The following is a 60,017-nucleotide window of genomic DNA, read 5'->3' as shown; positions in this document are numbered from 1 at the left end:
GAGCATGAAGCCTGAATCTGCTTTGTTTAATGCTAAAACCGCTACTACCTGTTACATCCTAATATAGTTGATATGCTAATTACAAATAAGTTGTCAAACTAGTTAGGGCCCAAATATTAGAGCCATTGAAATTAGTTCATTACTCCAAATATAATTAGAGTCAGGCATAATTGCAAGCACAAGCGGACCCACTCAGGGCCTTGAAATAGCTTTAAATGAAAATTGTAAGCCCCTTGTGTGTTTTCAAATTTTAAAGTGTGAAACTGTTAAGATCCAACAAAATTCCTTGACATCCCCAATTTCAAATATGCTTTAGTAAAGAGGCCTCTTTATAGTTTAAACTACACCTCTGTATGATTGTCTGATCGATCATTGCCGGTATTCATTTTTTCAGTAAAGTTCCATTATTGATTTAAAATAAGACAGCTTTTTCCCTAATGCTTTGATATGTTGAAAAACTTTCGGTCCCAAATATTTAAATTTAAAACTGATAAAAAACAAAAAGAAAGAAATATAGTTAAATAAAAATTGAGATTTGTAGTTAATCAAATATTTGATAATTATTCATAAATACTACTGAAAATATTTTGTACAAAGATTCTCATTTCCGTGTTCGGAATGAGGAGAAAATAAAATGATTATTTGTGGAATTAAAAAAAAAAAAAGAAGAGTGTACTTAGAAATCATAAATGTGCATCTAGTAGAGGTTTATAAAGATTTTGGAGGGCTGCTAGTAGTCTCACTCTTTAGTAAAATATTTTCACAGTTTATTCTAAAACAATTATTTTATATTCTATTTTTGGTTTTAAAATTTAGTGCTTATGGCTCTTTTTCTCAATTCTTTTCTTATATCCTCTATAGATCTACTGCATTCAAGATGATTAAGAAACTCATCCGGAAAATTATTATGAAATTAAATCAAAATGTTTTTTTTAATAAACAAAAATAAAAAATTTTACTCATCATTTTTTTAATTGTTAATGATGATTATGCTGTACTGACAAATAAAATAATAAACCAGTCTGAGGATAATCAAAATATATCAAACCCAATGTTATGCAGTAAGATTTGCAGATTATTCACAAGTAATTTTTTTTTCTTATCAACCATTTTTTCTTCTAAGTTATGAAAACTAGTGAAATAACGAATACTTAGAGAAGATAATTTATAGCAAGCCCCCTCTGGCTTAAATTCCTGGGTCCGCCACTGGTTGCTAGTAAATATGATAAAAACCGTAGATATTATGCTTATAAACGTGGAATAGATTAACATTTAAAAGAGCACTAAACGGTGAGAATCGATTTAAATTCTCTAATATTTTTTATGGACTTATAACTCGTGATTTTTTTTTTAAAAAAAAAAATCGGTCGATGAATCAAAAGGGATGTTCAAACACATCCATAATTTTTCCGTTTCTGTTATTTCCCATTATTACAGTTATTTCTGTTATTCCAGTCATTAATTTCATTACTTGTATCCTATTTTTAAATAGTCCAAGTTAGATATTTTGTTTTCCGATCATTTCCTTGCACATCGCTCGGATAAAACACCAGTCTCAAGCTAAATATAGACAGCAATGCTTGGTGGCAAAGAAGTACCAAAGCCTATATAAACTCTCTCATTATTAGAAGTTTTGGTAATTAATTTTAAATCAGTATAATAAAGTAATAATGGCAGCGGCAAAGAGCGCTGTGATTTCCTTGACAATCATGGCTCTCTTTGGAGCCTCCGTGGCAGCTACTACTTATACCGTTGGTGACAATGCCGGCTGGACGACACAAGGCAAAGTTGATTACTATTCATGGGTAGATGGAAAAGAATTCAAAGTTGGTGATACCCTCGGTGAGTTTGTGATTTGGTCCGCTACTTTTTTTTTTGTGGGGGGGGGGAGGTCGCTTAAACTCCGAAAGAACGAAAAATTTTATTTGCAAAATGAAAAATCTAAGCGCAACTATTTAGCAGGGACGTAACAATCCATACCTTCAAAATATATATGGCACTAAAGCATAAGAAGAAAATTAACAAAATTCGCATCTTGGAAAATCCTTTGCATCGCTATAGAGGAGAGATTTTATCTCAAACAGAGGACAATTCCACTGGGTACAGGCTCTACAGCAAAGACCTACGATAGCTAGCATATCTCCTGACCCATTCTTTCATCTCTTCTTCTTAATAGGTGAAAAATATAGAATAATTGAGCAGATTTCAACCGAAACAGATATACTGCATGAATCTTTTGGGTAATTATTACAAATACATAGACTGACAGAGTAATATATGCTCAAACCCTAAGTACTAAAGGCGCACGTACGTACACAATCTGTTATTTATAAGTCTAGTGATTGAGTAATTTCTTATATATTGAATTGTGGAGAACCGAGAAGATTATACAACTACACACTTAATTGCAAAATCATGCATCTCCTAATTGCATGGCTTAATTAATGCAGTTTTCAAGTATAACAACGCCATGCACGACGTGCATGAAGTGACTGAGGCAGATTACGTTGCATGCAATGCAAAAGCTCGATAAAACATCACATCTCAGGCTCTGACGCCATCACTCTCAATGCGCCCGGTATCTATTACTTCATTTGCGGAATACCAGGTCATTGCCAAGCCAGCCAGAGACTTAGGAATGAAGTTGAGTCCGATGGAAGCCCCGGCGCTAGTCCATCTGCAGCTCCTGGCCAAAGTCCTACTACTTCTTCCACCTCCACTGGAGGTTCGGCATCTACTGTGCCACCCGGAGGCGGCTCAGGTTCTACGCCGCCATCCTCGAGCAGTGCTCTTCTACCATATTCTCTCCATACTTTTGAGGTGATGTTGTCCAATTACTGGAACCCAAACACGTTATGTCCAATGTTTCAGGTTTTATTATTTCACAGAGGGTGGGGGAGTCGGGTTCGGATTTGATCACAGGGAATTCTGACTCGATAGGCTGGAGAAAAGAGAGATTTGGGTCGTCTAAGGAGGTAAAGTCTCCGAGAAGAAAACTGGCGAATGAATTCCAGGATGGATAATTCTTCTTCCAATGTTGTCATGTTGGACATATGAATGAGAATGGAACTGAAATGAAGAGAACGAGTGTGTTGAGTGAGTTTATTAAGCAGCGGCACAAGGCAAGGTGACGGCTTTTATGGCTCATGGGGCTCACTCTTTGCTAATGTGGGGACTAGCGACTAGCCCAGTATTTAATAATTAATTGTGCATTGGCCCCGCTTACTAATGTACAGAAAATGACTCAGTACACGGTTTTTATCCCACTGTTGTGGAGTCTGTTTGGGGGTAATACTTCTACAAGACCAACCATGATCAGCAGATGTCTGGTAGCAAGACGTGCATCGTTGCCCGAGAATCAAGGCACGGAGTCCACCTAGCCACAACTACGGTAATAACGCACCCACTTCAGAGTGTTGAGAGAGGTGATGGACGTGGATTGCAGGAAGGGCCGAATTTAAAGAAAGGCTATAAAAAGGTAACCAACGAAGGTAAAGGGGTTAGACTTTTTTAGATTAGAACATAAGAAAAGAGTTTTCTATTGAGAGATTAGAAAAAGAGTCATAATATTAGTGGCCGTGTTTCCCAAAAAGGCAAAGCCTACGTTTCTGACTTGAGCATCAGAGGGTTTAGCCAGGAAAACACCCGGCGTGCTCTGACCTATCTCTGTGTACGCAGATATTTGCGGAGAGGAAGTCTTAAGAAGAGAGATCCTGGTCGTGGACGAGCAGAAAACCAGGATCTCGCATCAACAGAGTCTACTGGAAAACGTTGACAGATCACAATTGATACTAATAGACTGGACAGAGGTAGTGCTTGAATAAAACAGCACAAATTGCTCGCTGCACACCAACAGTCAGCAGCAACTTGCACAAGTATCAAATGAATTTGGGCTTTGTCCGTCTTATCCACTAAATTAAGGTACAATCAATTTCCTTGTCCCACCAAGGCAGGGCTCAGTTGTAAATTTGGAATTCTACTACATAGGACAAAACACAATTTGTGATTTTAATTAAAGTCAGTACTTCTTGTTACTTTGATTCCGTCTCCAAAGCATATTTAATCTTATTACATGAAATATCTCCAAAGTTCATTGCATCAAAGAGCTACCGAGCTTTTATTCTCTGAATTTTTCAAGAAGAAATATTCTGCTTCCATTTATCGCGACATCAATTATCTAATAATAAGTACCAGACTTATTATTAGATACCGTTTGGGATTTTTTTTTTCCTTTTCTCTTTAATTGATAAATGTAATAAAATGGGTGGGCTTGGATTGGTTTTAGTTGGGTTTAAGATTAATCTAAACCAAACCAAACATATTTGAATTTAACCCAAAGTCTTTATAACCCAACCCAAATCAAATTATTTTAATATGGTTTGAGTTTGGGTTGACATAGGACATGTTTGGATTGCATTATAGTCTAAAAATAATTCAATAGCGCATTTGATAAATTTAAATTATTAAAGAATTTCTTTCCAAATAAAATTCAAGTTATGATTGAAAATTACTCATCTATGTTTGTAGAAATGACCAAATTGATACTTATGTCTTTTTCAATTTTGAGGTAAAACTTAATTGTTATTTTAAAATTGTTTAATGCAAAAATTATTGAATTTTTATTTTCTATTTATAACCTACAAAAAAAATTAATTAATAATTAATTTTACAATCAATGCTATTTCTTGATTAATTATTAAAAAAATTGATTTAAGCCACCGGCGTGATTGTTGCTTCACTGGTGCCATCGTTGTCGATGTCGGCGGTAGAGCTAGCAAAATTTGACACGATCCAATTACTCGACACGAACACGGCATGAATAAATGAGTATGGGTCATCGAATTTAACACGATTATTAAATAGGTTAGGTCCGGGTCGACACGATTTTTTTCCGTGTCAGGTTAGGGTTAAAATTCTTGACCCATTTACCCGATCAATGACCCGATTATATTTTCTATTTTAAAATAATTTATAGGTTCTTGTGGTCAAAACTCAAATATTAGGGATGATTTTCTCTTTTATTTTTATTCTTTGAAATGAAAAATATAAACAAAGTGTTTTATTTATAAAATTTTATATACATATAGAACTTCAATAGTGTAAATGTGTAAAATATTAGTAGACATATAGATTTTATAATATTGATATATATTATTTACATATATATAATTAAAACTTCAATAGTGTAAATGTATAATATTTTGTTATATATGTATATTTTATAATATCAATAAATTATGTATGTATGTATGTACATACGTATGTATGGCAATGTGTAAATATTTGGTGTAACTTTTGTTTAATATATAGATATTAAGCGGGTTATTGGGTAACCAGATTATTTTTTCGTGTCGGGTTTGGATCACAATATTTTGACACGATTATTAAATGGGTCAGGTTTGGATCGACCTAAATTTGACACGACATGAACACGATTCAATGACCCGTTTTGCCAGCTCTAGTCGGCGGCAAATGAACCATGATGAAGGCAAATTTGGTATCATCTAAATCAGAATTTTTTGGTCTATGTTACAGTAAGACATTCAATGCTTATACAGGGACTTTTGGCACTTAACAGTTAACAGTCTTTCCTACAAAAATTGAAATGGATTGAACCCAACCCAAACTAAATAAATTTTCAACCAGTCCAAACTAACCCAAATACCTAATTTGGTTTGGGTTTAATTTGGATGTGGGTTATGAGTTTTTTACCCACCCATTTATGCTTGTACTTACTGAGATTTGACACGAATATGTTAAATTACTTGTACAAAATGCAGCGTCACGCGAGGTAAAATTTTCTCCCTTTATTTTTCAACTTTTTATTTTGGGTGGTGTTTGGTTTGAAGAAGAGAAGGAAATGAGAGGAGAAGAAAGTGGAAGAAATTAGGGAAGATTGAAACTATTTTCTAATGTTTGATTTGTTACAAAACTATACAAACAAAGGAAATGCCTTATTTTTCATTTGGACTATTTCACACTTTAGTTTTGTTACTTAGAATATAATTATATTTTAAATAATATAATTAAACTGGAAAACACTTATTGAAACTCAGACCAATAGGAAGGTTAAGAAGCTCAAAACTGACAATGGATTAGAATTCTGGAAAAGGAGGTTTGAAGAATTTTGCAGCAAGCATGGAATCATGAGGCACAAAACAGTAAGATATACACCTCAGCAAAATGGATTAGCTGAGAGGATGAACAGAACCTTAGTTGACAAAGTGAGGTGTATGCTCATTCACTCTAAGATACCTGTGTCCCTGTGGGCTGAGGCTCTGTCAATAGCTTGCCACATTGTGAACAGAAGCCCTTCAACTGGAATTAACTTCAAGACACCATATGAACTTTGGTATGGTAAACCAGCAGATTACTCCAGTTTGAAGATCTTTGGCTGTTCAGCATATGCTCACATCAAGCAAGGCAAATTAGAACCCAGGGCATTGAAGTGTGTATTTCTTGGTTACCCTGAAGGGGCAAAAGGGTTTAAACTATGGTGCACATACATGAAGCCACCAAAAGCAATCATAAGCAGAGATGTGGTATTTAATGAAGCTGAGATGCTTCAACACTCAGTATCCTTAAAAACTACAAATGCAGAACTAAAAGATAAAGATGAGAGATCTTATCTTGAGGTGGAGCTGACAAACTCAAACCAGAAACAAAAATCAAGATCAGAGGCTGGAGACATAACAGACATGGAAATACATGACACTGAGAATGAAACAGCAAGTGATCAAGGGAGATGTGAAGATTATCAGTTAGTGAGGGACAGAGAAAAGAGAGTGATAAGACCTTTTAGAAGATATGCATATGCAGATCTAATTGCATTTGCATTAACAGCAGAACATGAAATAGCAACATATGAACCTAGAACATACTCAGAAGCTATTAGCAGTGATAAGCCAGAAGAATGGATCAAGGCTATGGATAAGGAAATGATGTCTTTGAAAAAGAATCACACCTGGAATCTCATTGAAAGACCATCAAACAAGAGGGTAGCAGGATGCAAATAGATTTACAGAATCAAGGAGGGAATTCCAGATGTTGAGCCACAAAGATACAAAGCCAGGTTGGTTGCAAAAGGCTTCACTCAGAAAGAGGGGGTTGACTTTACAGAAGTTTTCTCCCCTGTGGTAAGACATGCTTCTCTAAGGACCCTATTATCTCTAGTGGCTGTGCAAGACATGCATCTTGAACAGATGGATGTGAAGACTGTCTTCCTGCATGGTGAAATAGATGAGATGATAGTGATGTCACAACCTGAAGGGTATGAAGATCCAGAAAAGGCTGATCATGTATGTCATCTAAGGAAATCACTGTATGGATTAAAACAGTCTCCAAGACTGTGGTATCTAAGGTTTGACAGGTTTATGTCAGATCATGGTTTTCAAAGGAGCAGCTTTGACTGCTGTGTTTACTTTAAAACTATAGAAGGTGGTGATAAGATCTACCTGCCGCTCTATGTAGACGACATGTTAATAGCTTGTAAGGAGATGGAGTTCATAAATGAACTGAAGCAGCAGCTGAGCAATATATTTGAGATGAAGGATCTAGGTGCTGCAAAGAAGATCCTTCGAGTTCAGCTAAAGAGAGACATGAAGAGTGGTATCCTAAGCCTAACACAGCACAAATACATCAGGAAAGTACTTGAAAAGTTCAATATGGATAAATGTAAACCAGTACAGACACCACTGCCCTCTCATTTCAGACTGTCCTACCAACAGTGTCCAAACTCTGATGCTGAGAAGGCTGAAATGAATAAATTTCCATATTCAAGTGTTGTTGGATGTTTAATGTATGCAATGGTCCTGACTAGGCCTGATCTCTCTCATGTAGTGAGTGTGGTAAGCAGGTATATGGCTAACCCAGGGAAAGATCATTGGAGGGCTGTTGTGTGGATCTTAAGATACCTTGCTGGTACAACTGGTTATGGTTTGATCTATGGAGCTGAGAAATATGCAGAGGTTAGTGTGGAAGGTTATGTAGATTCAGATTATGCTAGAGATCTGGATAAAAGAAGGTCCTTAACAGGCTTTGTGTTCATGCTTAATGGCTGCACCATAAACTGGAAGGCTTCACTACAGAGTATTGTTGCTCTATCAACAACTGAGGCAGAATACACAGCAGTTGCAGAGGCAATCAAAGAAGCTATCTGGCTCAGAGGGATGGTGACAGAACTGGGATTTGAACAAAAACAAATCACAGTTCATTGTGACAGCCAAAGTGCTATATGTCTAAGTAAGAACCAGATTCACCACGAAAAGACCAAGCATATTGATATCAAGCTTCACGTTGTCATATTGGAAATATCAAAGGGTGTGATTAAGATGGCTAAAAGACACACTGATAGCAACATTGCTGACATGCTTACCAAAGCTGTACCAGGAGCTAAGTTTGAGTTCTGCATGAACTCAGTTGGCATCTGCAGGATATAGACTGCAGGAAAGAAGTGGAAAGGTGAACCTGAGGAATGGATTATTTGAGCTCAAAGTGGAGAATGTTGAATATGAACTGCAAATTAGTTTATAGTCAAGTGCGACAAGTCGGTTGAAGATTTTTCAACACCGTGACATGTCGGTTGACAGTCCTGAGATAGCTATATGACAAGGATACCGTGTCATCTGTTTATACAAGGAAGGCATGTGGTTTGCACGTGATTCACTTAACCAAAACGGCTGCCTGAACTGTCGTTTTGTCACTTAGAATAACAGAGATGAAGACACGTGTAATGAAGGCTTATCAGAAGTCTGTTAAGCCGTTAATTAGCGCGGGAAGCTGCTGCTCTTCATCACTTAACACAGGGGAACTTGCTGGTGAAATAGTTAATTACTTAGAATATAATTATGAACACATGGGAACTTTCATATAATTATATTTTAAATAATATAATTATATTTGTAATTATATCTATTTAAAAAGTTTATTAACATAATTTTAGTCTATAATTAATCTAACTTAATTTGTTTCTAAATAAATTTGACATAATACAAATAATTTCTTAACCAATATATTATAATTTTAAAAATTTTGCTTGACAAACTTCAAAAAAAAAAAAAAAGAGTCGCTGCTGCCGCCATTGGAGCCACTACATGTCGCCATCGGCCACCACTGTAGCATGTCATTCCAGCTCGAGAATTATATGAAAATTATAAGAAATTAATGATCTATAGATTGAAGCAATTTATTTGACCAATATACTTGATGTTTGTCCAGATATGAGAAAGTTAGAAAGTTTTTAAAATTTTTTAATTGGATTTGAAGAAAACAAATTCATTTTTTCACCTCTATGAGAATATAATGACGTTGCTCGTTGGCTGGTTAGTCCAACGATACCGCATGACGTCCCATGCGGCAATATCGATGGCAGCAGTGCGGTCCGACAACTATTAAATTTATTTTTCTATTTTTGTAAATTAATCAAATAAATAAAGTGATTTTATTAAATCATTACTTTAACTTTTATTAATATATATAAAGTTATTCATCTACAATATTAAATTGATAAAATAAAATTGTAAATAATAATTATTTGATAATTTTAAACAAAGTTAACAAAAGATTTGAAGGGATAATTTTAGATGTTTTAGCTTCTAGAGGAATTTAAATTTATCACTTTTTGATGTGGAATCTAAATTCTACATTATAATGTATATTAAATTGTAATGAAAATTAAATTCTTATAAATTATGGTTAACCAAACAACGAAAACAAGAACGGAACTTAAATTACTTTCCTTTCCCCTTCCTCTCCTTTCAACCAAACACCACTCTAAGTCTTTTATATATTTTGTAATACTTTATTACCTCTAATGTTAAATTTTCACCCAAAAAAAAAAAAAAAGCTCAATCCTACCACAAAACAACTATTTGATTTTGCTAAAATTCTACTCCAAACAACTATATATTTTTTTATAAAATTTTACTTTATTAAGACAATTCAATGTATAAACCCTTAATTCTAAGTAAGTTAATTAAATTATTTCACCAACCAGTAAATGAATACCACATCATATATAATCAAATTTTAAAATGTATAACACCACTGTACTCTTAACGAAATAATTACTTCTTTTTACAGCCATTGGAGGTAAAATTATCCTATCTTTTCAACCTGAAAATTAATGTAATCTACTGTAAAAATAATTAGGTTTTAACAAATTAACGTTGTCCCCGGAAAATCAAATTAGTGTTCCCGTAGAAACGTTTCTGGGGACTAATTAGAGAAAGCTCAGTAGCATATGATCAAGAAACTAGCTATGGCTCATAACTTCTCAACTTGTTCTGGTTAACGGAATTGATTGGAAAAGTCATGCATCAATACACAAATTATCTTTTGTTTTAAACGTGATTGAAACAAAGACAGAGAAATCATGAAGGAGGAAATTAAAGTTGAGAAGAACCAGTCTTATAATTAAATATAGTGAATTGGCCAATATCAAATATAAGAAAAATCAATGAAAAAGATTGGCATCAACATTGAACAATATAAAAGAACCTGTCTTATAATTAATATAGTGAATTGGCCAATATCAAATATAAGAAAAATCAATGAAAAAGATTGGCATCAACATTGAACATTATAAAAGAACCAGTCTTATAATTAAATATAGTGAATTGGCCAATATCAAATATAAGAAAAATCAATGAAAAAGATTGGCATCAACATTGAACATTATAAAAGATTCTCAGTTTGAAGAGAATAACAAAGACAAATCAAACGTGAAGATTGAAAAAAAAAACAACTTAAAAATAAAAAGACAATACATTGTGAAATGTATCGAACGGAAACAAAGTTTCTAATGAAAAGGTTTAATGAGGAGTGTTTTCATATTTATTTTTAAAAATTAAAAATGTGTTAATATTAAAATTTAAGTTTTAAATTTTATTAAATAGATGCACAAAATATAAGAGTTTTGAAAGTATATTAAAGTAGAGTAGTGATCACGTGAGTGATGTTGCTCATATGATCACAATAAAAGAAAATTAATATTATAGGACTAAATAAAACTTAACCACCTAATATATTATTCCACGACTACTATTAGTTTTTATTCACGGAATTTGCAGTTCATATATCTGTGTTATTTTACTACCATAGTCCATGTTTTGTGACTATTTTTTTAAGTCACCGAATGTTTCATTAAATAACGAATCAGCGATTAGTCACAAAAACCAGACCAATTAATTGGATTTTATGCGATCATTTTTTTTAGTGAGTAAAAGACTTCAACGACTATGATTTTAATCACTAAACGTCTAAAACAACCATTTGAAAACTAAAAGTGATAGTCACAGAGTATAGTTAAAATGGGAAATATAATTACTATATGGGAAATATAATTCTTTTCTTTTTTTAAGTTCTTAATTATATGTGACTAACATTTCTGGTTGCAATAAATGAAGTTTTTTTCATCTGGAAATGAGTAGCTAAGTGTTCTAGCCACTGATTTACTTAGGAATAAAGACAGAATTTGGTGGAGGGAAATTACCAAGCCTTTGAATTTTTATAAGTAATTAGAAAAAGAAATTCAAGATAGCCAATTTTTTTTTGCTGTATGAGACCCCAATTAAAGCAGGCAAATTCCACTCGAACTTTAAAAGTTAGTGTGTGTATATAGGTTTGATTAACTTAAAAATTTGACCTAAAACAACTTACACAAATTCATAAACATTGTACTTCCAGACATCAAGCGTGTAATCAAAATTCAGTTACTTTTTGTCTTGCATTAATTTCATTGACCAATATATATTTCTTAAATGAATAATATTAATTATCAGTAATGTTATGTTCATTGAACTGGGATACATAGTTTGTATTTTAGTTATTGTACCACTAATCATTTATTGTCTCATAAATGATAATAAATAAATTTATTATTAATTATTTACATACTATTCTTACAACTTAATCAATGAACGACATATAATATGCCGCATAAAATATCAGAGTAACTGAAATATAAACTTTGTATTTCTTGGTCGAATTGAGTATCCGTGGCATTAAATGTAAATGACTAATTACTACAAAGATCAAACTTATATTTAAAGGAGAGATTTAACATTAACTAATACCAAATATTGGCGTTCAATTACAACCTATGAAATACTCAACATAGATAAAACCACAGAATCATACGATTCATACGGTTCGTATAAGCCTTTCGAGGCTAATGCATGTGTAGGCTTGAAGACATCATTATTAAGAGGCGACTAATAATAATATAATATAAAATACTGCTACTCATGCAACTGGGTAGGAAGGTTTAGTGGCAATGCCACAGAGACCTTCAGGTGCATCAACATCTCAGAGAATCCTCATGTAGCCAGCCTCACCCCATTTCTCCCCCCATGAATTCTTAATTAACCAATACTTCATTCCATCTTCAGTTGCCCCAAATCCAACGATAGCAACAGCATGAGAACACTGAGTTCCACATCCTCGGTTAAAAATACCGCCTTTGTAGCTCTGGAAGTCTGGTCCACTTCCTTCAATGCAAATTGATACTGGCTGCATGGCTACAGCTTGGAGTAAAGCCTGCTCATCATTGGGTTTTACATCTTCAAAGTTACTCATTTTAGCAGCTACCTTGACCTGTGCGTCTTTACAAGTTCCTTGGACTTGGTTGTATGGATAATCCGCTTCTGTGGCAATACCCTGGTTTTTTATAATATATTTAAAGGCATTGTCCATCCAACCGTCATTGCATCCATGGTTACCATCTATTGAGCAGTCTAGTATTTGCTGCTTCGAAAGTGGAATAAGATTACCACTACTAATCTCAGTGACCCCTTCCACCGCCGCCACAGCTGAAAATGCCCAACAGTCTCCTGCATCGTACATATTAAGGAAAAAAAAAAGGCTTGATTAAGTTACATGAAACATGCCCCAGCAGGGGTTTGGCAGACGGTTGTCAAGCTGTTTTTATTAATTAGCTGATGGTCAACTGAGTTTGAGTTCTGAAAGAGGTTGGAGGCTAAATAATCTATTATAGTTACTTCATAAATATTTAGTATACGATTTACTTACCACATTGACCTTGGTTCTTAATAGGAGTGACAGCTCCTTTCTCTCTCCAGTCCATGCTAGTTGGAACGTCAGTCAGGTTTTGATACTTGAAGGATGCTGTTGTGGATTGCCGTGATGAAGATGACTGGCTTGGCACCCTGTATCCTGTATATGAAGCACGAAACTCCTCATTAGTTAAGTCTGAAAATTCATTGGTGCCTAACTTGTACGTCCGATTCGCCTCCTCATTGGCTTTCTCAATGTATTCAAGGTTTTCTTTGAATATCTTAAACCGCATTTCCTTCTCCAGGTCGTCCTTGTAAGTGCGCCCATGCTCAGCCATCCATTTTTCATGCTTCTCAACAATGGATGGTTCATGCAGCGACCGGCCGGCGACCGACACCATTTTAGATGAATAAGTCACCAGAATGATCATGGACAGGGCAATGATATCAAAGCTTTTCTCCATAATAATTGGTAGGTATTTGCAAGTTGAACAAGGTTGTTTTTTTTTTTTTTTCCTTCAAATTATAGAGGCTAGCTAGCCAGCTGGGGGTGAGTTGTGAATACTTGAAGCACGCATTGCAGCTCTATATATAGTACTTGTAGATAGTGGATTTGTGCTCTCAACATGGGTCGCGTACAATATTTGCCTAATGCATGAGACGTATGCGTTGCGTTAGTCGTGAGTCGCGTACTTCGTGCTTATGAGGCTTGCTAGCAATGACTTGACTAGCTTTTAGAAAATATAAAAACATATTAAAAATATTTTTTTATTGAAAATTGAGATTTTTTTTAAATAAGTAACACAATTATAGCACGATAATAAATGGATCGGCTAGGGTTAGGATTCTTTACACAATTAATAAATGAGTTAGGCTTGGGTTAGCTCAAATTTGATGACACAACATGAACACAATCCATTAACTCGAATTGCCGCCTCTACTGTTGTCCATGTGCGATGTTAACAAGAGAGAAAAAAGAACAAAAATATTTATTTTTAGTTTATTTTTAATAAAGAAATATTTAAATTATTTTCAAACCAAGGAAGTGTTTAGATTTTTTAGATTGGACTAGTTTTTCTACCCTCCTTTTTTTTTAATAGTTTTTCATATCCTAATACATGTTTTGTAGTTGACAAGTTTTTCAAATATAAATAACGAGAAAATAAACAAACACAATCTTTTTTTAGATTATTCAAGCCATAAATCAATAAAAATAAAAATAAATTAAATTTTACAAAATAAGAACAATAATAATTAAAAATAGAAAAATAGAATGATATCACCGATAGAATACTAAAAGTAATCTCTGACAATCTTATGTTAACAATTTTTATTGAGTAATTTTTTAAAAGGGAAAGTATTGATTTTTTTTGGGGGGGGGGGGGGGGGAATAGTAGCAAAATAAAGAAGTAAAAATTTAAAATAATGATTATACCATAAAAATATATCTTATTTTTAAGATGAAGATTATCAAATAAGATAGATAATTATGAATAGGAGTAATAATAGGGTAAAGCCTAAATATTAGTTTTCCCATAATATAGGGCAAAATTATGTTGGCACATAGGTTTGTTACCCCTTTTTTGTCTTTTTCTAAGTCAACTATAATGGAGTCTTGATATTTGTTATAAAAACAAAAAAGCCAAGGACTTTTAAATTTTGACACATTGCTCTTTCACCTACAAATTTTCAATTACAGTGATGCCTCTAGAAGCCAAGACCTATGTCACAAGCACCTTTTGAATATATCAGCATGAACACAATACTCCAACATCACAAAATTGTCAAATTTGGACAATACAAAAGTCCTTGTTCAAGCAAACAAAAATGATTTTGCAGATTTTTAAACTAACACTTTGTTATTATTAATAAACTAATATATTTTTATTACGAATTCAAATAATTGAGAGTATGTTAAATAAATGTTTTGTTTCAAAAAAATAATAAAACATTAACTACATAGAATATGAAATTAAATTCATTTTCATATTTTGTACATTCCATCTACTTGAGATAGTAAAACCTCTTGTTCTAAAAAAAATGGATACAGAGTTTGAACCCTACCTAAATGGGTGAGAGAAAATTGATTATAGTTATGACAAATTAAAAAAAGTTGTATTTATATTTATCGTCAATTATGGTTAGTAAATAATAAATATAGTTTAACCATATATTAAATTAATTCATTCATTAATTAGTAAGAAAATTAATTAATTTAAATACATATATTTTATAAATGTAAAAATAAGTCATTTAACTCGAAATCTAGTTTAATAGTGTAAAAAATTTAAAATATTATGGATTTATATGTCAAAATTTAAACCATAGGATCAAGCAACCAATGATGCAGAGGATGGAGGGATGAGATTAATGGAAACCTCATTCGATTTGCAAATAAGATATGCATGTTCAACAAAAGAGCTAGTTTGAAGATTTTGGAATCAAATGACAAGCCAAATAAGCTATATTGTTGTTGTACGGACAGTAAACATGGTTGTGGTTATTTCAAGTTCTAGATGCCATCCTTAAATGACTTCAATCGATGTAAAATATTTAAAGGTGTAGGAACATGTCATGCAAATTATGAGCTGCTACTGATTATGTAAAAAAATTGAAGGAATCGAAATCACTCATGCAAGATACACGTAACAATGAGGGCAAATGCAGTGGTATTAAGATAATTTTGTTCTTGAACTTTTTTTCATTTTTATTGCTGTACTTTTAATAATGGGTGTAGTTATATTTGCAACATAAGCATTATGTAACCAATGCATGTACTTGTATCTAAAGTACCTAATGAACAAGTACTGCCAGGAATATGAATCAATTGACCTTTTTGTAACTTGTTGTGTATGAATGCAAAGAATTTCAGCTTATTATGACTTGTGTGTATGACTGTTTAGAGGAAAACAATCAATTACAAATTGTGTTTTATTAGCTCATTGTCCAGACTAAGCCTCCATTATGTGAATCACTTGAATTTCATCTCAACATCAATAGATTATTGAAATAATAAGTGTTGAGTATAAATACTAATGCTATTGGTGTCAATGTGCAAGTGTACACAACAAGTAATAAAGTGATGAGTATTCGAGATCGTCTCCACAAAGATTGATGTTATCAAATTTGCTACATCAATATTAATAGTGCAGATTTTGTTCTAAATTAAGATAAAACAATTAATGAAATTAATATACTAATTAAAATAAAACGCAATAATTTAAATGCAACAAAGTAAATTATCACATCAAGCTCAAGGATAAAACTAATGGGAATATAGAGTAGTTGAGTGAATAAACTCTCCTAATGGTTTTGACTATTTTCTAATAGTTGGCTCGGTTGCTGCAGTATTTGCTACAGCACTGGGCATAAGCCTTATGCATCCTCAGCCGTCGCATGTTGGATATCTTATATCTATATGCTACCTAACAGTGATCAATTGTTATGCCAACATAAGATATAACATTACACGCTTAGGTTCTATTTATCCTACAAGGTGAATCCCTGTGTCTAGTTCATCACTAATTTTAGATTAAGTATGACCTTTTGGGATAAGTTAAACTCAATCCAGGAAACTCAATCTAAAACCAAGTATTACTCTGATATGTTCCACTGAGATATGCCCTTTTGCGGCTCTCTCCTAACTTGTATCATTAAATGGGTGATCAACCGAAATAATAAATAAACATAAATAATATCAAAACAAACTGCTACAGCAAACATGCAGCAACACATATATTTAGTCAATAAACCATCAATATTGTTTATCACTCAACCACAAATAAATTTAGTTCATGATTTGTAAAAGAAAATTAAATAACAAAGTTTCAGCCATGAAACACATCCCCATGAATAAATAGAAAACACGAAAATAAGAGAATGATAAGAAGGATTGCGCTCCCAATTGATCTCTGTAATTTTTCCTCTTGTGCAGCCCTTAATCTCTCTCTTGAATCTTATTTTTCTTTTGTTTCTTTGCGTTTTTCTCCTTGGGTGACGGCCCTCTCTATTCCTTATGATGTGCGCTCCTTTTATAGTTGAAAATTAGGGTAAACGGAAGTCTAGGACGCGCATAAGTTAGATTAGGAAACTGCAGATCGCAATTCTGCAATTGTCCCGCGCAGAATTTTCTTTATCGTTGTTTCAGGATTGCTACAGCAACTGCACTGTTCCAGGTTTGTTTCAATTCTTTTGTGGCCATATTCTTCCTCATTTTTCCAAGCCTATTGCATAGCATTCCTTCCATGAATTATAAGCTTGTGGAAACCTACAATTATGTACACAATTTGAGCACAAATTACTTTAAATCGAGCAAAACTTATTAAGACTAACTAAAATGATTATTTATACAAAATGTAACAAAAATACAATAGAAACACATCATTTACTCTCTAAGTGATCTTGATTTAAAGCCTAGAATTGCCATAATAACTCTCATTTCATAGAGTTATTAATAAGCAATAACAAAATCCATTCCTAATGTATGATCAGAGACTTGTGAAACCAAATCCATGTAAAATAAGTTCCAATCAATTGTTTACTGGGTAGTCAATTTCAGTCAAAAAAGTCTCCGACTATTTAAACCAAAGAAGCAATTATAAAGCACAATTGCATATTTGACAAACCAAGACACTTCAAAATAAACTATTGTTTCACCAGCTCACTGTCCAAACTAAGCCTCTATTCTATGAATCAATTGAACTTCATCTCAACATCAGCAGATTATTAAAATAATAAGAAACAACAATAGAATCCATTCTTAATGTATGAGCAGAAACAATAGGCAACAACAATAAATTTAAATCAAACTATAATATAATTGGCATTCTAGCAAAAATTGACTTTGAACATTCATTTTCTTAGATTATAACACACCCAACCCTTACAATTGACATAAGCACACCATATAAATATGCAATAAAGCAACTATCTATCATAATAGGTTGTTGTAATTAAGTCAAGAAAGGCATATATGACCTATTTTTTGGCATTAGTATAAAAGTTTCTACATTTCAACAAAATATGAATCAAAAGAACGCAAACTTATATGTTAGATGAACAAGAGATAATACACCATCTGTTGATGCTTGGGTATTGTAAAAGTGTTGCATCATCTGATCCCTATAAAAAAAAAAAAAGAATATGGGGTTAGATAACATGCTTTGTCTTCTCATATATTCTTAGCTCTATGTTCTTAAATTTGCTGGATGCTTTAAGTTTAATGACAATAGAACTACAAAATTAAGATTGTTTATTCACTACAAATATTTCCAACATTAATATTACCATTATCATGGGCAGATGACTGTGTTTGGCTCATTATATTGCTTATATCTGAACTAGTCTGAGCAATTGGTGCCTTGCAAAATAAATATTATTAATTATTTCAGTGATCAGGTGTAATTTTATGTTAAAATTAAGATTAATTTTAGTAAATTTTTTTACCTTTTCTGTAACTTTTTTCTTCTCATAATCACTAGTTGTCCTTAGGCGAGTCCTCTTATTATGTCCTCACTAGTCATAGTGAAAGCACCTTACATTTAAGCTTTTCTAAAAGGTTGAAGATTCACCTTCTTCTTTCCTTCTCTTAGTTTGAGGTCTGTCAACTGTCTTTATAGTTGTTGGTGGCTGCAAATTGTCATAAAGAATGAGTGGGCACTTTTTCTCATCAAGAGTTGGTTTAAATTGATGTTTGTAAGTCTCAATGAAAGTTGCCCTTTTAAGATAAGGATGTATATAGTCTTCCACAGGATACTTCTTTGTATATATGCAACGAAGGGCATCTTTGCAAGAAAAACAGTGATCTTTGTCACTTCTTCAAGTATCTCAAATGTCTCATTATGCCCAAAGATGACAGAGAGTGACTCTGCTTCTGCTCTTCTCTCAATAATCTTCCTTATCACAACTTATGAAAGCTCACAATTCCTTCCAAGGGCTGCCTCATGCCTTTTATAAATCAACTGCATGGTTTTTCTTTGTATTTCCCCAGACATCCTTACAATTAGCAAACCTCTGAAATTGTTGAAGGATTCTATCATGTTATTAGTAACATGGCTGCATTTGGTGTGAGGGAGGAACAAACGATTTGCCTAACATGCAATGGGAATTTTCATCAACCATTCATAGCCATCCGGAGTTATAGTCTTTAGTTCTTCCATGTGGGAATTAAAGTCAGCAGCATTCGAACTCCTACATGCTCTCCAGAACACTTTCTTCAGTAACAAGTCAGGAAACTTGTTCTTAAAGTTTGCATAAATGTATCTATAGTAGTACCTCTTTATTGATAAAGGGAACACTCTATCCAATGCATTGAGGACATCCTTTTGCCTATCACTTATAAAGTATAAACCTTCACCACCATTACAACCCACTTGATCATATAGTTTTTCCATAAAATACTGCCGTTACTCATTATTCTTAGACTCAACCACACACATAACTAAAGGATAAATCCCATTATTTGCGTCAATGCTCATAGTTGTTAGGAGTACACTTCTATATGGTCCTTTTAAGTGACAACTGTTAACCCAAATTTACGGCATACACCTTTAATTAAATCCCTTTCTACTACTATCTATATATACACAAGAAGAACCTCTTAAATGTGGGAAATTGAGCACCACCAAGCCAATCCTTTCAAGAGAGACAGTGGAACTAGGATTGAAATTTAATAAGGCATGCATATATCTAAACAATTTACTGTAGCTAGTCTTGTGGTCTTCACCGAGTAACTTAAGTGCTTTCCTTTTAGCCTTATATAGCATTTGATTGTTGCATTCAATTCTATAACTCTACATCAAAACAGCTACAATAACAAAAATTTTCAAGTCAGGATTCAATTTGAATAGATGCAGATATATGGCTGCTATCCAATCTAAAGTTGCCTAATAATTGTCATCAACTCTAGGACAGGTGTGCCATGGGCAGTAGGTCTTAATTTGGAACGACCTTCGGTTCTAATTAGGACTTGCATGGATTCTCCAAGTGCAATTTGGTGCTGCACACGCACATGTTACTCTTATCTTCTCATTTTTCAACCTCTTTAGTCTGAATCCATTCCTAATTGCGAACGCCTTCAAAACTTTTTTAAACTCCCACACATTTACAAACAATTGCCGTGGTCTCAATACTATTTCATGGCCAAGAGAACTAAACTCAAAGCCACCAGCACTCTTTTCATATCTATTACAAGCTTGTTCTTCGAAAATATCATCATATAACTCATCTCTACTATCATCCCCAAATTTGTAGTCTTCAAGATCATTACAGTTGTTACCTTCATCTCTAAAAGCATCATCTAGATCATAGCCATCTGGGTCAAAGCCATATAGATAAGAGCCATTAGCCTTATAATCATCTTCAAATTCATTTAAAAATGCCTTAGAACAATTTTCCTTCTCTTCGTTTCCAATTTCCACATCATTGTTCAAATGTTGTGTGCACTTATCTGCTGAGGTTTCATTTTCATTCAAATTTGGGACCACATCTGTTTATTTTTCACTTGGCTGGACCATTGAAGAAAAAGATGGTAAAAAGTCTTCATCAAGTGTGACCATAAATCTTGCCCAACTATACCCCTTTACTCTGAGTTGTTCAAATGCCTCTAGTAAGTCTTTATTAGTTAGTAATGTTTGTTGCTCAGTCTACCATGGAAACATCACTGGAACCCTTATCCCATTCGCATCCCTAATAGGGTGACCCCAACAAACATCCCTACTATCAACCTACATTTTATGCAAGCTATATTGATCTGGAATAACAAGACCAACTGCAAAAACTTCACCATCTATCACTGCCTCAATGTCAAAGCATACTAAGCTCGATAAACAATGACAAAAGTAATTAGCCTTAATCAATGCCATTTACTTCATCAACAATCTTAAAAATAACTTCACAAAAAAAAAATCAAAAAATGCATGAGCTATGGCTTTATTTCAGTTGATGAGTGAATTATTATTATTATTTGTGAATAATTATTAAAAAATATAAAAGATTACCTAAAACTAGATGTATGTTATAGTATGTGTTGGTGTAACAATCATTATGGATCAAATGATCAAGTTGATAAAGAGTAACACATTGTCAGTACTAGATTGATAACAATATATGTAGTTCCTAAATTAATGGGCAAAGTGCATAACAATGTGATGTGTATGTAAAACTGTAAAAAGATGCAAAGTGGAAGAAAGACAGTAGAACATGGATGTTGAAATAGACTAAGATACATAGATACCCTATTTTAGAATAGGTTGAATCATAAAAGGATAAATTTATGAACAAACAATGCAAGTCTTTATCTTCCCCCAGTACCCAAGTATTAATCTATTGAGAAACAAGTTTACTATAACCTCTATAACTAATTTTTTACGAATATCTTAAGTACAACTTACAAAAGACAGTAGCCAATCATCATTTTATTAGCATGACCTATAAACTATTACCGAAAACAAAAAATAAGAAAAAATTCACTAACCATTCTCGGTAGTAACAACTTTGCATTTCCAGCAACAAGTTTTTTTTTTCTAATATGAAGAGCAGAGCAAGTCAAATTTAGCAGGCACTCAGATCCTCACTTTCTTATCTCTTAAAAAATCAAATGTTTTTTTTTTTGTATTTTACACAAAACTTTATAGTGAATTTCAACTTATTTCGATAACTATTTCAAATTTTCATAACACTATACAGTCTTCTCAATTAATTGAAGCACAACCTAGCATCCTATTGAACAAAATGCAAGACGAAAATTAACCCAAAATTAAGCTTCAAGTTTCGATGGAAATACACACCTTACGCTCTTCAATGATTGACTGCTTAGACGTCGGCCGCCGACATAATTTACTTCTTAACATGCTTAATCTCAGAGAGGTTATTTCTCACTATATCACAAGTTCATTTGAGCTGAATCAAGTTGGTATTATATATTTTCAAGTGAAGTCGATGAGAAGAAGTGGAGATGGGTTGCTCCCCCCTTAGTTTTCACACGATTCCATGCTTTGTATTCAAAGTGCATAGTGATTTTTCAGTTACTCACTGTGCATTCTAGTGCATAGTGACTTGTTTAATCAATCAATAAATTCTTTATAGTTTAAAAATTTTAAATTATTGCAATTACATTTCTACCCTTAACTACCAAACGGCACTCTAACACTTATATACCTTCAAAGGTGCTATATGTCAATATATGCAAGCATTCTCTCTAAGTGTAGTAGGTGCAAACCTTAGGGGAGGTATCCAAAAATTATCCTTTGAAAAAGGCAAAAAATAGGGTGCCAAACATATCTGGACTCTTAAAATATATAAATAACTTAAACTATTTTAGTATCATAAAAAAATTATTTAAACTATTTTAGTATCATAAAAAAATTATTACTTATACTAATTAATAAATAGATACTTAAAAATTGATAACTATCTAAATATGGAGCATTGAAGCCTGAAAAATTGCTTAATTTGTTTAATGCTAAAACCGCTACTACCTGTTACATCCTAATATAGTTGATATGCTAATTACAAATAAGTGGTCAAACTAGTTAGGGCCCAAATATTAGAGCCATTGAAATTAGTGCATTACTCCAAATATAATTAGAGTCAGGCATAATTGCAAGCACAAGCGGACCCACTCAGGGCCTTGAAATAGCTTTAAATGAAAATTGTAAGCCCATTGTGTGTTTTCAAATTTTAAAGTGTGAAACTGTTAAGATCCAACAAAATTCCTCGACATCCCCAATTTCAAATATGCTTTAGTAAAGAGGCCTCTTTTCACATAAAATTAAAGTTAAGCCTTAATCTTTAACTACACCCCTGTATGATGGTCTGATCGATCATTGCCGGTATTAATTTTTTCAGTAAAGTTCCATTATTGATTGAAAATAAGATAGCTTTTTCCCTAATGCTTTGATATGTTGAAAAACTTTCGGTCCCAAATATTTAAATTTAAAACTGATAAAAAACAAAAAGAAAGAAATATAGTTAAATAAAAATTGAGATTTGTAGTTAATCAAATATTTGATAATTATTCATAAATACTACTGAAAATATTTTGTACAAAGATTCTCATTTCCGTGTTCGGAATGAGGAGAAAATAAAATGATTATTTGTGGAATTAAAAAAAAAAAAAGAAGAGTGTACTTAGAAATCATAAATGTGCATCTAGTAGAGGTTTATAAAGATTTTGGAGGGCTGCTAGTAGTCTCACTCTTTAGTAAAATATTTTCACAGTTTATTCTAAAACAATTATTTTATATTCTATTTTTGGTTTTAAAATTTAGTGCTTATGGCTTTTTTCTCAATTTTTTTCTTATATCCTCTTTAGATCTACTGCATTCAAGATGATTAAGAAACTCATCCGGAAAATTATTATGAAATTAAATCAAAATGTTTTTTTTAATAAACAAAAATAAAAAATTTTAATCAACATTTTTTTAATTGTTAATGATGATTATGCTGTACTGACAAATAAAATAATAAACCAGTCTGAGGATAATCAAAATATATCAAACCCAATGTTATGCAGTAAGATTTGCAGATTATTCACAAGTAATTTTTTTTTTCTTATCAACCATTTTTTCTTCTAAGTTATGAAAACTAGTGAAATAACGAATACTTAGAGAAGATAATTTATAGCAAGCCCCCTCTGGCTTAAATTCCTGGGTCCGCCACTAGTTGCTAGTAAATATGATAAAAATCGTAGATATTATGCTTATAAACGTGGAATAGATTAACATTTAAAAGAGCACTGAACGGTGAGAATCGATTTAAATTCTCTAATATTTTTTATGGACTTATAACTCGTGATTTTAAAAAAAAAAAATCGGTCGATGAATCAAAAGGGATGTTCAAACACATCCATAATTTTTCCGTTTCTGTTATTTCCCATTATTACAGTTATTTCTGTTATTCCAGTAATTAATTTCATTACCTGTATCCTATTTTTAAATAGTCCAAGTTAGATATTTTGTTTTCCGATCATTTCCTTGCACATCGCTCGGATAAAACACCAGTCTCAAGCTAAATATAGACAGCAATGCTTGGTGGCAAAGAAGTACCAAAGCCTATATAAACTCTCTCATTATTGGAAGTTTTGGTAATTAATTTTAAATCAGTATAATAAAGTAATAATGGCAGCGGCAAAGAGCGCTGTGATTTCCTTGACAATCATGGCTCTCTTTGGAGCCTCTGTGGCAGCTACTACTTATACCGTTGGTGACAATGCCGGCTGGACGACACAAGGCAAAGTTGATTACTATTCATGGGTAGATGGAAAAGAATTCAAAGTTGGTGATACCCTCGGTGAGTTTGTGATTTGGTCCGCTACTTTTTTTTTTGTGGGGGGGGGGAGGTCGCTTAAACTCCGAAAGAACGAAAAATTTTATTTGCAAAATGAAAAATCTAAGCGCAACTATTTAGCAGGGACGTAACAATCCATACCTTCAAAATATATATGGCGCTAAAGCATAAGAAGAAAATTAACAAAATTCACATCTTGGAAAATCCTTTGCATCGCTATAGAGGAGAGATTTTATCTCAAACAGAGGACAATTCCACTGGGTACAGGCTCTACAGCAAAGACCTACGATAGCTAGCATATCTCCTGACCCATTCTTTCATCTCTTCTTCTTAATAGGTGAAAAATATAGAATAATTGAGCAGATTTCAACCGAAACAGATATACTGTATGAATCTTTTGGGTAACTATTACAAATACATAGACTGACAGAGTAATATATGCTCAAACCCTAAGTACTAAAGGCGCACGTACGTACACAATCTGTTATTTATAAGTCTAGTGATTGAGTAATTTCTTATATATTGAATTGTGGAGAACCGAGAATATTATACAACTACACACTTAATTACAAAATCATGCATCTCCTAATTGCGTGGCTTAATTAATGCAGTTTTCAAGTATAACAACGCCATGCACGACGTGCATGAAGTGACTGAGGCAGATTACGTTGCATGCAATGCAAAAGCTTCGATAAAACATCACATCTCAGGCTCTGACGCCATCACTCTCAATGCGCCCGGTATCTATTACTTCATTTGCGGAATACCAGGTCATTGCCAAGCCGGCCAGAGACTTAGGATTGAAGTTGAGTCCGACGGAAGCCCCGGCGCTAGTCCATCGGCAGCTCCTGGCCAAAGTCCTACTACTTCTTCCACCTCCAGTGGAGGTTCAGCATCTACTGTGCCACCCGGAGGCGGCTCAGGTTCTACGCCACCGTCCTCGAGCAGTGCTCTTCTACCATATTCTCTCCATACTTTCTTGGCTGCTCCAGGAATGCTTGCAGTTCTTCTAGCCGGATTTGCTTAATTTCTAGCTAGAGAGGTTAATTTTAATTATGTAATTAATTGGCTTAATATAATTCATTAATTAGTTTAGTAGCTATAATGCTGCTGATTAACGCAGTGTTTTATGCTACCTGTTATACATATAACTAATTTGTTGTTGATGTAGGTAGAGAGTTTCTTAAGATTTATAAATAAATTGTATATAAGAATAAATATGCACGAGGACCAAATTAATAATTCTATGAAAATTTGAGAGACTATAAACTGCGTGGAGATGAAAATTGGGTTATAAAATTTTAATAAACTATAGAAAAAGACTAAATTATCCTTTATTGTAAGTTGGTTGTAATTACTTGGACAGTTTACTTTTCATATGTTTTGTCAAAATCAGTTGTTGTCAAATAAACATTATTGATTTTTTGTCAAATTTTTTTGTAAAATTTTAACGTACAAATAAAAATTATTGTATTCTTTGCATAAAGAAAATGCTGCTTTGACGAAATAACATGGACATAAAATTTTGATAAAATTTATAAAAAGATTAATGTCTTGATAAAAAGTAAATTGTTTAAAACTATTTGTCATGAGATATGTATATTCACCTGTTGATAAAAGTAATGTGTTACCAACAAAGTGTTGGCTCCACTGGCAATGGAGTCCCCTTAAGTGCTTGATTGAGTTTGCTCCCCAGTTCAAGTCTCAGGGAAGTCGTCTTTGTTGGGAGAACATGTACCTCCCGGTTCGAGCGGGGACTTTTAGTCTGGATTGTGGTACGGGCTTAAAGGTATCTCCCACAGTTGGGGCCCTCCCTAAGATACCTTGTGGTTAAGACAAAAAATAAAATAAAATAAAAATAATGTATTTCACACTAATTATTTTAAAAAGTGAATTTTCAAAGTAGCTACATAATTTATGAAGTATATGTGGGTCATACTATTCAATTCACGAGGTATGTTATATGCAATATTTTAAAATTCAAATAATGTGTTGGTATTTGATCAAAGATAATTGTAAGATGTGAAGCAAATTGAAATTGCATGCACGCTCAAAGCTGGTTAATTGACTATTAGAAATAGCGACAAATTCTTTGTAATCTATTCACGAATTCACTGAGCTAATTTCAAATTTGTCTCTTATTGTTTATTGTAGGGTGGAAAATGTCAATTCCCCCCGAAGTCATCTAGCTATTCTCTCACTCAAAACCTTGAAGTGTAATCCCCAACACGGCACATTCTTAATGGCTGGTCAAAAGTGTTCCTCAATTTGACACATGTAGGACAAATGTCACGGTGGCAATACAAATTGCCATGTCTGACGCTGTAAGCCTCTAAAGATAAGTTCGCTGAAGAGAAACAATTAATGAAGTTGGGGAAGAGACACATGTTACCGCCAGGACTCCAAGAAGAAACCATCTTGAATAATGCTACTTGTTCAATAATAGCACGAAATTTAGTTAATAATTAAAAATTGGTTGATTGAATCAAGTTTTGACTCTAATGGTTTGTTTATGTTAACTTGCCTTATAAAATAGGGGAAATTGTTATTTATCTTTTTATTATTTTTATAATAGTCCATAACCTCTCACTATAATTTATCGTTTTTATCTTTATTTTTTAAATTTTTTTAAAATATATTTATACAAAACGATTAGTTATATTTATATTTTATTCATATTTATTATTAATTAAATAAATTATATAAACAAAAATCATAATAAAATGTTTAAATACTAAAAATAAGAAATAAAAATTTCAATGTGAATAAAAAATTAATAAATAAAATATTTTTCTCATACTTTTTTATTTTTAAACATCTTTCCTTATAATAAATATATATTTTATATTTTAAAGATAAAAAATTAAGCAAACGATTTATTTATCTTTCTTTTCTTTTTTTTTATATCAGAGAAGTCATTAACTATTATAAAAATAATATGGTAAATGGCATATATTAATTTTAGTAGAAAGAAAAGCTAATATCATCCCTATAAATAATTTAGACTGTAGTCCTATTTTGAGATTTTTAAAGATTACAATCACCAACGGCCTTGAGGAAAACAAGTTAGCAGGGTCTCCTCCAAGGACTAGTTTCCTTTTGCACATATTTAAAAATTTTCCTTATTAGTCAGTATTTGCACATATTTAATTTTAAACCGCTTGTAGTCAATCAATATATGAAGAACATGGCTTATTTTCAATCCAAGAGAATCTTACATTCTTCAATAAGAAACAATACTTGACTAAAATGGAAAGTTAATTACTATTAATTATTCATGTTAATCATTTGGTTGTATTCCAACTTTTATAATCCTACGTATAGCATTAATTATTCAACTCAAAAACATAATTATAAATAAGATATTGTATATGTGTATAGAAAGCAAAACCAGACCTTGAGCATAAGAGATATTGTCCTAAAGATAGAGTACTTCTTAATTAATATGTAGGTATTATTGGTTCTTTATGATTCCTAGAGCCAAAATTCATCGGCCTACCTCCCCGGTGAGAAAAATTAGCGGAAGAACAAAACAGAATGTTAATGATTGCCAAAGTAATTGTATTTCTTTCTGTCTTTTCGCCACGCATCTCTAACATTTCTATAGAAGATTCAGGCTTAGGTATTAATAAAGAGGAATCAATACGTTTGCAACTATTGCTCCGCTAATTTTATATTAATAAAATGAATAATGGTGCATTTTAAAACCTTGTAACCGGCCACTATATCATAAAATGATTTAAATTATTATAATTTATAAAATAAAACCAAATTATAAGTTTTAAATAAATTTATGCAAGGTGAACACAAGATTCAACCAATTGTTGACATGAAAAATGTAAGACATTCACATCCAAGTTAGAATACTGCTTACTCTAGTAATTGTCGCCTTCGAAGAAATGGATAATCGTTCCCAATCATCAGCACTGCTTGTAATCAATTTTGTAGAAATGCATGATCAGCTCTCTTTCAAATCATGATTTTCTTAAAAAATGTATCAAACGGATTAATATTTGATTAAGATTATTTTCTCATAGAGTGTTTTTATGGGAAGAAAATACTTTCTCATAAAATTTAGTACTTAAAAAAATGTTTATCTAACCCAAGTCTTGTATGAAAAAGTACATCAAGTACTTTTTCTTCATCCCTAGAATGTTTTCTCTATTTTAAGAAATGTAATTTGTTTTATTTTTATAAAAGATTGTACTTTCCCTTTTTTTTTCTAAAGATAAGAAGTATTATTCTTTTAAAAAAACGCAGTACTTTTTCATCTTTTAAATGTTTTGTCTATTTTAATTTTCAACACTGTTGAGAATTTGACCCAAGTAAACAGACCAAATTCACCCCAAGACCCGATTCAAATTCAAGGAACAAGATTCTCATGCACACAACTCACCCAGATCAAGAATTAATCACAAACAGAAACAAAGAACACAGAACTTATAAGTGGTTCGGCACCAAAGATTGATGCCTACATCCACTGAGAAACCAGCACTGAGCTTTCACTATTATTGAGATCAAAGCATACAGGAGATTAGAAGCAATTACAGAGAACACAAATGGCTAACACTTTCTCTCTCCTCACCCCCTTTTGTCTTCCATCCAGATCGTTATGATGATTCCAGAAAACCAGCTCTTACCATTTTTGGATGGGTAATTTTTAAAAACCTCCCCTGAAGTTTGGGCTTATTGCAAGTAGATGGCGAAAATCTGTTTATTTATAAAATACCGTCAGTTAATTTTTACATTGACCGTTAGTTGACTGTGCAAAGACAATATTGCCCTTAACAACAGTTTGTAGTCTGACACAACTAAAAAAAACTGAAATTGTTGGCGCGAAAAGGACAAATCCTATTTTTTGATAATTTTATCCCTGTCAATTCCAAAGATTTACAATATCATAGGTAAGGATTATGACTATTTTACCCTCTTTAAATTATTGATATTTCCTTAAAGTTCCTACAAGAAAGATAAAATTAAAAACTTAAAAAAAAATAAAGAGGGTGTTGGTTTGTAACGGTCATAATGTGACACCTTCTTTATTTTTTTTCAAGTTTTTAATTTTATCTTTCTTGGATGAACTTTAAGGAAATATCAATAATTTAAAGAGAGTAAAATAGTCATAATCATTACCTATGATATTGTAAATCTTTGGAATTGACAAGGATAAAATTGTCAAAAAATAGGGTTTGTCCTTTTCACGCCAACAATTTCAATTTTTTTTTAGTTGTGTCAGTTTACAAACTGTTGTTAAGGGCAATATTGTCTTTGCACAGTCAACTAACGGTCAATGTAAAAATTAACCGACGGTAAGGGATATTTTACAAATAAATGGATTCTCGCCATCTACTTGCAACAAGCCCAAACCTCAAGGGTATTTCTTGGATTCTCGCCAAAACCAACGACTGTAACAACCTCATACACGTGCAAATAACGTGCCTCTTTAAGTGACCTCAAAACGCTTGTGTTGTCTGCTGTTTTGAGTTAAGCTCTTTAAACCACGTGCTCTGCATGTGTATTACTTATGCCTCTGTATGAAAAATACGGTTCTGTCGTTCTCAAGTTGAACACTTGATAGACGAAATGTCACCCACTCATACATTTTGCATCCTGCATGTCGGTCGTGGTATTTGAGTTCATACTCCAACAAACACTAAAATAACTCACATATTGCCTTCGACCATTAAAAATTAAGAATGTTAAATACAAGCCGAGCAGCCCTTTGTGTTGGTTGTTTAATCCTTCTGCGAGCGACCTGCTGGAATTACAATGCTTCAGAAATTGGAATCGGGTTGCTTTTATAATGTAAGTAATTTTTTTTGCATATTCCTAAGTGTCTGTAGAATCAAAATCCTCTCTTGAACTTAATTTTTTTGAATTTTTTAAAATCTTATATCTTTTAATAACAATATATAAATAAAATTATAACTAACTTTTTATATTTTATTTATTAACTACCAATCACTAAAAAAATTGTACCTACTAAAACTTCTTAATCTGTGTGAATAAGTATGATGCAACTGCACCCGCTTTACCATGCTACAGATTTTGGCAAATTAATTAGTTGTCGTTTTACGATGGTGTGTAATCACTACAGAACACTTTTTCTTGCAGCACTGCCTTCCTATAGTATCTCCACCATATTAAGCCCTCTATGACCACAAGTATACACCCGCCTCAAAAAGAAATTATCCTTGTAGTGACTTGGCGGTGGTGTTCCACTGTTCAGTTCTTGTTGTCATTTTCATATGAGTTTGTTGTTTTTCATATATGTATGCTTTGCATAGAATCCTCTCCTTTTACTTATTTTAAAAGAAATATTATTAAAATCTTGTGATTTTAAGTCGTTTAGATGGCCTCTAAAGGTTCGTAAGATTGACTGATTTTCAAATAATTTTATGAAATTAATTACAAAGTTCAAATCATAAAGTAAAATGCTAAGGAGTGAGAGGAACGAGAGAATGATGAGAGAAGCGACATTCTCTCATGCTGTTTCGCTTCTCGTTCCTCTCGCTACATAAAACATTAAAATAATAAAAGAATGAATAAAAAATGAATAAAGAAAGACTGCTTTATCGCTTCGTGTAGAGGGAAATCTTATCACTCCAGCCCTCACTTTCCTCTCTCCCACACAGCTTCCGGCGTGCCTCACCAGCTTCTCTCCCTCACGCTTCCGGCTTGCCTCACCAGCTTCTCTCTCCCTCATGCTTCCAGAAGCTCCCTCACGGCTTCCGGCGTGCCTCACCAGCTTCTCTCTCCCTCACGCTTCCAGAAGCTCCTTCACGGCTTCCGGCGTGCCTCACCAGCTTCTCTCTCCCTCACGCTTCCAGAAGCTCCTTCACGGCTTCCGGCGTGCCTCACCAGCTTCTCTCTCCCTCACGCTTCCAGAAGCTCCCTCACGGTTTCCGACATGCCTCACCAACTTCTCTCTCCCTCACGCTTCCAGAAGCTCCCTCACGGCTTCCGGCGTGCCTCACCAGCTTCTCTCTCCCTCATGCTTCCAGATCCCTAACGGTCATTTCCCTAGCACTAGTAATCTTGATTACCTTTGCTGAGAGACAAAAAGGGAAGGCTCTGCACTAGTAATTTTTTTTTTCTGGGCTAAAGTTCTTTAACGAAGAGGCTGCTGGCTAGTTGTTCCTCCTCCTCCGAGGTATCTCATTTGTCTTTTATTTTTTTGTTGCTTTTAGGGAACAATGTCTCTCCTCTCACTGTTTGTCAATCTTGTTTCATTTATTTTTTTTGACACTTTTATTTTCTCGGTTTTGTTATGTTTGGTTTAATATTTTTTTATTATTCTGCGATTAATAAGTTGTTTGATATTTTCTAGTTTGGATCTAATTTAAGAATTTTTGTCAGTTGGAGTTTTGTTATTTAGATCTGAATGACTTGAAAATGCAAATGTGTTAGCCTTATGGGCAAGAATCAATTTTGATCAATGCTGAGGAAATTGCAACAGTTTTGAGGTTTATGTCAATTGTATGTATTTGCAAGGGCTGATTTTGTCGTTTTTGTTCATTAGATAATTTACTGGCACTATCATTGTTGATGGAAGTGGTTGAAATTGAAATTTGTACCCGTATATATATATATATATATTATTTTATTTTTTTAGAAGGAAGTCATCTTTGCGGGCATGATGGTTTATTGAACATTTGTTTGAAATTTCTGGTTCCTGTCAATTGGGATATAATGGTTTGTTTGTTTTTGTCATATGAAGTGGAAAAATATAATTGTTTGGTAAAAGAATATGTGGAATCAGATATCTTTGGATATGACGGCAATTTATAGTGGATTAATTGCATGCTTGGTGTAATTTTTGCTCTGTTTTTAACAATCAATTAATTGCATGGTTGCTGTAATTTTTTCTTTGCTCTGTTTTTAACTTCCAGGATTGTATGCCTGTTATTTTTTTATATTTTGGCAGTTTAAGTAGTTTATGAATGACCATGTCATCTAGTACAAATGAAACTCGGAATTCATTGCAAATATGTAACGAATGCGGTGAACAAATGGAGTTGTTCACGTCACGTACTACAAAGAATCCAAATCAAAAATTTTGGAAATGTAGAGGATGTAAGAAATTTGAATGGGCAAAAGACCATAAATGCAGTGAAGAGAAAATTGATTTGTTAGTGGAGGAAGTTAAAAAGTTGGCATTGGAGATTGAATGCTTGTCTGTTAAGTTTCAATTATGTGAAGCGCAGAGGGGATTGTTTAATGATGAACTTCGAAAAAGACAAACACCATGTTATGATTGGATTAGAATACTTGTAATTATTTTACTATGTTTTATATTCAAGAATTTTTTTTAAGTTCTTTTAATTTGTACTATGAACTGAATTTACTATTGTAATTATAATTCATATCTAAAAAAATGCAACAATTGCTAACGGACCCAATAATGAAACATATATATTGGAAAATGAAAAAAAAATGCAAATGCCAACAAACAAAAACAACACAATAACCGAACATTTGAAGTGATTTTTTAATTTGCCACTTTTTCTAACTTAAATCCCAATTCAGACAATTCCATCATTCCATGCAAATACCAACAAAAAAATGCCAACACAATAACACAAGAAACCGTCAACCAACACAATAACATAAGAAACCGCCAACCAAACAGAAACTGAAAAATACAGCAAAAACCCACCAAGAAAAACAAAGAAAAAAGGAAATCATTAATTACACTTCCGTTGTTGGCTAGTGAAGCAAAGAAAATTGAAAGGAAACTTTTTGGGTCATCATTATTTACGGACAAGCTAAAATATTTGGGTCACCTATAAGGAATTATCTGTAGTGAAAATACTCATAAACATTAACACAAATGTAAGTGAAAATAATCGAAACAAGTTAAAGTCAAATATAAATTTGTCGTCTCAAGCCAAATATAACTGAAATGATAATGAAAATAATCGAAACAAATATAAGTCAAACATCAATTGCGGCAATTGTAGTCTTCATTACATTGTTGACGTAACAATTGTTGAAAATTCCCACTTGCAGATCCTTCATACGTCATCGAAGGAGAAGAATAATGCGACTGCAAAGCACACGGTGGGACTGGTTACTATAATACACAAGAAATTAAAATATCATTATACATTGTAAAAATTTGACAACATAAAATATAAGTATGCATTAAAAAATTTATAAATACAAGTATACTTACCGTGTTCCAGCTATAAGGAATTGGCTGGTAAATATTATTTCCACCAACTTGAAATGGGTATACAGGTACCTAAAAAAAATTGTTAAATTCATATTAAAATTGTAAAATTAAAATTTAGTGGTGAATTTGTTTCTTATATTATAATAGCCTAAACTCCCGTGCTGATTGAGATTTGCATTTACATTGCTTCCTTCGTGAAACATCTACATATACTCAACAACATACTTAGTTACATCTGTTAAAAATAGTTGAACCAACATTAATAATAAAAACTCAAAAAAATATACCATTGCCATGTTGGTCTGCTGTATGTTGCTTTGCTGTGTAGAGACTTCATTAGCCATTTCAAAAGATGCTGAAGCATTTTCTTGCAAATCCTGTAAAATTATAATATACAATATAATTAAGAAAAAATTAAGATAAAAGATAAAATGAAATTATAAAACATATATATGCATTCAAACAAACCTTATTTTTTTCGGCTGTCTTGTTCTTTTAGGCAGGTTTTTTTCAGAGTGAAGATTGTTTCCTCAAACAAGGAGGACGCCATTTACGACGTGCCGCTACTAGATCATTAATTACATGTTCGATGTTGTTGCTGCTACAACTTACTTCACCAATAGCAGTTGTTTCCACACTTGCACACCGAATTTGCTTGGGTAGATCCTTCATTGTTTTATTAATCCAATCCAACACAAATTTATAACTACTCTAATCATCAGCAGCTATGTTTGCAACCTCAGTGAAATCAATACACATTTTGCCATATCTCTCTTGCTGAATGGATAAATTCTGCATACCATAACTAACTTTCACCTTACTATAACATCTCTTCACATCTTTCCTCCACCTTGACAAAATGTACATCTCTGGAAGTATTTCAATACCATGTCGTATCAGCACTGAAAGGGCATGTCTACAAAGAATTCTCCTAAACTGAAACTTTGAGCAGATACAGCTAACTTTACATTCAGTTTCACCAAACACAACCTCAAAGTTTTTTTTGTTTCCTTGTCCAAGTGATTCACTGATTTCATATATTGACCCAACAAAATCCATTGTATCACAATACATCAGCGCAGTTAATTCTTGCTGGAATTCTTTGAACTTAGCAATTGTGTACATCTTCTCAACTTGTTTCTCCATCTTATATCTTGTTACACACGGAGTGTTTTTACTGAAACACTTGGCATCTGCTTGCCATTCCAATTCAGCTTTCCTTCGCAATACATTTTCATATTGCTTCACAAACTGCTTTAAATTTGTTTTTAAGCTAACAAACATGCATTCATACTTTCACTTCGCTGCATTGTTGACATTCCCGCCCAAAAATTGTCTTTTAAATAGCATGGAACCCAAGGATACCTCTCATCATATAAACCATTTAACCAAGCATTATCCCATAAATCATATGTTGTAATCATGTCATTCCAATCTTCCTCAAAGGCAGCAGGGCTCAACGAATCATAAACAACAGAAAGTAACGAAGAAATAATACCTTCACGTTCTTTAAAAGCCCCTAACTTCTCAGACACCTTCTTCATTATATGCCACAAACACCATCGATGCCTAGTCGTAGGAAAAACATGTTCAATTGTCTTTTGCATTGCTTTATCTTGGTCAGTAATAATACCAATGGGAGGAGAATCGGACATGCATGATAGCCATGCCTCAAATAGCCACGTAAATGTCTCTGTATCCTCGTGAGAAATCAAACCGCATCCTAACAAAATAGACTGCCTATGATGATTAACTCCAACAAAGGGGCAAACAACATATCATACTTGTTCGTAAGATACGTGGTGTCAAATGTTACAACGTCTCCAAAATATTTATAAGCTGCCCTACTCCTCCGATCTGTCCAAAATACATTCTTCAATCGATTCTGCTAATCCAAATCAATGCTAAAAAAAACCCCATCGCATTCAGCTTGTTTTGTCTCGAAGTACTTTAAAATTGCCATAGCATCTCCTTCTCCAAGCTGTAATCGTCTTGCTTTATCAACAAAATTTCTACAATCTTTTTCTAAAAATGACACATTTTCATGCCTACCAGCTTCTACAACAATATAATTAAAATTTTGGGCAATATTAATTCCCGTAGAATCATTCATTTCAATTCACTTTTTTACACTTGCACTAATTCTACGGTTACAAGGAAAATATCTTGCTTTGTCCGGACTCAATCCATGATTATGCTGAAGGTTTAAAGTTCGAAGAATCCATTTTCCATCTTCATTTACACAACATCCGATTTTAGCTTCACAACCAGTTTTCACAACAGGCTCAACTTCAGCATATTACTAGATCTACTATCTGTTTTGCCACTACGGTCACATGCAAAGGTCGCATATTTTACAGTCCCGTCGCTCCCTTTCTTACTTGTTAGCTTCTTCACGGGAAACCCTTCTTGTCTACCATACGCTTTGTAAAACTCAAACATTTCCTCATAACCATCGAATAACATGCCAAGAGTTGGCTCAAAATTTTCCAGTGGCACATCTTCAATTACACACTCATTTTCAAAATTTTGCATTCCTACAAAATAATTAACATTTATATTCAGTTTCATAAAAATTAAATTTACAAAATTTCTAAAACAAATAGTATTGAAATAAAACAAAATTTATAACATAACCCACAACAAAATTCACAACATAAACACCAAATAAAATAAAATTCATAACATAACCCGCAACAAAATTTACATTGCTTAAATTCCAGAAGCTTACATTCCAACGAGACCCACCAAAATTTCTAAAACAAATAGTATTGAAATAAATTCTGCATACCATAACATAACCCGCAACAAAATTCACAACATAAACACCAAAGTTGAAATAAAACAAAATTCATAACATAACCCGCAACAAAATTTACATTGCTTAAATTCCAGAAGCTTAAATTCCAACGAGACCCACCAACAATACCCAAAAAAAAAAAGCTTATATTCCACAATACGTGCTAGATCTTTCACATAACAGAAAATTAAAACAAAAAGAACAAGTTGAAAAAAGCCTCCACTCACTTAATGTTTGCCGAGAGAGCCGAGAGAGGGGGAGAGGGAGGAGGCCGTGAACAGTTGCTCGGGCTGAGAGGGAGGCCGTGATTTGCGTGAGAGAGGAAAGTGAAGAGTGAAGCCTGTCTGAAAGAGAGAGGAAAGTGAAAGCTGAGGAAGAGGAAAGTGAAAGTGAAACCTGAAAGTGAAGCCTGCGTGAGAACTGAGGAAAGTGAAAGTGAAAGAGAGAGGAAAGTGAAAGAGAAAAGAAAGTGAAAGCTGGATTTCACGCCATTTTTTTATTCATTTTTTTATTTTTTTAATGTTTAATGAGTGAGAGGAACGAGAGGAGAAACAGCAGGAGAGAATGTCGTTTCTGTTGTCCTTCTCTCGTCCCTCTCGATACCTAGCAGCACTCAATCATAAAAGAAGTTAAAAAGATTGATTTGACAAATCCCTCTACCTTTAATAAAAAAAATAAATAAAATGTTTGGACAAAAGCATTCATTAGGTGAATTATTATCCTGTTAATTTTGGATAGCTACTAGAATAGAGTCTGGTACCTTGCTTCAAATAACTGAATGCTTTTATTCTACTTCTGCTATTTTTTTTTTTTTTTTGTCTTAACCACGAGATACTTCTGCTATTATAATTATATCAAAAACTTGGCCTATTGATCACAACAAAATTCATTGCTTTATTTTCTTTTTTAACCTTGTCTAATTAACATGAATTCATGAATTATGTTGGCTATTTAAAAAAGAAAAAAGTAATGCTAGGCTGAAGCAATATTTCAAGAGAATTTTATCCCAAGTGATGATCGCGTCGTTTTCATTTATTACATGGTTATAAACTTTCAAACTACGACTAACGTATAATTTCGGAAGAAATTTCTTAAAATATATTAGTCGTCAAGTGCAATATATATATATTATTGTTTCATAACAGTTAACAGGCTTTCACATTTACAATGGATGTGCCAAAGCTACGTTACAGTACAGAAAGAACCATTAGAAAAGTCATACTTAATACAGTTACCAATATCCAGCTAATAGAACGTACACAAGTAAGATTGTTATGCATACTGTAACATTAATTAAGCTGCATTAATCAGCAGCACTAAACTAATTAATTATATGATTATATATAAAATCTCTCTAAAAAGCAAATGCAGTTAGAAAAACTGCAAGCATTCCTGGAGCAGCGAACCAAAAGTTGGAAGACCAGAGAGATGGAGCACTACTAGAGGGTGGCGGCGTAGAAGAACTTGAGCCCTCTCCGGGCTCAGCTGGAGTTGATGATGAACTCCCGCCGGAGCTCGGAGGAGGTGTAGAACTTCCAGTATGACCCGGAGAAGGTGCAGGACTTTCGGTGTGGCTCGGAGAAGGTGCTGGACTTCCGTTGTGGCTCGGGGAAGGTGCTGGACTTTCTCCGGGGCTTGAAGCACCGGGGAGAACATTGATCTCAACTTTCTGGCCAACTTGGCAGTGACCTGGTATTCCGCAAAGAAAGTAATGATGACCGGCCATTTTGAGAGTGATGGAGTCCATGCCCGTGGTGTATTCCTCAATCGGAGCTTTTGCTTTGCAAGATTGGAAGTCTTCGTGGCTCACTTGTCTCACGTCGTGCATAGCCTTGTTGTACTTGAAAACTGCATTATTTATGCGTGCAATTCGGCGAAAGACGGTAGTTGATCAATTATATAATCTTCTTAATTCACTGTGATAGAAATATAAATATTTATATATATAATTATTTTCAGGTGCTGGCACACTCATTTTTTTTATGTGAACATATTTTTAAACTATGTGATTTAAAAGAGTTATTTTTTAATAAACTATAAAATCGTACAGTTTAAAAGATTTAGAAACTTAACTCTCTTAAACCCTAAGATTAAAAATGTGTCCGTGTTTAAAAAAAATAAAGACACCCACACTAGAGAAGAACTCTTTATATGTATTTACAATTTCAAGTTTTAAGAGAAATCATTTCATTGGCACCCATGATCCAATGTTAACTTACTTATATTGATATTTTAATAATCTTCTATCATGACAATATTTATAATTAAAGATTTAATTACCTATATATATTTTTATTCAATAACTATCATTTACAATATTTTAAAAATCAACACAAAAATCACGTCAGCACTAAATTCAAATTATTTTAAAATTAATCTCTCTTTTTCTGCTATAATGTCATTCATGTGAGGCTAACTGTCTCTCGTAATGACTAGGTGGATTTTTTTTTCTTATTTTGCAATAAAATTCTTTCATTGTGGAGGTTCGCCAGAAAAATAATAATAATATGGAAGAAACTCACCAAGCGTGTCGCCGACATGGAATTGTTTTCCTTCTGCCCATTTGCTGTAATCAATATGGCCTTGTATGGTCCAACCGGCGTCATCACCAACGGTGTACGTAGCTGCCATGGCAGCTCCAAAGAGAGCCATGATTGTCAAGGAAACCACAACACTCTTGGCCATTGCCATTTTTTCTTATTGATTGCAATTAATTACCAAATCTCTGTTGAAAATTTTCTAATAATGATAGGGTATATATAGGGTTCGGTACTTCTTAGCCACCCTGCACTGCTGCCTATATTTAACTTTTGGCCGGTGTTTTGTCCGACTAATATGCAAAGAAACGATTGCCGAACAAAAATTTCAGAGATGGGCTTTATAAAAATAGAATAGTACATGTGATTACAGTTAATTCTCTGTTAAGGAAATGCAGCCATCTCAGCAAATTTAAAATTTAGATGCATCACTTGCTTGTTAACTTATTAAGTTATTGTATAGCTAACGTGGTATTTCTATCTTAGTCTAGTTAGTAGATTCTAAAATTACCATGGGAGGTATGGAAAAATAAGTCATTCTCCTCCAATGTAAGTCTACTTTCCTTTTTAAAAGAATATTTTCTTTAAAAGCTTTCCTTATTAGTCTTGTAATTTATTTGCACAAATTCAAAACGATTGTATTTATTATATGAACAAAACGACTTCAGTTTTCAATCAATTACAATCTTAAACTAAAATATGCCTACTTTGTTATTCACATTAAAGTTTATGTTTTTATCCAACCAATAGTATTTTGACACCTTCATTTGTACCAAAAAAAAATTTACTAGAATTTTTATCCCTATTATTACTGTTTATAATAGAAAAAGGGAGTTGGCACAGTCCATAAGAAACTTGCTAGCTTGTCTATAAACTTGAGTAGTTAGGCTATACCATAAAATTATTACGCTTAAAAGAGCCAAAGATGAAGACCAAAATGAAGAAACTACATACTTAAATGGATTATAACATAAAAGTTGTAAACTCTTGAGGAGTCCATACATAAACCATACATGAAAACTGGCAAAATCTCAATTCTGTTCTTTTTTTTCCCTAAAATATTTTTCTGGCCATGGGGTGGCCCTGTACCTAGCTCTGCCCCAGCTAAACTTATATTAATTATTGTGGATCTAGATTGGTGAAATATAGTATCTCCTCCCAAAAAATAATAATAATAATAATAATAAAAAGAAAGTGATATTGCAGAAAGAAACTATTTGTTGACGGGCCAGCACAAAGACAGCTATTATATTATTTGGTGCATTCAGCAAAGAATTGGTACAAATAATTGGCACCTAATGAATAATCGCTCCCAATAATTATCAGCACTGCCAATAATTAATCAAAATGATAATTATGAAGAAATGATTGTTTCTTTTGCAAATCAAGGTGCTCTTTGAAAATTAAACAAGCGACGTAGATAATTCATATTTGATTGAGAGTACTTTCTCATAGAAAGCGTTCTCATCACCAGAGAAAGAAAATACTTTCTCGTAAGAATATTGAATACTTAAAAGAATACATGCATGCATAACCTCGAGTACTTTATTGAAAGTACTCCGAGTACTTTTTCTTTATCTCTAAAATTTTTCTCTACTTTAAGAAATGTACTTTCCTTTAATTTCTTGATTTTCTTAAAAATTATCTAGCCATGTCTTTAGAGAAGTACACCAAGTACTTTAATTGTTTTCATCTTTAAAAAATTTTCCTTCTATTTAAGTCGACTCTAAAAATAGGTAGCATATTTCCTTTCGACATCTAATGGCCTGTTTGTTTCTGATTCTAAGCAGTTGGGCTGTTACAATCTAGTTGCTAAGGTATCTAGTAACATCCATCGGACTGTGTTGTGCTACTGAACCTTTTTTTTTTTAAAGTTCATATTGTTTAATAAATAAATAATAGGTTTCGGTTCTTTCATGTATTTTGAGAAAAGCAATAGTGTGGCTGATGCATTGCATATTTGGATTCATCAATTAATTCTTTTATTTGGTGGGATTCTACACCCTTCGAGATTCGTGGTCTTTTGCATAACGATGAGCTTGGACATTTAATCATAGCCGTTATTTTTTTAGTTTCTCAGCCATGAGCTTTTCTTTCTTTCTTCTCTTTTTTTTTTTTTTTTTTTTTGTGTGTGTAAGGGGTTAGGTGCACTAAAAAGTGAGCCAAAAATTAAGAAATTAACAAAAGTTTATTGTTTATCATACACCAATAATTTTTTTCTTGATAATTATAAATAATTATAATTTAAAAGTCACACCACTTCACTTTGAAATATATTTTTAAAAAAATTTTAAAATACATTGGTTATTTTATCTTTAATATTACATTATAATTTTACAAATATTACAAGTGTCACTTAGACAATCCCACTTACCATACCGGCATGATGACTTGATGGGATCGTCTCCTAAATCTTTCACATTCAATAAAAATTAATTCGTTCCCCTTTCACGGCAAGAGCAAGAGCAAAATCAAACTGGGTTATCCTAAAATAATTCAATGTCATTAATATTTGGTTACTTTGCTTTTCTTCAAGTCAATTGCATGCAGTTTTCGAGCACGACATGGCCAGGCACAACGTCAGAGAAGTGGAGCCCACATGCACGAACATGCATGCACCACACCAGCTCCTTAAAGCCCAAGTGGCAGCCCACCTGCCACTGCACCAACTAGGCAACTGCTTAATTGTCAAATTGGCTTATCCAAATGGGCCGAATATTATATTGAATAATGGTATAATTATAAATTTTTGTATAAATTTATCTTATATAAATTAACGTGACATAATAAAATTAGTTGAATAAAATGTCTCTTGGCCCATATGATTTATTTTTATTATTTTATATTTTTATTCAACTAATAAATTAATACCGCAACAATTTATACAAAATAAATTTATACAAGAATTTATAGTTGTATCATCATTCTATTATATTTAATAATGATGATACAGCTATAAATTTTTGTATAAATTTATCTTGTACAAACTAATATGACATTAATTCATTAATTGAATGAAAATATTAAATAATATAAATAAATTATATGAGTCAAGAGATATTTAATTCAACCAATAAATTAATGCTATATCAATTTGTACAAAATAAATTTATATAAGAGTTTGAAGCTATATATATTTAATGGTGATTTTACTTGAAGCGTTGAAGGCTTTAAATTCATGTAACGGCCAACTTCATTACTTACTTTGGCTCTGGTGACAATGAAATATATATATATATATATATTTTATGTTTTCACTTTCAGTTGGGTTCATTTAAATTTGAACTTAAAACAGAGAATTTGTTAAATCGCCCACTTGTCTCCTAGTGGCTGCGCCACTTACTAAATAATAATGTGTTTGGGAATACAATATCCCCATCATCATAAGCATTTTCAAAAGCCAAAACACTTTTTTTTGTTATTTAATATCAAATTTATGGTGCTTGAACAAATAAATAAAAATGTCGCTTTTTTGTCGGCAAGACTAATATTTGAAAAACACTTACTCCATATACATACAATTTTCAGGAAGTGTTTGTATTTTTATCTGAAATATAAATAAATTTATTTTTTTAAAAATCTAAACGGGTCTAAATACAAAAATTTAAATAGTATTTTTTAATATTTAAATATAAGTGATATTTTATTTATTTTTATAATTAAAAATATTTTAAATTTAGTTCTTTGACATTAATATCCTAGAAAATGAAAAAAAAAAAAGATCTAATTTTGTAGTTCAGGAAATAAATTATTTTATAGAGATATTCTTATAATATAATATTTATTTCTCATTCAAATCTTTTTTCATTCAGATAAAAATCACAAAAATTTACTTTTTTATTTAGAAGTAAATATCTGAAAACCATATATAAATTACAAAAAACAAACCAAGTAAATCTAAAAAAAATCTTAAATTAATAGAATTTCGTATTTTAAATATTTAATAAACAACCTTTTAATTTTAACTATTTTATACAAAGATGATTATCATTTTCAAACTAATATTTTTTGGCAACATGCACAAACTGGATATGTATAGATGTCTTTTCTGCAAAATATAGATAGAGTAGATGCATGTATCTAAAATTAATAAATTTATTATAAAAATCAGTAAATATAATTATAAAATATCAATTTTTTTTTAACTTTAACTATCAATTACTTTTTTAAAAAAAGATTATTCTTTTTAATTATTGTTAATGGATGTTTATACATAAACAAACGTTTTTCTATGCGCACCACTTTCCTTCGGAAGTGGGCTGGAAAGCGAGTGTATCAAACAAAAAGATGGACCCCAGAGGCTTGCCAAAATGGTTAAAAATTAAAAGAGACAAACAACAGATCATACATCATCTTTAATTCTTGAATCTTGAAAAACACTTCCCACTTGGGCATGACTTTCCTCAGAGCTACCATGAACCTCGAAAGAAACATCCTAATTTCTTGAACTAAGTTCAAATTTCATCTCCCTTTATATATAACTCGAGCACACTCCCCGTTTTCCACTCAAGCTTCTCCACTTCCTGTTTACTCCAATTGTACAACTAATATTTTTTGAAATGGCAGCTGGTCATCATTATCACCAAGATCATGAAGCTTTAACCTTAGAGCGCATAAGCCAGTACCTCCTCAATGACTTAACACCGATGGATAGCTATAGCTTCATCTCCAACCTCCCGCAGCAAAACCCTGCTTCCACTGATGAAGAAATTTTAGTACAAAAGACATCAAGCACTCTAAGTCAACGCAAGCCTTCTTCTATAAACGTCAGAATACCTCCTCCAACTACTAGCATCTTCAAGTTGAAAGATGAAGATAAAGATTTCGAGGTTACTGACGATTACAAGGAAAGGCATTACAGGGGAGTGAGGAGACGGCCGTGGGGAAAATATGCAGCTGAAATTCGTGACCCGAATAAAAAGGGGACCCGGGTTTGGCTTGGAACATTTAATACTGCCGTTGAAGCTGCGAAAGCTTATGACAACGCTGCCTTTAAGATGCGTGGAAGAAAAGCCATACTGAATTTTCCTCTTGAAATTGGTGAGATCAGTTTGGACTCTGATGAAGTGCAGCAAGTTGATTGTGGGAAAAAGAGGAAATATGAGGAAAACGAGGAGTTTGAGAGAAAAGTGACCGTGAAGAAGGAGGAAACGGTGAGTGGTGGTGTTGGTCTTGGACCTTTGACGCCGTCAAGTTGGACCGGGTTTTGGGATGATGGAAATGGGATATTTAGTGTGCCGCCGTTATCTCCTTGCTTTGGCCAGTTGGGCGTTTGCTAAATTTGGAAATTTTTTATGGCAGAACAGTCTTTGATGACGTGGAAGTGAAATTATCCACTTGTTAAAATAACTTAACCAGCGAGTGAGACGTGTTTAATCATGCTATGCACATAAGTTAAGATGGAGAGTGCAATTCGCAAACAAGTGGCTATATATATTGTTTGGGGACCACGTGTTTGTGAGAGTACTTTTCAATTATTAATGAATTGGTTTATTTGTTAATTTCTTTTTTTTTATCTGAATATTATTTTATTCAGGGGAAAATATCAAACATTCGGGCCGATAAGCATGATTAACAAAAGGGGTCAACTTTGTATTTGACACGATTATGACATGCTTACTCCATTAACACAACAATTCGAGTCATAATATATGATATGATTAACAAAAGGATGTGGTTTAGTTACAATATATGTAACTTACATCAATTTAAAATTTGCATCTAATAAATTAAGATATGTCAATAACTAAATAATACTCGAATTATTGAGGCAACTCCTATAAAAGGAATTTAGATCTATTGCAAATAGATGTCAATAATTAAAATCTTAAAATTAACAATTTAATTAATTTTTGAAAATATTGTTCATCCGAACTGTTCATGGTTGCAAATAGAAGTTGAACGAACTTCTTACTCTAAATAGATCTTACGCGCTAATTATAGAATTTCGTCATTGATTGACTTCCTAAATTGATATCTAATTAAAATTAGCAAACAAATATTTCTAATAAATTAAATTCTCACTAAATTAGAGAATTAATAAATTAATTCCTATTACAAGATATGTAATAAATAAAAATCTAATTTAACTAGACTTATTATAAAATACCAACTCTATAAATAATGGACTTAATATCTTGCGTTGATGTAAGTTATATATAATATAACTTTGCGTGACTCTTAACACAGTTACGAAATGATAAATTAATAAACAAGCTATAAATGAACAAACAAGTTAAGGTGATTCAACAAGAATACAACACGATTAATAAAAGAATTGATGCGAAACAAAAAGACAAAATTATAATAGTGCTAATTTACATTAACCTAAACAAGAAAAAATCATATTGCATCTAGATCATGTAATAGCACACCTCTAATCAAGACCCTGAGTTTTTCATTCTTTCTATGGAACTTGTCACAATTGCTTTTTGATGCACGTGGTGACTTGTAACATTTTTCTTCTTTCATTGTCCATCACATGTTTTTCTTTCATCGTGCAGAGGATGGCAAAAATCTTAATGGGAATAGATCTTGAGGTATTTTTCTCATTTAGAGAGAATATGGGGATAATTATATACCTAATATTTTATTTGGGGAGAGGAGTAAAATCCTATGCCTCTCCATTTCTATTTTTAATTTTTAATTTTTATTTTATTTCTTCTAAAATCTTTAGTAAATACATTTAAAATTTAAATTGTAATGGTATAGATGTAAATAGCAATTATCCTAATGTTTATAAAAGTAATATAAATAATAGTTAATATAAACATTTGAAATTGACGAAGATTATTTTGTTGATAATCTATGCCATGTGTTCAACTTTGAAACTTTATTGTTACTTAATTATATAGACTATCTTGTAATTTTGATGATATTGATTTAGTTGGATGAAAATGATTTTAATTATTTAGTTTATTTTGATGTTTTTGTATTGGTAATACAATTTTATACTTTTATTTTAATATTATTAATAAAATTTTATATATTTATTTTAAAATAACTTAACAAGTGAGACAGTGAGACGTGTTTAATCATGTTATGCAAATAAGTTTAGATAGAGAGTGCAATTCGCAAACAAGTGGATATATGTATTGTTAGGGGACCACATGTTTGTGAGAGAAATTTTTAATTATTAATGAATTGGTTTATTTGTTTATTTTTTTTATCTGAATATTATTTTATTCAGGGAAAAATATCAAATAAACGGGCCAATAAATATGGTTAATAAATGGGTCAATTTTGTATTATTATGACATGATTAATCCATGAACGCAACAACACTGAGTAATGAGATGTGATAGGATTGACACAAGGGTGTGGTTAAATTACATTATATGTAACTTGCATAAATTCAAAAGTTACATTCAATTATTCAAGACAACTCAATAATTAAAGAATACTCAAATTATTAAGTGCAATTCCTGAATTGATGTAAGTTATATCTAATGTAACTTAGCATAACTCTTAATATAATTATGAAATGATAAATTAATAAACAAGTCATAAGTGGGTAAACAAATCAAGGTGATTCAATTAATAATACAACATGATTAATAAAAGCATTGATGCGACAAAAAAAGGCAAAATTATTAATCGTGCTAATTTATGTAAACCTAAACAAGAAAAAAAAAAAAGCATATTGCATCTATCCGTGTAATAGCATGGTGCTACATACTCCCGCCTCTAATCAAAACCCTGAGTTTTGCTTTCTTTCCATAGAACTTGTCACAATTGCTTTTTGATGCACATGGTGACTTGTAACATTTTTCTTATTTCATTGTCCATCATTGTTTTTCTTTCACTGTGCATAGGGATGGCAACATCCCCGTGGGAACATGTCTTGAGGGATTTTCTTCATTTGGGGCGAGTACGCGAGTAATTTTATACTTAATTTCTTATTAAGAAAAAAATTGGAGAAAATTTAATACCTAATATTTTATTCGGGGAGAAGGATGAAATCCTATCCCTCTCCATTTCTTCATTTCTGTTTTTAGTTTTTAACTTTTATTTAATTTCTTCTAAAATTTTTAGTAAATATATTTAAAATTTAGATTATAATGGTATAGATGTAAATAGCAATTATCATAATGTTTATAGAAAATAATATAAATAACAACTAATATAAACACTTGAAATTGACGAAGATTATTTTGCTGATGATTTATGCCATGTGAATTTTATGAATGTATTCGTCTTTCAAGCTTTATTTTATAGTTAAATGGAAATTTAATTATTTAGTTTATTTTGATGTTTTTGTGTTGGTAATACAATTTTATACATTTATTTTAATATGATTAAATTAAGTTTGGAAAATAAATATATTAGTTATTCCGAAATTGGATACCCTCGCAAATCCTCTTTTATTTATTAGAAAATACACATTCGCTCCCCTCAAATATTTAAAAGAGATGGGGAAGTAGGGATGACAAATTGCAGGCTTATGCTTGGGCTAGTCTTTTCAAGCCCAGGTCCAAGCCCATGTTATTGGTCAGAGGCCTAAGCTCTTGGAAAGTCTGTCCAAGTTTGGCCTTCCATTAATTTTTTAAATAAATTTTTAATGAAGCTAAAAGAAAAAAATACTTAAATTAAAGATGATTATCCAATACATAATAGATTAATAGTCAAATACGCAAAATACTAGTAATACAACATAATAAACCACAAATAATGCATATTAATTATAAATTAAAGTTTTAGTTTATAAATTATAATGCATGGGCTTTTCATAAGTTCCTAACTAGACCCATTTACAGTGAACTTTAAAATTTTTAGCCTATATCCATGGCATCATGATGGGGCTTTTTTACCCACCCTATAAAAAAAATACGAAAATAAAAATTGAATATAAATGATAGGTACGAGAATGTCAATCCTCTTCCCTCCCCTCGTATTGCCATCCTACTTGTGCATGAAATGTTAAAACAATTTAAAATTTCAAAATTTCAGGCAATCATATAAATACCCTCAACTACCTAACACCATACACATGTTGATAAATGATAATAGGTCCAGAAACCAGGAGTGTTCAATATTCAATAATATGTTGATAAATTTTAATAGGTCCAGGTACCAGCAGTGTTCAATAACATATTAAACATTGCTATCACACTTTGTTATTACCTCACTTTAGTGGAAATATAGAAAGTTGTCCTTTTTTTTTTAATAAAAGGTAAGGGGGTGGGACAAACCCAAATAATTTTTATTTTTCTCTTACTTTCCCAAGGCTCGAACGCGGGTGGTCAACTGCTACAAGCTTTATGCTGTTACTAACCCGACCATGCCCTTAGGCGTAGAAAGTTGCCCTTAATGGCTTACATTTTGTCTTATTGGGTTTGGCAAAACTAGGGGTTGGTGTTTTTCGATTTGGTTCGGTTCGGAGCCAGAATCGAACCGAGCCAAAACCGATCAGTTATTAAGAATTCAAACTGAATAGAAATCGAATTTCAAAATTGAACCGAACCGAACCGAAATATTTCGATTCGATTCAGTTTTGAGGTTCTGTTTAGTTCGGTTCGGTTTAGTTCGGTTCGGTTTATACATCTTCTGGATTTTCATTCACAGAACTGCAAAAGGGGTTCTCACTATACACACTAATTTCACACTTATGGTAACCATAACCCACAAGATTCAAGTAATATACACCAGTACAAAAGCAATACAACCCACAAATTTCAAGCACCAGCAGCACAAAAGCAATACAGCCCACGGAATTCAAACACCATCACCACCAAAAGCAATATACAGCAGTCGATTTCACACTTGCAGTAGCTGCAGCCCACAAGATTCAAACAACCGGCACAAAAGCAACATCTCACAAGATTCAAACAGAAGTAAAATAAACACATATCATAAATTAAAAAAAAAAATTGCAACAGGGAAGATGACAGGTTGATTGTAGGCGATTTGGAGTGATGAGAGTGAGACAAGCAGCTTGAATGAGGCATGAGTGATGACTAACGACGGTGGACGAACAGTGAAGGCTGAAGATGACGAGCTGAGTCGGCTGCTGGCAGACGAGTGAGACCACGAGATGATCGTGCTCGAGGGCTGCGTCTGCGACGACGTCATTGTGAGAGGCTGTGACAGGAAAAGATTGTCGTGCCACCGATGACCGTGAGAGATGGATGTCGATTTAGGGATTTACAGATTGAGGTTGTTCTTTGTTACGAATTAGCAATTAGGATTGAAAATTGATTTTAGATTTTAGATTTTAGATTTTTAGATTTTTATATTTTAAATTGAATATATTTTTTAATTAATTCAAACGAACCGATCGGTTTGTCGGTTCGGTTTAGTTTTGGACTAAACCGAATACAAACCAATCGGTTCATAAGTTTTCAAACCATTCAATTTTTATCATTAGAACTGAACCGAACCGAACTAAAATTTTTTGGTTCGGTTCGATTCAATTCAGCAAAAACCGAACCGTTTGCCCACTCCTAGGAAAAACTATACTTTATTTAGGCAAAAGTAGCATGCTTTGGTTTGGGTTTCTTTTCTAAAAACCAAGGATGAGGTTTTAGAGCACTTTTGTTATATTACATTTATTTAGCATATGTATAATATCTGTGTATTTATTAAAAATCGTCATAATATATATATATAAGTAGAAGAGATACCCGATATCTCTGTGCTTGATGACTTAATGCAATAATCTGTAGTTACTAAGTTGCAGCTTCCGTAACTTATAAATTAAATTTAAATTAATGAGATGAAATTTATTAGACTGACGTTGTACTCTCTCATTCAATTAATTTGATCTTGATTCTTGGAAGGTGAGAATAACATCAATAATAGAAGGAGATTAATAAATATCCCAATTCATTAAAAATAAATAAATCTCACAAACATGGCCCCTAACATATCGCAACTAATTTGCGTATTGCACTCTAACAACTTGTGTATGTACACACACCTCTATGTCATCATATTTAATTATCATTTTTTTTTATCACTCTACTCTACCGTCAAATATTTCCAAATTTAGCAAACACGCAGCGGGCTAATGCCAGCATAAGGAGATAACGGAGATAACGGGGGCACAGTAAATATCCCCTTTTCGCCATCCCAAAACCCGGTCCAACTCGATGGCGTCAACGGTCCAACTCCAACTCCACCTCCACTACCCACCGTTACCGTTTCCTCCTCCTTCTTCACCACCACGTTTCTCTGAAATCCCTCGGTTTCCTCATATTTCCTCTTCTTTCCACGGTCAACTTCCACTTTAGAATCCAAAGTCCCGCCAACTTCGAGAGGGAAATTCAATATCGCTTTGCTTCCACGCAGCCTAAACGCAGCGTTGTCATAAGCTTTGGCGGCTTCAACGGCAGTATCAAAAGTTCCAAGCCAAACCCGGCTCCCTTTTCTATTCGGGTCCCGGATTTCAGCTGCATACCTGCCCCACGGCCGTCTCCTTACTCCTCTGTAATGCTTTTCCTCATTATTTTTATTATTATTATTAGTATTATTATCAGCAGCAGCATCTGGATCTTTATTTTTCACAGCAACTGGGTTATCAGCATCATCATTAACATTGGAGCAGCTCATCAAATTGAAGCTTGTAGTTTGGGGTATGGTTACGTTTTTTACACAGGCCGGCTTCCGTTGTTTTAAAGTGCTTGAAGGCTTGTTTCTGCTGTTTATATTATCACGATCAGTTGTAGTAGTAACTGTTGTTGCTGTTGTAGTTGTTGTTGGGTTGTTGAATAAGCTCGGGCTTTGAGGAAGGTTTGAGATATTTTTGAAGCTATGGGTATGATCAATTGAAGAAGTAAAGTACTGATCAGCGAGAAGATACTGGCTGATGAGTTCTAAAGTTGATGCTTCATTCAGAGATGCCATATTTAAGAGAAAAGCTACAGTTGGTATTGAAGATGAGATGAAATGTAAATGGAAATTGGTTTGGTGTATTTTGAGTGGAAAAAAAGAGTGTTGGTGGATTTGTATTTAAAGGGGAAGAAAAAAACATGAGAACTCAAAACTTTTTGTTGGAAGCAATGAGGACGCTTCCCCTGTCGAGGCTTCTTGGAACCTTGGCATGTGAGAGAGAGGAAATTTAATAACGGAGTTGCGTTACGTTTAAAGATTGGTGTGATTGATGGATTTTTTTTTTGACTTGTTGGTTTTCTATTTGACGTTGTTTAATCATAGTGAGGGTCCATGAACAGGATTCCCGGTCTTTTAATAGTCGCTCACTCAGTTTCCAGGCTATTTCATTAAATTAAATAAAGATTTCTTTCTTTTTCTTTTTTTAATTATTATAAAAAATTTGGACTTTTTTTAAAATAAAAAGAAAAAGTGCCAATAATGACTCCCCACCTAGAACTATATTACAAAATGGGACAAAATGATGTTATAATAGGACAAAAAAATAAAAGAAAAAATATTTAGCCACATTATTTAGGTTGACCTTTTGTTATCGGAGCCAATGAAATTGCTGTCTACTGGTAAACCCTGTCGCTCCATATAGGTAGTACTACAAAATTTATATACGTATCTAAAATCTTAATAAAATTCACATTGTATGTATTTTTATTTGTGGAGTTTATGATAAACACGTTAATTTTTATTTTCTTTGTACGATATGGAATCTTTTGTTTTCTTTAATTATTAGAAAACATATGGCGTTAGAAAATTTGCACAACACAAACAGAACACTAAGGTCTTGCATTTCGTTACTAACACTGTAACACACTACTAGCACATAAGCTTAGATGATGGTGGATGTATACCTTGAGGCGTATACCTTAGATGATGGTGGATGTATGTTCAATTATGAACATTTTGTTCCTTATTAGTGAAGAAAATATATACTACTTTTCTGTTAGCACAAATATTTGACTCTGCATTTAATAGCTGGTGATCTTTTAACGCCATGCTTGGTGGAGGGGTGGTCACTACCACATACTATAGAATTCGGTAAAAAATCCTTAATAATATTACCTCGAGTAATGCTTATCTATTGGAAAAAATAATAATAATAAAATTAGTACTCATTGATTCTTCAACTTTTATTTTAATTAATATTACGGAATTCTTTGGTGGTTATTCTGACAAACATTTCTTTAACGTTGTCTTCATAAGCTTATTAGATTGATTCTCTGTTTAATTAAGTTGTATCTAACAAGTTGTTTTGTTTTGTTTTTCCTTTTTTTTTTAAAAAAAAAAACTTGCCAACATAACAAATACGAGCAATGAGATCACCGAAGAATAAGTAGAACTGTTTTGTTTAGTTTTTCCTTTTTTAAAAAAAAAAACTTGCCAACATAATAGATACGAGCAATGAGCTCACCGAAGAATAAGCAGAACATTTTACTGTTTATTTATTTATTTTAAGAAGAAGAGATTTTGAATTTGATTAATACTGAAATTAATATATACTACTTACTCCTTTATAATTTTCATAATACTTAAAAACTCCCACGGCACTCAAAATTTAAAGGAAAGGAGGCGTAAATGGATAATTTATTTGATAATTTATCTTCAAAAAATAAAAAATATATTCTCTATTAGAAAAATGTATAAAAATAACAAAAATATAAGAAAAGTGTGTTGTTATTAATTTTTTTTATATAAGTAAGACATTTTACCATTTGTTTATTTATTTTAAAGAGAGATTACTAATTTCACTCCTATTGAAATTAATATATACTACTTTTTCCTTTATAATTTTCATAATATCTAAAAACTCCCATGGCACCAAAAATTTAAAGAAAAAGAGGGTAAAATGATTATTTGCTTGATAATTTATCTTAAGAAAATAAAATATATATTTAGTATAAGAAAAATGTATTAAAAAATTAAAAAATAAGAAAAATATTTTAATATTAATTTTTTACTAAAGCCAAAACATTTATTTTCTTATTTTTAGTACTTAAATTTTTTGTTATAATTTCTATTGATATGATTTATTTAATATATAATAAATATGAATAAAAGTATATTTGAAAATAAAGGTAAAATTATGAAATTATGTTAGCAGGGAGGTCATTGATTATTATGAAAATAGAAAGAGGGTAACTGATACATATTAATTTCAGTAAGGGAAAAATTAACAATCTTTTTTCTAAGAATAATAATATGTTTACAAATTTCAGATTCAAATTTGAGGTACAACAAAATACTCAAATCTTTTAAATTAACTTTGTGACGGTATTTTAAAAAAAAAAAATTGTGATGGCAGCCCCGATATCTAGCTGGCTTAAAATGGATTGAATATATTTCCAGATTACTGTATTTTGAAAAAAGATCACCGCCATTAAAAGACGAGAGGGACTCAAATGTAGATGATGCATGATCTACCATTTTTTCATTTGAAAAATAATTTTAGTTCATGGTCAATCTTGATCTTTTTTGATAGCTTTGGCCAATTTCTGTATCCCGCAGCCTAGAAGTCGACACTAGTAAATATTAATAGGCGGCAATGTATCTTGATCTTTTGGCACGTTCAATTAAGCACTGAATTAGTATTGAACTTTGCTTCGAATTAGTTCAATTTTTGACATTTATAATATTGAAATAATCTATCTTTAATTTTGCAAAAAGCCATCCCCAGCCTGGCCTAGTATAAGTTTCAGCTTTGTCATTATCTCATTTGAATAGGCTGTACTGAACTCCAAACAGTCCTAGATATCTTTTTTTTTTTTTTTTCAGAAGAACGGTCCTAGATATCGCATAACTTAAAGTGAGAAGTTTTTTTTTTTATAATTATATTTTACTGGTTTCATGTTATTGTCAATTTGAATCCTTGACCAACTACTCTCATTTTCTTGGATCATAAAAGTTACAAAATTATGAATATTATAAAAGCGATATTGACGCATTTTTCTAAAGTTTTCGCAAGGTTTATATTATTTTGTGGTTGGAATTTGTCCGTGAAAGTTCTTACATTGATTAATAACAAAGTACCAATAACAAAGTAATAAAATAAAATAACTTGCAAATTACTCAATCAAATCTCTAAGGTCACCCCTCAATTTTGATCTATAAAAAAGATATACGCTAAAAAGTTAATATAGGCTGTCATTTTCCTTAACTACTGTTATAAATTTTTGCCACAAAAATATTTGCCGATATCCAATTACCGAACATGATTGTTCAGAGTCTTGTAAAGGCAAAACATGGACATTTTATTTGACTCTTAAGAGTGATTCAATAACCACGTGGGTTTGAATTTTGACTATGGTGACCGAGGACGAATTAAAATACTGAGCGATTAACATGTACAGTTATCCAAAAGTACGACTCGATCGCTTACAATTTTGCATGCATCAAGGCCAAGTTGCTAAGTCTCTAATTAAATTAATCAGAGACTTGCTGTTTATTGTCTTCTGGAGGTCATGCCGTGAAATGAATGTGGTCATTTGTTTTTGTTTTCCTTTTTCTTTTTCTTTTTCATTGGGCAATGAATTGATACGTTGCTTGATAGTCGTCGTTGATAATTATTTGGACCGATCGACATTATGCAGAGAGGAAATTATTGAGAGCGATGGAACTTATAATTGATTGCTTGATATGATTTGCCGATTCATTAACAACTATTTTAAAGGAGATGTTTTGGTATATGTAGGTGGCGTTTGTTTTTTTTATTTGAAATCTAAATATATCTGAATTAGTCTGAATTTTGAATAGATCTAAACGTTTGAATCTGAATAATATGTTTGTTTTTTTCGTCTGAATCTCGGAAAAATAAAGTATTAAGTTGTTTGTTTTTTTCAACTTGAAAAAGCTGAAAAATATGTATTTTTACATTTGTATCTTTTACTAAATTTGAATGTCAAATAAATAATAAATTAAAATACCATAATATTTTAACATTTATAAGTAAAATTATATTTAAGTGAATACATAATGATTTTAGAATTTTAATATATAAAATATCATAAATTTTAAATTTTATCGTATATAATATAAGAAAGAAAAACATGGATATTTTTATGTGGGGTAAATGTCTATGGGTGAGTTTTGGGATAGACATGAAAAATAAATTAAAAAACATGGATATTTTTGACATTAGTAAGTAATTGACTTAATTCAAATTTCTTCATTAAGTAAAATGCCAAAAAAATTGGCTTATTTTATTAAGTCAAAATTATCTAAAAAGTCTCATTAAGTTATAAAAACAAACACCTCTAATTAACTTAATTAATTAAGTTAAGTCACTTTAAGTCATTAAGTTAAAAAATAAACGTCACCGTAGTCTAATGTTGAGAAAGTAATAATCTTTACAACATAATGGAAATCCGTGGTATTCAAAGAACGAAGATACTTTGGGAAAGAAAATACAATACGAAAAAAAATTGTAATGCATGATGCTTCGATGTTATTCTTTTTGAAAAAAAATTTCTTTGTTTTCTTAATTTAATTTTTCCTAAAGTTGCCAACAATCCCATTATTGAATTATTGGTTGGTTCCTCCTCCCTGTATCCCTAAGTTGGAGGTTTCGAGTTTTCCTAATAATTGTATAAGTAATTTCTTATATGCATTGGGCTTTAATATAAAAAAAAAATCCAGACTTCATAAAATGGAAAACAACTAAAATTCGCTATTGTTTGGAGAAAATATTTGCTTCCCCTCTTATGTTTCAAAATTCACTAAAACCTCTAACATTAATAATATCCTGTTAATTATCAAAATTTTTACTTCAAAATTAGTGTCAAACTTCATTTATTTTTCAACAATAAAATTCACCTATTTAGAAAATTTTGAATTTATTCAGCAGCTCACTCGAAATTTACAAATTACATGTATGATTTTTCACTTTTCTTAAAAAGGTTGTTAGTATCTCAATAAAATAATTATTTTATCCTTAAAGTGTAATTTAATAAAGGATAAAAAAATTGATACTTTTTATAATCATTGTGTGGAAATTAATATATTTTCAAATCCTCAGGTGGCCCACCACAATCACATACTTTATGTATGTGACATTAACATGTTAAATTTTAAATTATTTTTGTGACATCATTGAAATTTAATATCAATTAACCTAAGGTAGAAAGTAATAAAATATTTGTAAACACTATGTGAGCGGCTTAAATTCAAGTTTTTCCAGTATTTTTGAACATTAACGAAACTTCGAATGAATAATAATTTTCCTTTTCTCAAAATTCAAAATATTTGTATGGGCAAAAAGTTTTTAGACTAATATTTTTTTTTTGGAACAAAATTCATAGCACATATGTCGTTTATTCCCTTATTATTTATACGAAAATATAGGAGGTGGGCAGAGCCCAAATATGTGTCATGACTTACTATTATTTAATCGCACAATACTTCATTATTTGAATTTGTAACAACTAACTATTCATTGATCAGTGCAATGGTTAAATCTAAAATTAGAAATTGAACTAGTACTCAATATTGCCAAAACATCAATTCATCTATCAGATATAATAGAATACCGTGAACCGGCCAAAAATAGTTTGCTATGAACCACCTCCTTTTCTTTCCCATGTATGTGAGTAAGGTTCAGTACCTTTTGTATATATTATAAATATTGATTTTCTTTGTCCCTTTAGGATTTAAAAAACTTTTCATTCCTAAATTATAAAAACATCATTTGAAAAAAAATACCAATGATGCACCATAAATATGTACATTATGAGTAATGTTATAAGTACAAATTCTTATACAAATAATTTTTATATAAATTGATGTAGCATTATATAATGGTTGAGGCAAAATAAACTTACATAAAGTTATGTAATGCCACATCAGTTTAAATAGAATAATTGTAGCCATATCATTACTCTTAAATTATTAATAGGTCATGTTAAGTTATATTATATGTAGCTTACAATAAACCTAAAAATAATTACCTATAATTCTCATTTATTTCACATTATATTATTTTGTAATATTAAATAACTACTTTTAACTTACTATAAGTTAGAATATATGTAAGCCACTAGGCTAAAGCCTCACAATTGTAGGTCATGGGTTCGAGCCCCCATAACGCATTATGCCGGTTAATTCCTTTACTCAATTTGAGTGAAGACAACCCTCTCTCTTTCGGAGTAGACGTCTCTCGAATATTAGAGATGATTAAAATTTGGGCTGTGAACGTCCCTAGAATATTTGAGAGAATTAAAATATAGGCTGTGATATATAATATTTATAAATTAGTCTCAATAATTATCTGATTGTAAATATTAATGTACTAATCTCATTAAATATGAATTATAATTTAAACATTAGTCTCATATAATTAAAAAAAATTCGAATATATGTAACTTGCCAGCCATAGTTATTAATTTCCTTCCCCTTGACTTTCGTATTGCACGGTATGCTGACTTCTTGACTGGAGGGATCGGTCAAGGTACATGGCTATGACGGCACGCCACCGAACCGAAATAATTGACAGTTTGACACTCAATAATAAACATCTATGCCTCTGCACTACTGACTGACGACCCAATACTGTTGAATTTCAACGTTGAACATTGACGATCTATATCAATTATAATTGTTATTATTAATATTTCTATTTATTTATTTTAAATGTGAATGAATGTATCTGGCTAATTGACCGTTTTATTTATTTTATTCTTGAAATGCAATTATTTAAAATATAACATCAAGCATATATTTTAGTAAGAATAATTAATGATACGGATTTCGATCTTCTGTTTTTCATAATTATGTTACACATAGCAACTGTAAACTTTAATGGTCAAAACTTATTGACCTTTTCTTTATTTCCTTAATAATCAAATCAGTTTTTTTTTCTTAGTTTTTTAGGTTTTTTTTTTTTTTTGTTTCGTTTGAAGTTTGAGATGTAAATTTGACTAAAGTTTGAACGAGTTGGAGGTAGATGAGTGAATATATATATATAAGTCACATTTTATTTGTTTTTATACATAAAAAATATCTTAATTATTTATATATCACATTTATACTTTCATAAGTTAAAACGAATAAAAAGATTAGGTTTTATACTATACGTAACATGTTTTTGGTTTTTGTAAATAAAAGGGAAAAGAATACTCGTAGAGGCAGATTCACCTCATGACCAATGGGGGCTCAAGACTCTATTGGAAAAAAATAATTTAAAAAAATTATTGTTAAATTTATAAACATAGTCTCATAAACTCATAACATAAAATTTAAATTTTAACTTTGAGAATTATAAAAGCTCATACTTTAATTTTAAAAAATAAAATCTAATAGCAACCCATATGGGTGTTTACTCCCATTAAATCAATAAAAATATCCTCTATAAATTCTTTAACCCATAAAATTTTAGTTTTCACATCTTATCAATATGTAATTGGGTCTCCCTTTAAAAAGCATTTTTTTTTTAAATTTGCCACTGGACATTGACACTCTTATGATTTGGTAAAATGGTCACAAAGATCTCACATTTTCATAAATGGTGACACAAATCTATTTTGGATGCACAAACTTATTTTTTAGACAAAGCTTAGAGGTTTATGTGAGTTTTGTGATCATTCTGTAACACAAAGAAGGTTTATATGTCATTGCAAGACATTGTATGGTCTTTTCAAACACAAAAATGGGTCTATATATTTTGACAAAAAAGTTTATGTGACCATTTAAAAAAAAAAGGAGGTCTCCGTAACCATTTCCTCAAGTTAAGGGGATGCTAGTGTCTTTTTTATTAAATGGAAAATATGAACATGGTTAGTTGACATTTATATTTTTATAAGTCAAAACTAATAAAGGGATTAGATTTTATAGTTTAGTAAATAAGTAGGTTTGATAGAGATATTTTTAAGATTTACTTCCCATTTAGACCTTTTCTCATTTAGATAGAAGTCACAAAATCTATTCATATGCAAATGTATGAAAATCCAATATAAATAACAAAAAGAGAGAGTAAATTTCAGAAATATTTAAAAGTAATAAAAGGGAAAGAACAACTACACCTCCAAAATTTACGAAAATGGTCATGAAGATCCAAATTTTTCAATGACGGATACACTAATGTTTTGTAATAATTAGAAATATAAAATTAAAATAAACATAATAATATATAAAATTTTAAAAATAGTATCACAATTTAAAAATATTTTATTATTTTACAATTTATTAGACATATTTTATTATATTAAAGTAAAATATAATAAATATATCAAATTATTCTGAATATTCTGAAAAGTAATAATTCTAATATTATTAATACGTGAGATATTTTATTAATTATAAAATCTACTTGACCTAAAGATTTATTAATAATCTTTATAAAATAATACAAATATATTATTAAAATAAATATAATAATTTACATATTTAAAATTATTTTATTAGTTTTTAATATTATTTGTTTACTAGAAAGATTATATTATTTATATTACGTTTGTATTTACTAAAAAAATTAAATCAATTTTTAGTTACTACATTCAAAGAATATTATGGTAAAAATGGGGTCTTAGTATTCCTTTTTGAAAACTTAAGTGTTTGCATGACAATTCCCTAGATTTGAGAATGTAGCTGTCATTTTCCTTATTAAAATTCAGATTTAAGATGTTTAACACATAAGCTTTTGTTTCTTGGTAAATGAAATTAATCTATACGTCCCATTAAGAAATAATATGTTAGTTTAATAGAATTTCTTTAACAACCAACTAAATGATTCTTTTAACTTCTGTTAATAATCAATAGATATTATTTTTTGGTTGAAAAATTCAAAATCCTAAAACTCATTGCATGCTTAAAGAAGGTGTGAGAGAGGAATTCCCGTATAATGTCCGAAATCAAAATTTTTATAGAAAATTAATCTTGGTGTTGTAAGAAAGATTTCTTCAACTAGTTCTAGTGAGTTCAAGATGATAAAATGATAGGAATTACCTACGCGGATCATGTTTGTCTTTGCTATCATCATGTGAGCAATTGCTAGTTTTATTTATTTATTTATTTTTTAATTTGTTGGTATTTTTCCACGAAGCTATTTAGTGGCGAATAATTGATGAATATACACATCTATTGAACTCACTTGGCCTAAAACATTATTATTATTAAAATTTATATTGTAAAGATAAAGTGCACATGTGAAAGAATCTTGAACTGTTGTGTTTGGTGAAACAGAAAGCACGAGAAAATTAACAGAAGACACATAACAGAAGCTTGTAGAAGATTCTTATTAAATCATTAAAATGAATATCGAGTACATATTTATAGAGAAACAATTGCTCTTTCTCAATTCATTCTACACATGTGAGAAGAGCTTGATATATGCT

General features: G+C 31.8%; 7 protein-coding genes across 8 annotated transcripts; 3 read left to right on the top strand and 4 right to left on the bottom strand.

Moving 5' to 3' along the window:
* The first annotated feature begins 1,664 nt into the window (after positions 1 to 1,664).
* On the top strand, positions 1,665 to 2,738 carry LOC18031706 (stellacyanin). Its single transcript, XM_024191121.1, has 2 exons — positions 1,665 to 1,842; positions 2,451 to 2,738. Exons 1-2 carry the CDS (start codon positions 1,671 to 1,673, stop codon positions 2,531 to 2,533), a joined length of 255 nt encoding a protein of 84 aa, XP_024046889.1. The 5' UTR covers positions 1,665 to 1,670; the 3' UTR covers positions 2,534 to 2,738.
* Positions 2,739 to 12,042: 9,304 nt separating this feature from the next.
* Positions 12,043 to 13,554, bottom strand: LOC18031268 (ervatamin-B). Its single transcript, XM_006421465.2, has 2 exons — positions 13,030 to 13,554; positions 12,043 to 12,830 (listed from the first exon to the last, which is right to left on the bottom strand). Exons 1-2 carry the CDS (start codon positions 13,475 to 13,477, stop codon positions 12,307 to 12,309), a joined length of 972 nt encoding a protein of 323 aa, XP_006421528.1. The 5' UTR covers positions 13,478 to 13,554; the 3' UTR covers positions 12,043 to 12,306.
* A 10,570-nt stretch (positions 13,555 to 24,124) lies between these two features.
* On the top strand, positions 24,125 to 26,482 carry LOC18031566 (mavicyanin). Of its 2 annotated transcripts, XM_024190192.1 has the most exons (3): positions 24,125 to 24,302; positions 24,911 to 25,341; positions 26,454 to 26,482. In XM_024190192.1, exons 1-2 carry the CDS (start codon positions 24,131 to 24,133, stop codon positions 25,324 to 25,326), a joined length of 588 nt encoding a protein of 195 aa, XP_024045960.1. In that variant the 5' UTR covers positions 24,125 to 24,130; the 3' UTR covers positions 25,327 to 25,341; positions 26,454 to 26,482. The 2 variants fall into 2 exon arrangements, with proteins under 2 accessions (XP_024045960.1, XP_006421527.1); XM_006421464.2 differs by lacking the exon at positions 26,454 to 26,482 and having other exon boundaries at positions 24,911 to 25,564.
* A 7,706-nt stretch (positions 26,483 to 34,188) lies between these two features.
* Positions 34,189 to 36,012, bottom strand: LOC112100102 (protein FAR1-RELATED SEQUENCE 6-like). Its single transcript, XM_024188175.1, has 3 exons — positions 35,859 to 36,012; positions 34,833 to 35,200; positions 34,189 to 34,728 (listed from the first exon to the last, which is right to left on the bottom strand). Exons 1-3 carry the CDS (start codon positions 36,010 to 36,012, stop codon positions 34,189 to 34,191), a joined length of 1,062 nt encoding a protein of 353 aa, XP_024043943.1.
* A 1,619-nt stretch (positions 36,013 to 37,631) lies between these two features.
* Positions 37,632 to 38,989, bottom strand: LOC18031385 (blue copper protein). Its single transcript, XM_006421463.2, has 2 exons — positions 38,800 to 38,989; positions 37,632 to 38,125 (listed from the first exon to the last, which is right to left on the bottom strand). Exons 1-2 carry the CDS (start codon positions 38,966 to 38,968, stop codon positions 37,632 to 37,634), a joined length of 663 nt encoding a protein of 220 aa, XP_006421526.1. The 5' UTR covers positions 38,969 to 38,989.
* Positions 38,990 to 43,161: 4,172 nt separating this feature from the next.
* On the top strand, positions 43,162 to 44,315 carry LOC18031356 (ethylene-responsive transcription factor ERF105). Its single transcript, XM_006421462.2, has one exon. The coding sequence runs from the start codon at positions 43,374 to 43,376 to the stop codon at positions 44,091 to 44,093; it is 720 nt and encodes a 239-aa protein (XP_006421525.1). The 5' UTR covers positions 43,162 to 43,373; the 3' UTR covers positions 44,094 to 44,315.
* Positions 44,316 to 49,640: 5,325 nt separating this feature from the next.
* LOC18031355 (ethylene-responsive transcription factor ERF104) lies at positions 49,641 to 50,778 on the bottom strand. Its single transcript, XM_006421461.2, has one exon. The coding sequence runs from the start codon at positions 50,656 to 50,658 to the stop codon at positions 49,801 to 49,803; it is 858 nt and encodes a 285-aa protein (XP_006421524.1). The 5' UTR covers positions 50,659 to 50,778; the 3' UTR covers positions 49,641 to 49,800.
* Between the last annotated feature and the right edge of the window lie 9,239 nt (positions 50,779 to 60,017).

This window comes from Citrus clementina, unplaced genomic scaffold (assembly GCF_000493195.1).
Source record: "Citrus clementina cultivar Clemenules unplaced genomic scaffold, Citrus_clementina_v1.0 scaffold_9, whole genome shotgun sequence".
NCBI classification, from domain to species: domain Eukaryota; kingdom Viridiplantae; phylum Streptophyta; class Magnoliopsida; order Sapindales; family Rutaceae; genus Citrus; species Citrus x clementina.
The sequence above is the reverse complement of the archived record's forward strand: the minus strand, read 5'-3'. Positions and strand labels throughout refer to the sequence as shown.

Coding starts and splice junctions, on each gene's coding strand:
- LOC18031356 (XM_006421462.2), top strand. CDS start 43,374: ATGGCAGCTGGTCATCATTATCACCAAGATCATGAAGCTTTAACCTTA.
- LOC18031706 (XM_024191121.1), top strand. CDS start 1,671: ATGGCAGCGGCAAAGAGCGCTGTGATTTCCTTGACAATCATGGCTCTC. Junction 1,843..2,450: donor CAAAGTTGGTGATACCCTCG/GTGAGTTTGTGA, acceptor TAATTAATGCAG/TTTTCAAGTATAACAACGCC.
- LOC112100102 (XM_024188175.1), bottom strand. CDS start 36,012: ATGCAAAATTTTGAAAATGAGTGTGTAATTGAAGATGTGCCACTGGAA. Junction 35,201..35,858: donor TCCCGTGAAGAAGCTAACAA/GTAAGAAAGGGA, acceptor CTATTTTGTTAG/GATGCGGTTTGATTTCTCAC. Junction 34,729..34,832: donor ATGATGAGAGGTATCCTTGG/GTTCCATGCTAT, acceptor AATTTAAAGCAG/TTTGTGAAGCAATATGAAAA.
- LOC18031385 (XM_006421463.2), bottom strand. CDS start 38,968: ATGGCAATGGCCAAGAGTGTTGTGGTTTCCTTGACAATCATGGCTCTC. Junction 38,126..38,799: donor CCATGTCGGCGACACGCTTG/GTGAGTTTCTTC, acceptor TAAATAATGCAG/TTTTCAAGTACAACAAGGCT.
- LOC18031566 (XM_024190192.1), top strand. CDS start 24,131: ATGGCAGCGGCAAAGAGCGCTGTGATTTCCTTGACAATCATGGCTCTC. Junction 24,303..24,910: donor CAAAGTTGGTGATACCCTCG/GTGAGTTTGTGA, acceptor TAATTAATGCAG/TTTTCAAGTATAACAACGCC.
- LOC18031355 (XM_006421461.2), bottom strand. CDS start 50,658: ATGGCATCTCTGAATGAAGCATCAACTTTAGAACTCATCAGCCAGTAT.
- LOC18031268 (XM_006421465.2), bottom strand. CDS start 13,477: ATGGAGAAAAGCTTTGATATCATTGCCCTGTCCATGATCATTCTGGTG. Junction 12,831..13,029: donor TAAGAACCAAGGTCAATGTG/GTAAGTAAATCG, acceptor TGTACGATGCAG/GAGACTGTTGGGCATTTTCA.